The 60,948-nt window shown below is 40.6% G+C and overlaps 3 protein-coding genes across 5 annotated transcripts; all 3 read left to right on the plus strand.

Moving 5' to 3' along the window:
* Positions 1 to 12,210: 12,210 nt before the first annotated feature.
* On the plus strand, positions 12,211 to 23,336 carry tmco1 (transmembrane and coiled-coil domains 1). Its single transcript, XM_034235639.1, has 7 exons — positions 12,211 to 12,445; positions 13,342 to 13,419; positions 13,502 to 13,561; positions 13,693 to 13,739; positions 17,658 to 17,725; positions 17,909 to 18,053; positions 22,893 to 23,336. The coding sequence occupies exons 1-7, from the start codon at positions 12,376 to 12,378 to the stop codon at positions 22,989 to 22,991; spliced, it is 567 nt and encodes a 188-aa protein (XP_034091530.1). The 5' UTR covers positions 12,211 to 12,375; the 3' UTR covers positions 22,992 to 23,336.
* Positions 23,337 to 23,841: 505 nt separating this feature from the next.
* aldh9a1a.1 (aldehyde dehydrogenase 9 family, member A1a, tandem duplicate 1) lies at positions 23,842 to 40,325 on the plus strand. Its single transcript, XM_034235637.1, has 12 exons — positions 23,842 to 23,994; positions 27,912 to 28,068; positions 30,156 to 30,301; positions 32,446 to 32,575; positions 32,659 to 32,793; positions 35,136 to 35,332; positions 37,407 to 37,547; positions 37,634 to 37,822; positions 37,985 to 38,072; positions 38,535 to 38,676; positions 38,919 to 39,031; positions 39,832 to 40,325. Exons 2-12 carry the CDS (start codon positions 27,930 to 27,932, stop codon positions 39,924 to 39,926), a joined length of 1,515 nt encoding a protein of 504 aa, XP_034091528.1. The 5' UTR covers positions 23,842 to 23,994; positions 27,912 to 27,929; the 3' UTR covers positions 39,927 to 40,325.
* A 4,289-nt stretch (positions 40,326 to 44,614) lies between these two features.
* med8 (mediator complex subunit 8) lies at positions 44,615 to 54,104 on the plus strand. Of its 3 annotated transcripts, none has more exons than XM_034235740.1 (7): positions 44,615 to 44,679; positions 45,008 to 45,129; positions 48,045 to 48,189; positions 48,290 to 48,430; positions 51,315 to 51,402; positions 51,488 to 51,748; positions 52,279 to 54,104. In XM_034235740.1, exons 1-7 carry the CDS (start codon positions 44,674 to 44,676, stop codon positions 52,347 to 52,349), a joined length of 834 nt encoding a protein of 277 aa, XP_034091631.1. In that variant the 5' UTR covers positions 44,615 to 44,673; the 3' UTR covers positions 52,350 to 54,104. The 3 variants fall into 3 exon arrangements, with proteins under 3 accessions (XP_034091631.1, XP_034091632.1, XP_034091633.1); XM_034235741.1 differs by having other exon boundaries at positions 51,488 to 51,727; XM_034235742.1 differs by lacking the exon at positions 52,279 to 54,104 and adding an exon at positions 51,832 to 52,059 and having other exon boundaries at positions 51,488 to 51,796.
* The last annotated feature ends 6,844 nt before the right edge of the window (positions 54,105 to 60,948 follow it).

The following is a 60,948-nucleotide window of genomic DNA, read 5'->3' on the forward strand; positions in this document are numbered from 1 at the left end:
GAGAGCAGAGTCCACTAGTGGCACCTCACAGGGATACCTATGGTGCAGAAGCAGCAGTGAAGTCCTTGTAGATCCCTGGCACTTTGAGGGCAGACAGATCCAGCAGCTCTCAGAGACATCAACACATCAACTATTCTGTGTGCATAGCTTACTTTCACATAACTACTAATCTCTCACTTTACTTTCTCTGACATTGTTCTCTGCTTTGGATTGCGGACATCCCAGCCATGTTCTCTACCGGGCCTGGTTTTACACACTGTGGAAGCAAGATATAGAAATGATGAGATGATGTGTGTATGAGACATGATGAGTGTGTAGTTTTAGCATTGGAATTACAATGACATTATTCTCAGACTTGCCATAGTTCTTGGTTTGTACCACTGCTGCTCTGTACAGCTGAGTACTGGGTACCCACTGGGAGTCATGTGACTGGAGCAGGAGAGTAACACACGTCACACCTGCAGCCATGATGCTCCAGCTCAACGGGGGTCGAGTCTGTCAGCCCCACCTGTAAGAAGAGAAACAAAATAAATACGTATTTAGTTTGCTTTGTATTATTTATTTTCGGGTAAGATGTTAGTTTAATAACATTGTGCTATTTTAAGGAGTAAATACAAAGTCATATCTTTGTTCCTAGATGTTTTCTATACTTACAACTTCTTATACAGACTGATATGAATTGATTCACTTTCATACTATGAACGTAGAAAAATATCTCTTTAACAACAGAACAGGAACAAAACACAACTGTGACCTCTGTGCAGCACACCACACAGTACCTTGTTAGTTATATTAAAGTTGATGTTTTACTATTGGCTGTGTCTAACCTGTCTAAAATGAGCCGAATCCCCAGGAACATGTTGAACCAGACGGTAACTAAGACAGTAACAACACTTCATCCTGAACTCACTGTGGGGCCTGTCTTCATCGACCTGTAGCATAACACCCTGACACATACACAATACAAAGTATGTTCACTAAGAATGCACTGTCCCGCCTCTGTCTTTCAATGTAGTCAAACTTGTTGAAGAAAAGCAATAAAGTGGACACTGGATTTACCGACACAGTACAAACCGGAAGTCAGCAAAATAAAGTTATGCACAGTGCTTGCATACTTGTATTGATCTCTATAAACACATATCTGCATTGAATGCAGAGATAAACTTATCCTCGTCAGACTTCTGGGTTCCAGGATTTAACTTTTACAGCATATCCTCGTGTCTTTTATTTTGAAATATGTTCTTTAACTTCCGGTCCACCGGACTGCTTTTCTTCATTCTTCAATACAAAACGGAATATTGAATGAAGTTGTTATCAAAAACCAAAATCAGACCGTGTTTTTTATTAGGTCTTCTTGTTATCCGTTTTTTTATTCAGACAACATAAACAGGTAAACGGCTTTGGTTTCCCGTTTTTTTGTTTTTAATTTAAAACGAAAAAAGGCTGGTATTTTCGTTTTTTTGGTTCAGACCTATCATGCAAAATGCACCTTTGTACGTCTTTTATACATGAATATGTGTCCCCGGTGTTCCAGGGAACTCGTCCAAGTGTCAGAAAACACAACCCTCTCTATTTTCCTCCTTAGCCAAATCTCTAAAAAAGGGGCTGCAACGGATCTGAAAAAAACGGATCCAGATTTCACTTCTTTTCTACGTCACAAAGACGTGCTCCGCTTATTGGTCAACTCTCCACCTATCAGGGGAATGAGCCACGGCCACGTGTATTGCCAAACCTCTCATTCGCATATAGGCTATCGGCAGGCTAAATCAACCCCAGTCACATCTGTGTTTTTGCCTGCTCTTGCCAGGATGTCTAAGCCAGTTAAACGTTGTGCTGTTGTTGGCTGCAAGACTCGAGAAAGGGGACTGCATGCAATGCCATAAGTGGAAAAAGAAAATAATCTGTGGCTAGACTTCATTTTCAAGGGACATGTGCCAGAAGACCACGGCAGATTTCTGTTGGTGTGACTGTGTTCCAAACATTTTACGACGGACATGTTTATGAACTTCTCTCAAGTCCAACACGGATATGCCTCCAAACTAATGCTAAACCCGGGATCAATACCAACCATCCGGGACCAAGCCAGTGAGGACACATCCAATTTTGAAGCTGTAAGTTTTTATTTAGCGGTGTTTTTCCTGATAAAGCTATCTCTAGCTTGTAGCATGTAGCATGTAGCTTCGCCGTATCAATGTCGCCTCAAACCCAAATAGTAATCGGTTAGGTGTTTATATGTTTTTGTAACATTTTATTTTGTACGCTCCGCAGTCTTTGCTTTGTCTTTTATTTTAATTATCAGGCATTTGCTAACATGTTCAGACATACTGCCATAATGGCGATCTGTGTGAAGGCTGTAAAGCCACGCCCTAGCCAATAACACAAGTATTTATTCTCCTATTTATTAGTATTTTGTATCCTCTAAAATCATATTGAGTAAGTTATAATAACAAACGTAATCTTCTGTAGGTAAGTGCCGTTTTTTGCAGCGTTATATGTAAAAGCTTTTGTGATTGTAGTCTGTAAGAACGATCAGATATCATCGATCTGTAAGCTACGCTAATGAGACATGCCGTTTTTTGCAGCGTTATATGTAAAAGCTTTTGTGTGTTTACTTGTTTGCGCACATGAATATAAATGGGGGTGTGTGAGGATACAACACTGTGTGTATGTGAGGGGGGACACACACCACGAGTAAAACGGAGCTAAAGCCCCGTTGGTCTGTTGTTGTTGACGAGGCCTTACCTCTAGCAACAGGCTAATTAGTGGCTAGCACTCATTATAGTCAGTCTACTGAGCTCAGCCCCTCCAACATATCATCTGTATTGAGTCAGAAACACAGCATGCACGTTACGGTTCAAAACTAACTCAGATTGGAAAAGGCTAAGCAAAGAGCTTTGCTAAATAGAGAGTTTTAAGCCCCATCTTTTGGGATTTCAGACTATATTTATCCAAATAGTATTTTCTCATCCTGAATACTAAATTGAGATGATTTTGTTCTAACTATGTTTTCTTCTTTACAGGCCAGCACCTCACATACTTACTAATTAGTGACAATTTGTACATCCTTTGCTATTATTTAAAAAATGTTTTATCATGGCGGAAATGAAAGACTGTACCTGGCAGCCCTGCACTACAATGAAAACGCTGAGCGTGCACAAGCCAACATCCACTGGAAACCCTCTGTATAAACTGCAGTTCCCAAAGGCCAGGAAGGGAGAATGCAGAGCAAAACCAGTAAAGACTGACCCCACATTCCGTAAGTGTTTAAAATATGTATTATACAACTATTTACAAATATAAAATAAAAAAATTAGAAAGAACTTTCAGTTTTTTACATGCATATACTAATCTAAACCACATTTTTTGTTGTGCTTTTTTTTTAACATTGCACAGGCTACGTGGCCAACTTGATGGACCTCATCTTCGACCAAGTCTTTGTGGACCCTGCACCATTATGAGCGACCTGACAGGGAGGAGGTCATCGCCGGGTATGCTACACGGTTCAATTTGGCTGCTGTCTGAACCCAACATCGACATTTCGCGGATCAGGAAACTCCTGCCTCCCTGAGGACAACGCAGGCCGGAATCACCACTCTGATCCTGCGTCCAAGGAAGCCCCAGCACCAGCTCACAAAGCTTCTGTAGGCTAGATACCTGTGACGCCTGAAATCATTAAAAAATATATTTAGTGTCATTTATACAAAATACAAGTACATTTAGTTTTTTTTTATGGGTTCAAAGAACTGTTGATTTTGACAAAGTTCCGAGTTGATATCAAATGTGTCGTGATTATTCATGTTTGGATGGGTAAAGAATATTCTGATTTCAAAAGCATAAGGTTGTGTGTGGACTTTTGTTGTCGTACACATGGGTGTGTTATGCCATTGCTGTGTAGTATATAATAGTACATGTACAATGACAGAATGAAAGATTGCATAAAGCCATATACACCAGTATTTATTTCCATGAACAATATTGGCATTCGTTTTACAATTTCAGTCAAAACAAACAAACCACTCACTGCTCTATTTGCCTCAACTGTAGTCCACCATATTCAGCTCTGTACATATTCAATGCATTCTGCAGGGAGAACACATTCAGGCACACAGGCTCCAATCCAGGATGGTCCACCACAGGTTACAGAGTCCTCAAGTTCCTGCATCCGTCTCGACACCTAGTGTGATAAACATATATTGAATGACATGTGAAAAATGTATTCTCTAAACAGACAACTTAGTGAAGCTATCAAAAATGTTACCTGTGGTATCTCCATGCAGCACATTCTCCGTTCAGAAGGCATCGTGGCGCAATTTGCACATGTACACCTGTAGAAAGAAGTCAATAACTGAGCTTTTAAAAACACATGAAACTACACACATTGCTGACATCTGAGGTGTTGTTGGAGTTATACTTTTTATCACCCTAAGTTATTGAACTTTCCAACAGTTGTTGCACGATGTTGGAAGAAAAGGACTGTAAACTATTAATAAACGCAATGAGGCCATTGTATATATGCTGAAAATATGAATGTCTCCCTTTATAAATATATATATATGTATTGCTGTTTTTGCGTTACAAACTAAGTTATAAACTGTACACATTGCATTCTTGCTAATTATGAACGGAATAAGTAGCACGCATCGTAACAGAGTAAAATAAATAGGGACAACAGCTTGTCAACTAACCATTCAGAAACGTCCTTGCTGCAACCGAGATCTTTGCACCTCCACCAAAACCTCCGCTGCTTCAGGGTCAGTCTCTGGATCAAATTGATAATATGCTTGAACACATGCATTGCTCTGAGATGACATGTTTATTCCACACTCGTAATCACAGCAAGCATGGTAACGTGACTCTCACCGGCTCATGCCCCGCTCTTCTGCAGGGGGGCGTGGTCAGCTGCTGCTCAGAATTTTCAAAGACAGGCTTGGAATAGAGCGAAAATGAGCGAAACGAGGCATGGCTAAAAAATGATCTGTTTGGTATTTTGAAAAATAAAATGTATAAATATACCTTATATAGGTATGGTCATACACTATATCATTTACATATAGCATGATAGGTCTTCTAACAAACTAACAAAACGTACAGACTTTTTTTGGTCAGGTTTTCTCGTTATCCGTCTTTTGATTCAGACAACACAGACGGGAAAACGGCTTTGGTTTTTCGTTTTTCCGTTTTAAATCAAAAACGAAAAAAAAGTGTTTCCGGGCCCGGCAACCAAACGGAAGTGTAGTACCGCCGTTTGGCCAGCACGAATATTTTCATCTGAGTCCGGCGCACTTCCTGGGGGCTTGGTTGCCAGGCCCGGAAACACTTTTTCCCATTGACTTACATGGGGAAAGAATGGTCTGTAGATCGTTGGATAATTTTTTTTTAAACTAAATAAACTATCCAGTATGAACACTTGTATAGCCCTTATTAAAAACATTTGTTCCTCAAGTTGTAAAATGTGCTAATAACGTTATTCTGAGAGTTATTTCCCTCTGCATTATGAACGCGCATCTAACCCACGGGACCGCGCCGCCCGGCACGTTCATGTTACGTGTCCCGACCAATCAGAGCACACTGTGCTCACAGGGAGGGTGGGGGCTGGAGCTATTGGAGCTACAAAGTACGGTGGCCCTGAAGTGCAAGACACCACAGCATTTCACAAAACACCACAGCATTTCACAAAACACAACATCATTTCAGAAAACGCCGAAGCATTTCACAAAACACAACAGCATTTCACAAAACGCCGCAGCATTTCACATTGGACGGAAAGGGTATTCCTTAGGGAGAACACTTCTTGTTTGTGATTGGACAGAGCCAGCCATAGAAGCACTGCTGTGATTGGTTGTTTTTGCTGCCAGTTAAGAAATGACGCTTCGTGATTGGCCCAACACATCAGCCGTTAACTGTTAGCACACACTCAGAGCTCACAGCTCCTCATATCTGTTCAGAAACTGGACAAAAGTTCAACATATACAAAACACAGACTGTCTATGTCATGGTGAATACAGTCGCTGCTTTATTTATGTCTGTATGACGTTGTTGTGAGTGTGAGCAGCTACAGGTTAGTTTAGCCTGATCGATCCGATTCCGATAGGATTTACATGGAGATACGGCCCGCCCCCTCTCCAGCGTCTTGTTTGAATGACAGGAGTAAACACAGAATTAATGCTTTATTAATTCATGGTTTTTAAGGGGCTTATCTCCATGTAAATACTATGGTAGACCACCCAATATTCGCATCGCTCTAATCGCTCGAGTTTCACTGCGGCTGTCAGCTGTGTTTGCTCCTGTCATTCAAACAAGAGGCGCTGAGAGGGGGCGGGGCGTATCTCCAAGTAAATCCTATGGGAGATACCAACTACAACAAAATGAACATATTTGACCGTGATTTAATTGTAATACACGTTTCAAAGTGATGCCGAAGTAACTACATACTGATAATGGTTAGTAAAAACCATGAATTAACGCTTTGACAAGTCTTCAGATAAGACGGCAGGCGAAAAGCTTTTAAAATGCGTGTTTTCTGAATGGAATTCGGATCCAGCAGGCTAAACTAACCTGTAGCTGCTCCGTCCACACTCACAACAACGTCATACAGACATAAATAAAGCAGCGACTGTATTCGCCATGACATAGACAGTCTGTGGTTTGTACATGTTTAACTTTTGTCCAGTTTCTGAACAGATATGAGGAGCTGTGAGCTCTGAGTGTGTGCTAACGGCTGATGTGTTGGGACATATTTCGCTGTCGGGTGTTGACCAATCACGAAGCGTCATTTCTTGACTGGCAGCAAAAACAACCAATCACAGCAGTGCTTCTCTGGCTGGCTCTGTCCAATCACAAACAAGAAGTGTTCTCCCTAAAGGAATACCCTTTACGTCCAATGTGAAATGCTGTGGTGTTTTGTGAAATGCTGTTGTGTTTTGTGAAATGCTGTGGTGTTTTCTGAAATGCTGTTGTGTTTTCTGAAATGCTGTGGCGTTTTGTGAAATGCTGTGGCGTTTTGTGAAATGCTGTGGTGTTTTGTGAAATACTGTAGTGTTTTGTGAAATGCTGTAGTGTTTTGTGAAATGCTGTAGTGTTTTGTTTTGTTTTGTGTCACCAGACCCTCCTTCCACCAACACACTAACCTCCTTTTCCCCTCTCTCTCCAAGTGAGGTTCTTACCCTCATTACTTCTGCCCGCCCTACCACCTGTCCTCTGGACCCTATCCCTTCAAACCTCCTTCAGACTATCACTCCTGATATTCTACCGTTTCTCACCCATTTCATCAACATTTCTCTAACTTCTGGTCACTTTCCAAACAGTCTCAAGGAGGCAAGAGTAAACCCTCTCCTAAAGAAACCCACTCTCAACCCGTCTGATGTTATAAACTACAGGCCTGTCTCTCTCCTCCCGTTCCTGTCTAAATCACTTGAACGCGCTGTCTTTAAACAACTCTCCTGTTATCTCAATCAGAACAAACTTCTGGATCCGCACCAGTCTGGTTTCAAGGCAGGTCACTCCACCGAAACTGCTCTCATTGCTGTCACGGAGGAACTGCACACTGCCAAAACTGCATCCCTCTCCTCTGTCATCATCCTGTTGGACCTGTCTGCTGCATTCGACACGGTGAATCATCAGATCCTCCTTCGCACTCTCCAAAAACATGGAGTTTTAGGCTCTGCTCTTTCCCTCCTCACCTCATACCTGAAAGACCGTACCTACAGGGTGAATTGGAGAGGGTCTGAGTCCGACCCTTGTCAATTAACTACAGGGGTCCCTCAGGGCTCTGTTCTTGGTCCCCTCCTCTTCTCCCTGTACACAAACTCGCTCGGATCAGTCATTAGCCCGCATGGTTTTTCTTACCACTGCTACGCTGATGACACCCAATTAATTCTGTCCTTTCCCCGCTCAGAGACCCAGGTCGTTGCACGCATCTCTGCTTGTCTAGCTGACATCTCTCAGTGGATGTCTGCTCACCACCTCAAGCTCAACCTTGACAAGACTGAGCTGCTCTACCTCCCGGGAAAAGATTGTCCCACTCTTGACCTAACAATCAACATCGGCACCTCAGTTGTTTCCCCGACTCAGACTGCAAGGAATCTGGGTGTGACCCTAGATAACAACCTGTCCTTCACTGCAAACATCGCTGCTACAACCCGTTGCTGCAGATACACGCTTTACAACATCAGGAAGATACGTCCCCAGCTGACACAGAAAGCGACTCAGGTTCTGGTCCAGGCTCTCGTCATCTCACGCCTAGACTACTGCAACTCCCTCCTGGCTGGTCTACTTGCATGTGCCATCCGACCTCTGCAGCTCATCCAGAATGCAGCGGCTCGTCTGGTCTTCAACCTTCCTAAATTTTCCCACACCACTCCGCTCCTCCGCTCCCTTCACTGGCTTCCGGTAACTGCTAGAATCCACTTCAAGACACTGGTACTTGCTTACCATGCTGCGAATGGATCTGGCCCTTCCTACATCCAGGACATGGTTAAACCGTACACCCCAGCGCGTGCACTACGCTCTGCATCAGCCAAACGACTCGCTGCACCCTCGCTGCGAGGGGGACCCAAGTTCCCATCGGCAAAAACACGTGGGTTTGCTGTCCTGGCTCCAAGATGGTGGAATGAGCTCCCCATTGACATCAGGACGGCAGATAGCTTGCACATCTTCCGGCGCAAACTGAAAACTCATCTCTTTCGACTCCACTTCGAGCGTTAGAACTATTAACGAAGCACTTTTATACTAATAAAGGACTGGCTTACCTAAAGCCAGTTGAGTAGCACTTGAAATGTTTGGCTCTATGAAACCTGATGTACTTATATGATTCTGTTTTCTTCAAGGTTGTGTCTTCCTGGTCGAATGTACTTATTGTAAGTCGCTTTGGACAAAAGCGTCAGCTAAATGCAATGTAATGTGAAATGCTGTAGTGTTTTGTGAAATGCTGTAGTGTTTTGTGAAATGCTGTTGTGTTTTGTGAAATGCTGTGGTGTTTTGTGAAATGCTGTGGTGTTTTGTGAAATGCTGTGTTTTGTGAAATGCTGTAGTGTTTTGTGAAATGCTGTAGTGTTTTGTGAAATGCTATAGTGTTTTGTGAAATGCTGTAGTGTTTTGTGAAATGCTGTTGTGTTTTGTGAAATGCTGTGGTGTTTTGTGAAATGCTGTGGTGTTTTGTGAAATGCTGTAGTGTTTTGTGAAATGCTGTAGTGTTTTGTGAAATGCTGTTGTGTTTTGTGAAATGCTGTGGTGTTTTGTGAAATGCTGTTGTGTTTTGTGAAATGCTGTGGTGTTTTCTGAAATGCTGTCGTGTCTTGCACTTCAGGGCCACCGTAACAACGAGCCGTTAAAGGCAGAGAGTGACATTCAGTGAATACAATACACGTAGTTTACAGAGATGCTGTTTAAGAAACCAATCTGAGTTGCGTTTATCTTTACCCATGGATGCACAATAAGAACGGACCCATATCGTCTCACTGCCATCCCACGGAGCTGTAATAATGGATATATTGCACATGTTTGCTGTAATTCATTATCATACTACATGGACTGTATGATTAAATCTTGTACCGTAAATGTTGTATTAAATAAAGTTAATATAACTTATTATTATAAGTATATATATATATATATATATATACAGTGCAATCATTCTTTCATGCTAAATGAAGCTCTGTTGCTTGGATATCACTAGATCCTGTTACAGCGTAATATAAGTACATAACGATTGATGTCACATTAGCATAATTACTAGCTAGCTGCTAACTGCCGCCTCGTTAATATCAAATCCATCATAATAACAAATCATTACCGTGCTGTCATGAACGTGCGGTGCTGTTACGTGTACGCAAATTGACGTGCTTGATGTGAACGAGCATTTTGGTTAAAGTTGCGCATGCGCTATGAGCGCACATACGGGTACTCCTCAGGCATGCCGGGTAATCTGTGACGTTTCGCTCTCTCAAAAGTTGGGCCATTTTATCATCATGCGCTAATGAGCAACTCTCACGGAGCGTCCACACTACAGCTTCAAAAAAAGCTTGGAGCTGGGCGTGTCTGAAGCTTGGGGATTTTATTCGAGCAACGCGACCAACAACCAATCACATGAATCTCCCGCCCCCGACATACAAAGCAAAAAACCCCGGGGATTTTATGCGAGCAATATATATATATATAAACTCCCCAAACAGGCGAAAACCTACCAGTTTCACCCACTGTCTCTGCCACCTCCCTCCATGACTGGTTCTTCCGGTTTGTATCCCGGTAGGTGAAGAGGGTCTGGTCATACAAAACTGGGTGATTTGCTACGGCGATAAATAGTTTCTCCTCCATCTTTTTTTGAAGTATAGAAATCAACGGCGGGATATCTCTCCCAGCTTAGACGCGGTTTGATTGGCTAGCGCTTGAGCTGTCAGATTTTCAGAAACGGGATTTGATTGGCTGGCGCTGGCTACTCCGGCGTCAGAAGTTGAACATTGTTCAACTTCTGACGCCGGAGACGGACCGCTATGCTACCCACTATTCAGTTCGGCGAAAAGCGAGGCAACGTGACATCACCCCATTCAAAGTGAATGGGCAGACGCGTTGGAAACTGTTTTTGAAGCTGTCGACGCTGTAGTGTGGACGCAGCGTCATAGGAATGAATGAGGCCCCGCCTCCCACGCTGTATCCAGTTCTTATTATACATCCATGGCAGTGGAGGATGCATCAGTGTCTCCTCGGTTAGAGCTCCTCCAGAGAGCCTCCTCGATGCTCGGTCCTCGAAGTGCATTTAGAGAAATGAGATGTCCTTCAACATGGCGCGCTGAAATTCATTTCCGGGTCACTACCGGAGGACCGAGGAGTTGAGGACGGGAAATTTGAGTATTGAGAAACCTCTATTGTGCTCTGATTGGTCGGGACACGTAACATGAACGTGCCGGCTGGCGCGGTTCCGTTGGTTAGATGCGAGTTCATAATGCAGAGGGAAATAACTCTCAGAATAACGTTATTAGCACATTATTACAACTTGAGGAACGAATGTTTTTAATAAGGGCTATACAAGTGTTAATACTGGGTAGTTTATTTAGTTTTAAAAAAATTATCCAACGATTTACAGACCACTCTTTCCCCATGTAAGTCAATGGGAAAAAGTATTTCCGGGCCTGGCAACCAAACAGAAGTGTAGTACCGCCGTTTGGCCAGTACGAATATTTTCATCTGAGTCCGGCGCACTTCCTGGGGGCTTGAGCCGTGGAGGACCATGGATGTGGAGGACCCATCAGAAGAGGTTTCTCAATTCTTAAATGTCCCCTCCTCGACTCCTATCCTCGATACTTAGTCCCGCCCACAGGAGATGCCAGCGGAGGACTGAGGAGGGGAACCGAGGAGAAGCAGCAGGCGGTTAGAGAAATGAGAACTCCTCTCCTCTGAGCGGTCATTTTAAAGAGACGTCCATTGATGATGACAGGAGGCACAGCAGCCCTCTGTCTGATGGACAGATGTGTTCATGACGACTTATATATTTACTTTGATTCATTCACAGTGCGGTATAATGAGACAATAACAGGCTACAGATGTGGACATATACACACACACACACACACAGCTGAATATGCTAAATAGTTTATAGTTGTATTATCGTTATATTTTTGACTTCCTCTTACAACTTATTTTCTCAGATTCTTTATGTTTGTACCATCATACACCAAATCAAATTCCTTGTGTAAATGTACCTGCAAACTTTATTCTGATTCTGATATTGAAAGGAAAGGATTTTTTTCTAATACATCTCTATTAAATAAAAAGTACTGCAGCGCAGCCTATTCAAAATGCAAATAGACTAAAAAGAAACCACACACAATTCAAAACTGAAATGAGACACTATTGAAACGTAACATGAACTTGAGAATAGTCATAAAACACAACAAATGTGTAAAATGTCTTAATATGTATTGTTTAATGTCCGTATTTTGTGTTATTGTGCCCTTATGCATATAACATTGTCATTTTCTTTGTTTAATTGTAGCCTACACCTAATTTGAGTTTGACCACATTTCAAATAAAAGCATTTATACTGATTTTTCGGTGCACATTTTCTTGCAATATACGTTAAACCAATCCACTGGCACGAAACCTCACAATAATACTGTGGCTAAATCAACACCTGTATGACAGTGTTTTATTGAGAATAAAATGTATATTGTTTTACCATAGCCTACCATAGATCAGTTGCACTCGGTAATCTGATTATTGTTGAGACCGGTGAACCGGAAGTACATCGTATGACCCCGTCTCTAATGCTGACAAGCCCTAAGAAACAAGTGTAATGTGCTCATGGTGTAGCCTCTAAGAGCATTAAGACTATTCTCTGTGCGGTAGGAAAAACGGAACATTTAACGGAGCGGTTACAGAAACATGAGCACAATGTTCGCCGACACTATCCTCATCGTGTTCATCTCCGTGTGTACGGCGCTGCTCGCCGAGGGTGAGTGAACCTGCTGACAGCCCGACGGGAAGCTTAGGCAGACCGCATGTTACTACCGTCAAGGAAACATATTAATACGTTATTTATATTAACCACTCTGGATTACACATAAAGGAAATATGGTTAACGTCATTACTATTGATGAATTGCTAGGTGTATCGCTTTTGAGATCTAGCAATGGGCTAGCTAGTTAACGAAGCTAATGCTTGACAAATCAGACAGCGTAACGAATACAACTTCCGGTAACATTTCATAATAAGAGTCTTTCGTGAAGCGTGTGAACCGCTTTTAGTAATGTTGGTTTAAAGTAGGCTTTATTTATTCCATATGATCAAGTTAAGTTTTTCTCTGCATTTGAACCATGCTATTTAAGTAAGATATCAATACAAATCTAAAGTATCTGTAGGCCTTTCTTATTTGACGTTCTCTTCAATACAGGAAAATCAAAGAATAACAATATTCCTTTAATTTTCACTTGCTGATTTTCCTGTGCATTTACTTTTTCTAAAGCATAATTTAAAAATGAATTAAGTTTAGCATCGGCATCTTAATTCTACTTTGACAGAAAACTGACAAACAAGAGGCTACAAAATGTGTTTACAGTTTGTATTACTATCCACTGCTTATTATGAATCTTTGTCCAATAAAACTGCTCAATTAAACACAAATAATACCTCCACCTAACTCTAGGGATGTGCAAATATATGCAAATCTTAATAACAGTGTTTTGTAGAATATTATGAACAGAGTTTATATAAATATATATAAATCTGAAATAAATGTGTTGATCATCATACAGCAATGGCTCTTGTTGTTTGATCCATTAAATAAAATGTCAGATACTGGAAATAGTGTTGTTATTATTTAATTCACATGTATTTTGATTTTCTCCTTAGGTATTACTTGGGTTCTAGTATATCGTACCGAAAAGTACAAGAGGTTAAAGGCTGAAGTGGAAAAACAAAGCAAAAAACGTAAGTGACATACTACTGTAATTGCTGCATGTATTGCTCTCCTGTAGATATTTTAATGCATTATCTTTTGCTTGTTTATTAGTTGAGAAGAAAAAGGAAACCATCACAGAATCTGCAGGACGTCAACAGAAGAAAAAAATTGGTAAGTTGCCAGTAAACAATTTGACTGTGTAATAAGTTGCGTTTAACCAATGGTTGATACATTTCAAATAAAAACACACTCTGCTCTTGAACTGGACACTGATGAGTGATCTATGACTCTGTGTATTACAGAAAGACAAGAAGAGAAGCTGAAGAACAACAACAGAGACTTGTCTATGGTGAGAGACAATTCATTTGTTTGACAGGGGGTCCGCGGGGTCTTAAAAAGTATTAAAAGTTGATAAATCAATTTAGCGAAAAATGAAGGCTATTCAAAAGTATTAAACGGCATTTTCCAAGGTATTACATTTTGTAGCTTGTTTTCAATTAGTATATAAAGTGTCCAAAGAGGTTGTGTTCTACAGTCTGCCTGAATGTAATCATTGCGTAGGTGTGTAGTGTGATTCTGTGAAGTTTATTTATGGCATCCCGTTGGGTTTGAAGTCATCTGAACAGGACATCGCACGCTCACTGCTTGATAGCGCGCAAAGGTCTGTTTACGCCGGTTGCTAAGCAACATCGTTATGGGGAAATGCAAGTCTGCGTCCAAATGGTTGGAAAATAAGGAGGAAGGACAATCAATACTGTATATAGTAAATGTGAGGTGAAGTGTGTTGCCAATGTAACCAGTTAAAACTCAAAGTGGCGATGAGGTCTTACAATGTATGGAAAGGGTCTTAAAAAAGGTCTTAAAAGGTTTACAATTTGACTTCAGGATTCCTGCATATGCCCTGGTTAGAGCTAAATCCATTTATTGTCCTATAAAGGAGCCCATATTGGGATTTTGGTTGTTTTGAATGTAGTTTAGATATATATATATATTAGTGCTGTCAAAATTATCGCGTTAACGGCGGTAATTAATTTTTTGAATTAATTGCGTTAAAAATATTTAACGCATTTAACGCATGTGCAGAATGGCCCGCCCCATACCAGTGGCAGCGCCAGAGTATGGCTGGGGTAGGCTACACCCATACCAAGAAATGGCTTAGCCCCACCATGAAAAATGATGTTAAGTAAGCAAAATAAAGTCTGCCAACTCGCGCGGAGTAAATTGCACAGACAGCAGTTAGTAAGATTGATTTCAGTAGCCACGGTTTTGAAAACTTTTGTCACGTAGTGATCGTCTTCTCAATAGAACATCTTTGATAACGGCGTGGTGTTGTTGCAGGAAGTCCCGACGGAGAATACTTTTGCTGTAGTACAGGGGTGCACATAACTGGTACGCAGGTTATGTGTGTAATCTGAAATGCGTACCGTCACTTGTGTCACAAAGCGCATTTGCGTACCGATGTACTTGTGAAGCTTTTCCAGAAGGCGGTTAGATCACCGGACGACAGAGTCGGTCTCCGTGTGCACAGACAGGGCTGCTGTTAACGTCGGTCTGTACAACGGAATTGTGCCAAAACTACGCCAACCGGCTGCGGAGGGAGACTCCCCCCCCTTCACTGGAGAACTGCACTAAAACAGCTGATCACAACGTTCACACTCTGTGGTCACGAAGTACTCCACTAGCCCCCCCCCCCCCCCCCCCTCTGTCGACTTTCCTGAAGTACTCCCCCGTTGATAGAAATCAACACATAATGAATTAAGTCCCCACGGTTTGATGATTGATAGGACTGTGGGTTGTCTTTCATTTTGACACGTAGAAAAACGTTATAATAAACATAGATACTGTATGTTAAATGGATATATCCGCCTTCTTTCATTTATCTTTCCATTCCCACAACAATATACATAAATAAATGGCATATTTTGGACATAGTTCGAATGGTGATTAATCATGATTAATTAATTTTTAAGCTGTGATTAATCTGATTAAAATTTGTAATCGTTTGACAGCCCTAATATATATATATTGATCAGCAGTTTTTTTGACATATTATATAGTATTACAGTTCACAATATTTATTCTACAGTATTTGATTTAGCATTCTGTTTTATCTTATTATATCTTATTTATTGATAGTTCTTTTTCGAGCAACTTACCTTAACCATTATGTCTATCACACTATTGTATTGTACTTTTTTGATGTCTTAAAGGGGACCTATTATGCAAAATGCACTTGTTGATGTCATACATAAATATGTGTCCCCGGTGTGTCGGGGAACTCACGCAGCGTCAGAAAATAAAACCCTCTCTCTTTTCCTCCGTACCCAAATCTCTAAAAACGGGGCTACAACGGAGCTGATCCAGATTTGCTTCCGATATGACGTAATAGCTGAAATGTAGGCTGGCTTTACACCCATGGCCCTATCAGAAACGTTGCTATCAGAAACAATACCCGACTGTTTTGGACGTAATATGGTCGGTGTTTACATTAGCATCACTAACACTCAGAGCTAACCTGTACTGGAGAGCGTGTGTGTGAAGAAGCAGGAAATAAAAAGGAACTCACCTTGTGGTATAACCGGCAAGAGAGAAAGCCTTTGAGCTCCATACTGTTTCAGAAAGAATCCTTGATAATCCATGATATGGCGTTTCATCACCGCAGAATCTGCCAGTAGAATCTCCCGCATGAGCTCAGCCCCCTCCTTTTTTGTAATCAATTTTTTAAAGCTTTATGCCCCAAATCAGCACTTTTGAAACAGGAAGTGAAATAGAGGAATATGAGGCATGGCTAGAATGGGTGATCTGTTTGGTATTTTGAGCAAAACACTTCATAGACATGTTTTTTTATATATTTTCATATATCTGAGAGCTATGCTATTGCCTAAAAATAGCATGATAGGTGACCTTTAAGTTTATTGTATCAGGGTGTCCGCGGGGTCTTAAAAAGTATTAAAAGTTGATAAATCAATTTAGTGAAAATTAAGGCTATTAAAAAGTATTAAACGGCATTTTCCAAGATATTAAGAAGGTCCACAGCAACGACAACATGAAACACCCTTTAATTTACTGAAACAACATATCGGGAAACCCCCTCAAGGTGGCCCCATGCAGAGCGTGCCATAAAATGCTGCTTCTTATTTTAAGTTTCGTTGCCTCGCTCCGCTCTGGGGGGGGGCGGCGATTATCTGCTGGTGGACTACCTGAGAGATATACAGCAGGAGAACACGCCGCGGAGAATAAACAGAGGGGCAACCATAACAACCATGCTCCAGGGTCTTCTTCGCTGCTTTTGGTGTATTTTGTGGTGGCAGCAGCGCCACTTACAGGCCTGGCATATGTACTACAGCGTTTCCAGCATTTCCAGCGGTCTAGTGTGAACGGACACGTTAATTAATCGAATGCGTGTGAACGGAATACTTTTTTGCGTTTGCGTATGCGTTTTACCCCTCGTGGGGCCGGGGTCTAAGCCAAACAATATCCGGTCACAGAGATCTGCTATTTTAAAGTAAGGTATATGGTACAGTAAGTATGGTATAGTAAGGTACATATCGACCCTAAATATAGTCTATATTAAGAATGAGAAAAGTCTTAACATATATATCGTTTTTTGTAAACATATGACAAATGTGTGAGGGTGATGACGTCAGAGCATCGTCCTATGTGCCGGGCTTAGCCCCGGACAGCCCCAGCCCAATTTAACCCCTGGGTATTTGTGAGGGAGCTCCTATATGGCATTACCCCGCTGAAGCTCACCAAAGTTTAATATATTTCATAGTTCAAAGTTTTGTCAATTGTTTTGTTTATTGGTCAAATACTGGTTTCTAATGGTTTCTGAGGAGTTTGACTGGAATGAAAGAGCACAGAGTACAGAAGCTACAAAGCAGCAAACTGCATTAAACCTGACCTTCACAGAGAGGTTGAAGTTCATGTGGAGAGGAGGCTTCAGTAGTCTGTCTGCACTCTGTTTAGTTGTGCTATCTTACAATCATTATAGTAAATGTGAGGTAAAGTGTGTCGCCAATGTAACCGGTTAGAACTCGAAGTTGCGATGAGGTCTTAAAATGTATGGAAAGGGTCTTAAAAAAGGTCTTAAAAGGTATTCAATTTGACTTCAGGATTCCTGCATATACCCTGTGTATGTTTCACTGTTAGAATAGCCTGACATTTCATTTTTAATCTTGATCTAGATTAACTTTTACATGATGAATAAAAAAAAATAGTATTGTAAAGTCAAATGTAATTTGTCAAATGTCCGTTTGTTTTGTAGGTGCGGATGAAGTCCATGTTTGCCATCGGCTTCTGCTTTACCGCTCTGATGGGAATGTTCAACTCCATGTAAGTGTAACATGTCATGATATGGGGTTAATGTAACATTAATGCCTTTTTGATTAAAAAAACGAAATAAAACAGAATTTTATATGGTGATAGCCTACATTTTTTTTATGCCAAAATTGTTCAATTTCTTCAAACATGCTCTTGAGCTCTAATCTTTTTTCTCCTCTTTTTTGTTTTGTTCAGCTTTGATGGGAGAGTAGTGGCCAAGTTGCCGTTCACGCCGCTGTCCTACATCCAGGGACTGTCGCACCGCAACCTGCTGGGCGAGGACTACACCGACTGCTCCTTCATCTTCCTCTACATCCTCTGCACCATGTCCATCAGACAGGTAATTGCTACACCTGGACAACATTTCTTTAGAGTGTAACAACGTCATTCGCATTTTTCAAATAAGTACGTAGCACTTTTAATGAGCAGCAGAAGGAGACTTCCAAACGCAGCCTTATGCTGCGTTCACACCGGACGCGATGCGAATATTTGCTTCGCTCTAATCGCTCGAGTTTCACCGTGGCTGCCAGCTGTGTTTACTCGCATCATTCAAACAAGACGCGCTGGCTCGGGAGCTAACTACAACAAAATGAACATATTTTACTGTGATTTAATTGTAATACACGTTTCTAAATGATGCCGACGTAACAACATACTGATACCGGTTAGTAAAAACCATGAATTAATGCTTGACAAGTCTGCAGACAGACGGCAGGCGAAAAACCTTTTAAAATGCTTGTTTTCTGAATGGAGATTGGGTCGACCAGGCTAAGCTAACGTTGTGCTCACTCCACACTCATAACAACGGCCTACAGACATAACTAAACCAGCGACTGTATTCTCCATGACACAGACAGCCTGTGATTTGTACTTGTTTAACTTTTGTCTAGTTTCTGAACAGATATGAGGAGCTGTGATCTCTGTGTGCTAACAGCTAATGGCTGATGTTTTCTGGTTGAACGTCAGTAACGGCAGGCTGAGATCCTCACCGCTGATTGGCTTCCACGAGAACGCGTCACGTGAATTTGACGCTCGAGTTGAAAAATGTAACTCTCGCGTTAGACGCGGCACAGTTCAATCGCCTGATTCGCGCCGCGTCCACCGCTTCATGCTCGCCGTCGGAGCGAATTCGCGTCTGTCCGCGTCTCTGCATTGACTTTACATGTAATCGCGCCGCCCCCAAACATCGCATTGCGTCCGGTGTGAACGCAGCATTAGGTGTGGGTGTTAATCCCCTTTTTAATAGCAGCTGGTGACACTAACCAGCTGGTACAGATCATCCAAACCTCATGATGATAAACCAGAGAAGAAAAAACAAGACCAATATCATATTCTGTCCTTGCAACAATCCACATAAGTGACCAACAGATTTACACATCAACAATAGTAGAAAATGCATGCGAGTACATTAGGGCTGAGCTCGACTAAAGAGTTCTCTAAATAATCAGCATCACACTACGCCTGGTTAGTGTGTAGGTCTCTTTCTAGTCACTTTGTAATCTAAGCACTACTGCTTTTAACAACTTTATGTTCTACACAGTAGGGCTGTGCGATTATGGCAAAAATCATAATCACGATTACATTGGTCAATAATTGATATCACGATTATTAGAAACGGTTATCCATTTACATTGAAAACATCCATTTATTGAAAAAAAAATGTGAACAATATTTGTAACAGTTGATTTCCCTGAACTTTAAGTATAATTCAACTGAAAAACCAATAAAAAAAAAGAATTAAAAGAATTAAAAATAATAATCGTTTTATTTCGATTACGTTGTTTTCATAATCGTTGCAAGTCAAAATCGATTTAAAATACGATTAATTGCACAGCCCTACTACACCGTACTCGCCATGAACTGCTTATTTCTCTGGCCTCAGCCTCCGATAAACCCTCTGACGTATTCAGTTCTTGGTTTTTGTCATTTTTTTTTTCCAAATGCGAACCAGAGAGAGCCGACCCCGCCAGGCGGAAACACGAGAAACTGGTTTGCAAAAGGGCACTAGCGCCTGGAACCCGTGTGGTGGGAGAGGGGTTTGTGACAGGGCTACCGGCCTGTCTTGAGTACTCCCCTGGCCAGCTGTGATGATCAGGGGTGGGAGGGGGGCAGGTAGTGGTCTGCTTCTACCAGTGGAAATGGAAAGTGTGTGAGTGGGGGGGTGTCCAGGCTGTCCATAAAAATGTTTTGTGTATGCATTCAATTGTATTTCTTAGGGAAGAAGGACATTCAGAAGCGGAAGGTCAGACTTAAATCAGAAATCAGTATCGGCCAACAATATTGCCCTTAGCGTATCAATCAATTAATAAACGTATAAATAAAGCCTGCACATCTTCCGGCGCAGACTGAAAACTCATCTCTTTCGACTCCACCTCGAGCGATAGAATTACTAACAAAGAACTGCTAACAGAGCACTTATATACTAATAAAGGACTGGCTTATCTATAGCCAGTTGAGTAGCACTTGAAATGTTTGGCTCTATGAAACCTGATGTACTTATATGATTCTGTTTTCTTCAAGGTTGTGTCTTCCTGGTCGAATGTACTTATTGTAAGTCGCTTTGGATAAAAGCTTCAGCTAAATGCAATGTAATGTAATGTATAAAACAACCATTATTATTCCTAGTGTAATACATCCAGGGGTAGACATTAAGGGTAAAATGCCACTGGCCCTCCGGGCCGGTGGAATTGTATTATCACTGGCCCCACCATTGTACTAACCACTGGCCCGGAGCATTCGTCCACCAAAAAGAAAATCGACTAATAATGAAGAAAATGAACACATTGTTGCAATAGTAATTTATGCTACATTACTACTTGTACTACAACATTTGAATCATTAGTTCTTCCTCATTTTCCTCAATTGTTCATATTTGGTTTATTAAAATAATGATATTGTGGTCATTGTTAAAACATTTCTGCTATTATTATGAGTATTATTATTTGTATAATGCACTTTCTGCCTTCCTGTCATTAGGAGTTAGACATGTAATGGCTATAGATTAGATTAGAACCTTCATTATCCTAAACTGCTGGGACATTTCGCCAATACCTTTTATATTGTCTACTCTTCACTTACTTGTCAGCATAGGTCGGCATTGATGTACAGAGCCGACAGAAGACCTTGTTTATATTGGCATCATATTGAGAGGTGCAGCCAGTGACGCATCCTAAAACCAGGAAGTAAGCTGCTGGTTCCCTCGACAAAAAGCAATGGGATTTCTCCACAGGGTTTTGGAAAATAGCTGGAAATAAGGTCTGTGGAAAACAAACCTGTTTGATAAATGGGTCATTCTACAGAAAAGGTGGAATCTGGGTGATACAAATCTGCTGAAATATATATTCCTTCTAAAAACATCTAAAACCTGTTAAATAGCAATAACTAACTCTTATCTTGATGAATCCACAACAATTAGAGCTTAAAGTATTTTTATTTTTTTAATAATTGTTATACTTTATACAAAGCTTATTTGTATAGGAATGTCACTGGTGTTACGTGTTACCAGGAAGAAGAGTAACACCAGTGACAATTTGGAGAAAACACTACCATTTTAACAAAATGGCTGCCATGTGTCAGACCAAATATGGCTTCAGTCAATATCAAAATCGTTTAACTCTTCAATACAATACATTTTCCCATTCAAAGGTTCACCCCTAGGGCTATGCAATGAGTAACACTAATGACAGACTTGAAAGACGCAAGTAAAATTTGAAGATAAAATGACACCTTTAACAAACAAAGTAAGAAGTATCTGACTTTCCTTATGTCTTTGTCCACTGCACTGCCTCAAATGATCTCTTGTTACAGGAGGCACTTCAAAGACAGTACATTATTTCAAAAATAAAAGCGTTTTGTGTAGCAGTAACACCAATGACGTAATTTATTTGATATTATTAATAATAATTTGCGGTTTTTTTTTACCATTTCAGTGTTATATGTAATGCTTGTAATGTTATGTAAATATAAATTAGATTTATTTATTGAAAAAAAAATCTTTTAAATTAAAACTATAGGCTCCACTTCCAAGGCAGTTCCTTGAACTTGGCATTTTAAATAAATTGCAATTTACGTATAAAACCATTTTTTATTTAGTACCATTGCAAAGACAATCTCTATTTATTCAACATATATAATGAATGTGAGTATTAGGTCAACGTCATGTATTTTGGTGTCTGCAAAAGTAAGTGACAGCACTTCCACCTTTTCTGTAGAATGACCCAAATGCACGTTTTGTTCAGCCGGATAATCTCCACATGTCTACCCTACTTTTATAATTTTCGAATCTTAAATCTAATCGATAGATTATAAAAGGGTTTTAGGATGCGTCACTGCACCACTAGAAGCCAACTCCATCGATCAAGCTGGCTGAAACGTTCACTCCCTCTTCTTCTCATGCTCCCTGTCACTCTCCTTTAACAACTCCGGTGACTTTCTTTTATTTGAAGATTGTTTTTTGCCCGGCTACCGCTGGTATTAAAAACATTTTGGCGAATGGTGAGGTGGCGTGATAGTCTGTAGTGAAGGAGCGCGGTCCCGCTCACGGGAGCCTGCTCGCGCTGCGCTCCTCAGCAAACAGCTGTTTGCTTTTCCTCCAACAACAACAACCGACTCACGGAACGCTATGTTGTAGCGTTGATAAACGAAACAATTTAACTAAATTGCTAGTCAAAATACCACAGGACATTTTTTTTAAAGCAATATTTTTAGTGGCCCGAGCGGGCAAGTGGAAAGTACGTTATGCTGGCCCGGGGTGTCTAAATAGTGCTTCCGGGCCAGCGGGCCATTTATAATGTCGAGCCCTGTGACATCCATTACATGCTTTGGGAAAGGACGGTCCCCTTTGTCATGCAGTTTGTGTCATTCCATTTTCTTACCAAAACAAGACCATAACCAACACCCCTAACCCATTCATGTGAATAAAACAAAAATAAGATATATATAGTTTCAATGTTTTTTCATATTGAAAACACATTCATGTTTAGTGAGTATCTATGGAAGCAGATTGAGTTGAAAATGTTTATGTTCACCACAATAAAGGAACATATCAGCCTGTGCAACAGAGAAATCCTTGATTTAGGTTTGAGTTTTTTGTGTTTACACACCTAGAAACTTCATCAGTGTCCAGAAAATAAATGTTTTCTCCTTTTTGAGAGTGTTGTGTTCTGTGTCCTCTCTCCAGAACATTCAGAAGATGCTCGGTCTCGCGCCCTCCAGAGCTGCAACCAAACAGGCCGGAGGCTTCCTGGGACCCCCCCCACAAGCAGCCAAGTTCTCCTAACCATCAGACGGGTCTCACGGTGCTGCTCCTGCAGACACGGCTCCCTCCTCAGAGCACAAGACAAACGGATTCTCGGTTGCAGCTACTGTTTCTCTGCCTTCTGTTGGATTCCTCATCCATGTTTTGTTTATTTAACTTTAACATAGTCTTACTTAGAAAATTAGTTCTTAATGATTACCAAAGGATACAAAAGTCTACCTTGTATTCAGCTCATGCCATATATTGTTTGGAGATTTTAATGATGAATTGGCACTGTAACATCTCATCCATTTATCAGTATTATTGTATGTCATTGTTGGTATCCTTATTTCTTACATAATAATAAAGTTTTATGATTACTCTTCAGTAGTGTTTTTCATTTCTTTAACAAATTCATCTATTTATCCCTGCTGACCACCAGTATTTTCTAAAGGAGCATACACCGATAATTGAACATCTACTATGGTGGGATTGGAGATATTAATATGCAGGATAAGCGTATGATAACTGACTGTTTTGTTCTTCCTGCAACATAATTGTGTTTTTCCATCATGGGTGATTTACAGGGGGAAATAAATGTTGTTGTCTATGGGATGGGTTGCACTATTGATCAGCTTCTGATCACTCGAAATCCTGCTATGAACACAGAGAAGTCTTAAAATAAAGACATTGGATTCCTCAGTACAAATCCTTTTTTTGTCTGACAATTGTTTTTTGTTATAGTTTTATGGAAATATAAAATGATTTCATAAAAAAAAGAGGATAGCTGACTCTTGCTGTTATAAATAAGTCAGTAACTTCGCTGTGTTAAGGACACCCTGTTGCTGCTCTCTCGGACGAGGAGACAAACAAATAAATGGGATGCGTCATAGGTCCAAAGGCAGTTCATTCAGTTTGAAGGAGGCGTCTCCTGTCGTCCTGTCTGCGTATTGAAGGGTGGGCGTTATCTCTTCTACCCTTTATATATACAGTCTATGCTTCTACCCTTGTTGTTTCCTCCACTCGGTCTGCTGAAGCACACACGGTAAGGTTACATGTTTCTCCTCGTGTAACAACGTTACTATATTGACCTGCGAATGTATGAAAGCGGCTTTTGTTCCTTATGCTAGTTAAGCTGCATGCCCTCGTGCTAGCTTCACGCGAGCAAATAACTTTAGAGCATGCAGTCAATTCCATCCAATATTCTGCATAGCAAATGTGTTTTTATTTAACCGTCGATGGTATTATATCAATTATAAAATGTGAACCCCCCCTCACCCCTCAACCAGGGGTTGGTTTGTTGCCTCAGGGCAGGGGTGCCCAACCTTTTTTGAACCGAGAGCTACTTTTAAAGTTGCTAGTCTGCCCAGATTTGGCACAAAAAAGGGGGAATACACGTTTCGTAATTATGCCACATCAAGGTGGAACGCTCTTCCCACAACTGTAAAGGAAAGTAAAACTATACTTACCTTCAAAACCTCTCTTAAAGAGCACCTTCGGGGGAGAGCATTGCAAAACTGGCCCCGGTAATGGTACAAATCTCAACCTGTCGTTCAATGGACAGCTTTCTTCCCCCCCCCCCCCCATATCTATGTGTATATACTCGCATTTTAGACTCTGTTACCAACTGTATATCTGTAGACTTGGTATGTCTTAAATGTCCGGTTAGGATGTATTAGAACGAAATCTAAAATGAAAATTGTAAATAAGCAATCTGTATGTAAAAAAACCACCTGTATGTAAATTGTAAATAAGCCATCTGTATGTCAAATATGTCTTATATGTCTTAAATGACATGATGAATTGGAAATGGGGGACCCTGATGTAAACAAGACGAAAGTCTTTCTCTGGTCTGCATCCCCTTAACAATTGTATGTTTTGAGCTGTACTGTACTGTACCCAATATACAAGCTGTTAATAAACTTTTCAATCAATCAATCAATCAGATCTACCAGTCCAAATAGAGAGGCGTAGCCATTACAGACAGCCTACTACCAGGTAAATGCACACTTCTACTTGTATAAAACTGACCTTTGTACGATTAATACTTCATAAAATACTGCAGATCCTTTATCTTACCTCTTTCTAATCTACACACATACAAATATTTAACTGAAGTTACACAACAATATTGTTGATACAGAGTTGGAGTTTATTCACACGTCACATAGTGGGTAATGTTTTCAAGAAACATTGAACAGTGCTGCCACATATGACACAGGAAAAAAAGAAAAGACTCTGAACCCTTTCTTTGCCATTATATAAAAATAGTGTTGCTACAAAAGTATAAATTAGGCTTACTAATAAGAGAACTCAGATCTGAAGCTACACAGGAATCTGCTGCCAAAGTGCAATAAAAGACAAAATTAATAGAATCAAATCCTTTTTTTGTTGCATTTTAGTAGAGTATACAAATAAATGCCTTTTTAAAATAGGATGCAAGCAACACTAGTTTCTTAACCTGAATTGATAATAGACTATAATCAATTTAAACAGAACAGATCTTAATGTTTGCATTCTTATACCATTTTGTACAATAATTATAATGAATACGTTCAGACAAACTAAAACTTACAGCAGATTAATAACGGTATCAAACTTGAGTTTTTATTATATCAAAAACCTGTTGAAATGCTAGTTATTTTTACTGTCCCCCAAAAGCGCGTCGGCAGCCTCCGGGAATGCTTCTTTCACAACTTCGCCGTCTTTGAAAGACTTCATGTGTTTCGCAAGAACGTGACTGACACGATAAGATGCTCTGGTAGCAGCCTTGCTCTTGTTGTTGGGATTGGTGAAAATTGACTGCTGTGTATTTAGCTGTCCTTTCAGGCCCCTCCCCTTTTGGAGCGTAGGGCAGAATTAGGAGGGAATTCCGTATCGTCTCGTTTGTGCACTGTTTTGAAATGCCGCTCCTAAATTACCCTTATTCGATAAAGCCACGCTCGCATTGCAGATGAGACAGATGGACTTTGAATTGGAATAGATACAAAAATAATGATCCTCCCACTCGGAGTGAAAATGATATACCTTGGGCTTTTTTGCTTCAGCCATAATTGCGGTCTTGTGTGTGTGCGGACTGTCACTCCTGTTATTATACATCCATGCTGTTGACACGGACAACGTCAGCGAAATAGTGCCCACTGCCCACCAGCCACGCCCCGACACATGGGGTCACTCCGGCCAATGACAAAGCTTTGATGCGTTCAAGTGTATTATTCTGGCACAGGAAGATTATGTTACAAGACATTAACGATAAAACAGAATATTGTTGTTCTATTTTTAGACACATCTCGCGATCGACTAGGAATCTCCCCGCGATCGACCGGTCGATCGCGATCGACTGGTTAGGCACCCCTGCCTCAGGGCAACAATGTGCTACGAGGGTATTTGCGTAGCCACCATAGGGCCAGGGTGGGCCTAGGCCAGTGATCACCAACTGGCGGCCCGCGGGCCACATCCGGCCCGCCAGACATTCTCATCCGGCCCGCACGACGGGGGTGACTGTGGCGTTGGCGGAGTGGTTACTGCGGCGTTGGCGGGAGTGGTTACTGCGTTCGCCTCCCACTCATTTTTTTTTTTTACAACGTCTCGTGAGTAAGGTGCAGTACCGGAGTCCAACAGAGAGGCAGCAGCTGCGGGTCAGTAGACTGCGTACTGCGAAACCTTCCCTGCCTTGAACAAGAATTAATCCTTCGTTGTGAAGAGTCTGGTTAATGCGGTCCGCACCACAGCAGTAGCCCCGCTGCGACAGAGTCCAACAGAGAGGCTGGAGCTGCGGGACAGTAGCCTAGAAGCAAGGTTGGGTTGTAACGGAATACATGTAACGGCGTACGTAATCAGAATACAAAAATCAAGTAGGCTAACTGTATTCAGCTGGCGTTACATTTGAAAAACGAGTAATCTGATTACAGTTACTTTCGTAAACCTGAAGTGAATACATTTTGGAATACTTATTGGAATTATTGGTGGAAAAGTTTCCTCACAAAGTGTGTGTGTGTGTGTGTGTGTGTGTGTGTGTGTGTGTGTGTGTGTGTGTGTGTGTGTGTGTGTGTGTGTGTGTGTGTGTGTGTGTGTGTGTGTGTGTGTGTGTGTGTGTGTGTGTGTGTGTGTGTGTGTGTGTGTGTGTGTGTGTGTGTGTGGTGTGTGTGTGTGTGTGTGTGTGTGTGTGTGTGTGTGTGTGGTGTGTGTGTGTGTGTGTGTGTGTGTGTGTGTGTGTGTGTGTGGTGTTGTGTGTGTGTGTGTGTGGTGTGTGTGTGTGTGTGTGTGTGTGTGTGTGTGTGTGTGTGTGTGTGTGTGTGTGTGTGTGTGTGTGTGGTGTGTGGTGTGTGTGTGTGTGTGTGTGTGTGTGTGTGTGTGTGTGTGTGTGTGTGTGTGTGTGTGTGTGTGTGTGTGTGTGTGTGTGTGTGTGTGTGTGTGTGTGTGTGTGGCCCATAACCTGTTTTGGGGTCCATTTCCTGTAAATATCAGTAGATGTAAAAACATTGATTAGGTTTATCATTTGACAGCTGAGCACACTTGTATGATATTGCCTGGAAAAAAGTGGTCAAGTGGCACAGTGTTGCCCTGAGGCAACGAACAAAAAAACATAGTTTTAGCTCTTTAATAAATACATAATAAGTCTTTAAACGATCAAATATACTTCTTTACGTATTCATGCACATGCATGTATTTTTAATTTTAAGTTGTGTACATTTCTAAAAAGTGAAATGTATCTTATCAAGTGGTGGCCCTGAGTCCCCTGCAGCTTTGCTTGCAGAAAGGACTGTTCCACCCCCAGACAAAATGTCACACCCATATAATGCCCTCATTTTATTGGACACCAGCATGTCAGGTGACATTGTGTATATTTAAAAATATTTAGAGGGCCAGTGTGAGGGCGAAAAAAGTGGTTTGTTGCCTGAGGGCAACAGTATGCCATAGAGGGTTAATGTAGGCCTAATGTATTTCCCCGTGTCCATGCAGATCTTCTCCTTCTAAAAAATGGAGCCGTTAACCCTCGACTTGCCCGGAACAGTGACGGGGACCATGGTGGTCACGGAGCCGCTGAACTTCTGGGGGGGACAGAGGGTGAAGCCCCGGCAGCAGGCTAACGCAGAGCCGGTGTTCGAACCAGCAACTGGTAAATACAGCAGGCTGGCTGGCCTGCATAGATACATATTTGCTTCATGCTACACGACTACACTATAAAGGTCTGTAGCCTGTGTAGCGGGTCACTGTGAGGACAGAAACAGAAACACTCCCTAGTGATTTTCTTCGGTGGTACAGAGTCAATTTGTTTAGGTTGCATGATTGTATTGTAATGATTCAATACTTTATTGCCATTTAAACATGATTACTTGCAGTGGTGGTCAGTAAGAGTGGTTTTAAGTAACTAAGTACATTTACTGTACTTTACTTAAGTATTTCCATGTTATGCTACTTTGTACTTCTACTCCACTACAATACAGAGGTAAATATTGTACTTTAACTACACTTAATTAATGTAGTACCTATAGGTAGTGATGGCAAAATGAAGCTTTTATTGAAGTATCGTGTCGGAAATAGGTTCATTTCTCGAAGCTTCAGTTACAGCGACCTCTCCTGGCGAAGTGCAAGGCTGCAGTGGGTTTAACGTATCTTTGCCTTGAAAAAGATTCGATGCACAGACACTAAGACTGAATATCATGTTCTATTTGCAATTAAAGATTGATAATTGTGTGTATTGGGTTATTGAGAAGAGACTAGAGAGTGCGGGACATGTTTTTGGGCGGAGAGGGCCTTTTATCAGTTATTAAAGTTGAAAAGCAACTATTCCGGGCTTTGAACCAGCTGCGCGGAGGACATCTCCGCATCCTGGCCGCCGGCTCTACCCACTGGGCTATCGATTCCGGAAACTATTGAAGTGTTTTTATATTACTCATTGTCTTTTTGTTCACAACTTCTCCACATTTCGAAGTGTTTCCCGAGCCAGAACGACCTATCTTTCTTCCTGGCCTGCTCTATAATGATCCAATTCAAATGCAATACCAACAACAGCAACAACGCAAACTACGACAACAACCCACACATTGTGCATTGTTTAGAGCGGTCATAAAGTGTTGAAGCGCTCAAATTCAAACAGTTTCAACCTGTCACCTGTCAGAATCGAGACGAGGCAGTGCATTGAATCACCTGATTGGACGGCGAACCAGTGAGTTGATTCATTCAGGAAATGAAGCAGTTGCTAGTTCGGAGGTCACATGTCACGTGATTTGAAGCAAGCTTCGAAGCACTGCTTCTATGGAATAGGAAGTCCAGGGTTGAAGCTCCGTTCGAAGCTTCAGTGTCAAACTGCCATCACTACCTATAGTTACTTTGCAGATATAGGATTTAGGATACCTTTACCAGCTTGATCAATACATCAATGATTATATAACCAAAACATTTCATATTTATTATTCAAGTATATTTAGATGCCAATATTTTTGTACTTTTTGTAACATTTTGAATACAGGACTTTTACTTGTAACATAGTATTCCTACACGTTGGTATTTCTTCTATTACTTAAGTACAATATTTGAGTACTCCTTCCACCTCTGGTAAGCACATTTACCCAAGTACTTTACGTAAATACACTTTTGAGTTACTTCTTTCCACTTTCTGCTACTTTATACTCTATATAAATCAGATGCATATGTTCTGTCTTCTTTTTTACTTCCCTTATTTAGGAATGTAAAAATTACTACAATATTTCCTATGATAACTTCAGTCACTTTAAAGAATGAGATCATTATTACAAAACATGATGAACCAAATATATCATGTATGATAAGAGGTTAAGATAAACTTGATTGATCACTGGGTGTAAATCACAAGCTAACATCAGCCCATGTGTGGTGTTGCTACCTTTACTGAGGTAAAATATCAGATGGATTTGTCCAAACTGCTAATAATGAACATCCATAACCATAATATAATGCTAAAAACTAATGAATAAAATAATAAGAACACCAGAGATGAAACCTTAGCACATGTAGCGTAGATAAAGTGATTAAAAAAAGTAGCCATATGCAGTTCTGGTCCTACTTCTTGGTCTAAAATAATGAAAAAAGGATTTTAGCCGAGTGAGAATTTGTTTTCAAACTTAAAGCCCCTGCTTTAGTTGTCTAGCCTTATAGATCCAAAGTTTAGTTACAGAAATAACTGACATTTTCCCACAATTCTTGCATTGATCCTTTCTTGCGCAGGCCGTGTCCTGTGCCAGATGTTCCCCTGTGGATCAGAGGAGGTGGACGAGGCCATTAAGAGCGCCCACTCTGCCTACCTGAAGTGGAGCAAGATGTCTGGCATGGAGAGGGCTCGGATCATGTTGGAGGCCGCCCGCATCATCAGAGTGAGTCTGGGAACTAGCCAGTGTTGTTTCAGTGTTGTGCAACTTAAATTGGAGCAGACTAGCATGCAGTAAGACACTAGTTACTCATTAAAGCACAAACATGCCCCCCTCCCTCTACTGTTGGCCTATTTTTGCACATAATGAGCCTTTTGAGTGTCGGTGCGACCTCTTTGATGTCATGCGGGTTAGGATTTCAACCTCAATTTCTCAGAGTTATTACATAATCTTAAATGGATCGTTTGGCTTGTGTGAAGTGAGGCTGTATGAGTTACTTATTTATAGTTGGTGTAGTACCTAAGCTAAGCAATGTACCACTGTGGTCCAGAATTAACAAAACATTTGCTGGCTTTTGAACTTTGTGCTGATTTGTTGACGTGTGGAGTCATCAGACCACAGCACACTTTTCTACTTTGCATCAGTCTATCTCATATGAGCTCGGGCCCAGAGAAGCGGGCAGCATTTCTGGGTGTTGTCAATATATATGATTAATATATTTTTGCTCACGCAGTTGTTCACAAAGTGGTGAACCTCTCCCCATCCTTGCCTGTGAACGAATGTTGGAACGTGTTGCCGGCACCAAAGTAAAAATGAGTGAATATTTGCAAAAAAACATAAAGTGTATCAGTTTAAACATTACATATCTTGTCTTTATAGTGTATTAAATTGAATATAGGTCGGAAATTATTTGCAAATCATTGTACACTGTTTTTATTTACCCAACTTCATTGGAATTGGGGTTTGTACAAAAATGTTGCTATTATCGCTATTTTTAGTTTTGTGTAAAAGGTCAAAATAATATTTACCACCTAATTGCGTCCTCTGTAGTGAAGTCCGCCTTCAGCTTGGCGGTGGTGATGCGCAGCCATGCGTCCGTGATGTAGTTAGTTTAAAGCCTAACGTTAGTTTTTTACTTAAAGGTCCCCTATTATACTGTTTTTCATCAATATATTATAGTTCTCAGATATATATATATATAAAACATGTCTCTGAAGTGTTTGGCTCGAAACACCAAACAGATCATTGCAGCATTACCCATAATCCCCTCTGTTTCAGCCCTGTTTCCAAAGTGCTGATTCTCTGTCTGTTACTTTAGATGAAAATAAGGAGCCCCTCCCCACGCCCCTCTGAGAGAGATTTGGTTACAAAGAACACAATGGTGCTCTAGGAGGAGATTCAGGTGTTAAGGTGGGGGGGGGGGGTTACCTTGGTTGCTGATTGGCTAATGGTTACACAAGACAAAACATCGTTATGACATCATAAAGAGAGAGAATCTTTTTTCCTGAAACTTTCAGAATCTCTTTCCACAGAGGGGACACATGTTTAGAAAAGACATGACAAGTGGATTTTGCATAATAGGTGATCTTTAAGGCGATTGCATTTACGCTTTAAAAATCACAAAGTGGTGTTAATATGTGGAGATTATCCTGTTGAACAAAACGTGTTGGTATCATAAATCTGTGTTGGCCACAAAGCTTATTTGCTGCCATATATGGAAATCCCATGACGAAATCCCATTGCTCTATTGGCATGCTGGGTGGAAGATGCCACCAATACATTAAACAATACAATGGGGCTTTATCAATTTTCAATCCTTTAACATTTGCCTTCTAAGAAAGAAAGACAGTCTAAGTAAAAGTTTAATATTTTTTGCCATTGTTTGCCTCTTTTGTTTTAATCTTTTTTTTAAACTTTTGTAAAAGCATATTTTCTTTGTTAAATGTGTGTGAAACTAATATATTTAATTTGGTTACCCGCACGTGAACACCATACCACATAACATCAATCCAGCCTCACAAGTCATCACGACTGTTTATTTGAAAGTTAACGCTTTGGAATTCTAATTTTTTTTTTACAGAGTCAAAAGCGGGTTATAGAAATCGAGTGAAGGAAGCTTTGACCAAAACAAACAAACTAACCCGTTAGCCTCTATGATGTTATCCCTGTCTGTGTTCTCTGAAATACTGCCCTCAGGCTGGGTGTGTGCCAACCGTCATATAGTGCAGGTTTCATACTGATCCTCATACAACCCATCTTCAAACAACCTGAACTCCCCCTTTTAAACCTATATACATTTATTAACACTAAACTGATCAAATGGTTTAGTTTTGTTAACAATTTGTTTTCTATCCTTCCAATCACAATAGGAAAAAAGGGATAAGATTGCAAAACTGGAAGTGATCAACAATGGGAAGTCCATCACTGAGGCTGTGGTGGATATTGACATTGCCTGGCAGTGCATCGAGTACTACGCTGGCATGGCTGCTACTCTTGCAGGTGGGTGCACTAACACAAGTTTGATTTTCTAAAAGTTCCAAAGGGGTAGTGTTGTGTTTAATGTGTTGTTTGACTCATTGAAGGCCAACACGTCCAGCTTCCTGGTGGAGCGTTCGCCTACACCAGGAGGGAGGCCCTCGGTGTGTGTGTGGGAATCGGAGCCTTTAATTACCCCTTCCAGATCGCAGCATGGAAGTCCGCTCCTGCTCTGGCATGTGGTGAGTGTGTGACCGTGTGTGTGACCACTGTTGGAGCAAGGAGTGGTCTAAAACCCACCTTGGCTCCGCGTGTCGTTTGGTGAGCTGGGGAAAATCATAAAAGGAAGGGATTCAAAAACACCAGGATACAAGTTAAACAATAATCTGTTTTAATGATAAAAGAACAACAATACAAATACAGAGCACTCTGCAATAGTACAATACAGAGCGCTCCGGGCTCAATTCCTACCACCGTGTGATATACGTACCACGACAGCCAGTCAGGAAGAGAGCGCCGAGCATGAAAATATCATAATATTTATACACACAAGTGGGGAGGAGTTGTGTCGGTTACTCCTCCTTAGCTATTTGTTATTGGCGATTTCCCTTCTGAGCGAGCTAGCCAGTGAGTTGGCAGTTTTCCATTGGCCAGTTTCACTTCTGGGCGAGACCCTAGGCAATGAGTCAGCAGTTGTTGATTCCATCTGTTTCGCCCCCTCTCCTTACAGTGTGTATGTGTGTGTCTCTCTGCCCTCAGGTAGTCCCCCAACAATGATTTGGAGTCATGACAGAACGCACACTCATTCCATAGACTTCCTTCTCTGCTCCCCCTCCCCCATCACTTTAACCCACACACAGTCTCACATACTCTTGGCCTCTTTTAAGATATGTCTAAAATATAGTTGTTTATAGTTGGCCAATACAAGCAATACATGTAAATTACCCTAATATCAATAATAATGAGGAAAACATTACCTCTGCTCTCAAGCAGTCCTCTAGAAATGCTTCTGAAATAGTAACGCACACTCATTTTTACCATGCAGCATTCCAGAGATCAGAGCTGTCTAAATAAAGATATCCCCTGCTCACATCTTACTTCCAAATACAAAGGTTTCACTTCTCATATTTCCAGCTTCTTGTTCCACAGACTGCCATTATTGATACAAAGTAATTAAACACACACATATATTTAAGACATGTAGACTTCCCTGATACTTTACATGCTGTGTGTAATGAAGAATGTCTCCTCCCCTCCCTCTCTAGTCTTCTGTCATGAAAAGCTGCTTCTACTTCATACAGAGTAATTAAGCATGTTTAAGCCAACCACTCCACAATGTTGTAGCAACGTAGTACCCACACATGAAAGAATAAAACAGAGAGAAATCAATAAAACACAAACATAGTTCAACAATGAATACACATATCTTATCCTGCAGCCCCTCATGAATGTCAGATGTCTTTCTTTATGAAAGCCATATTTGTAAATGTTTAAACGTCATTGTCCCATGACGGCCATAAGCTTAGTTAACTAACCAAAGTTAACTGTTCTTGTAGACTAAGGCCATCTCTGAACTTCCTCTCACCTCAAAGTCAACTTACTTGGAATGAATACATTTATTGATAATTCAGGCCGACTATTGTCTCCAGGCCTCTTTATGAGCCTTGCAGGAAATTAATCATTAACTAACAAGACTTTAACTGCATTATATCTGAGGAAGATCTCTCTTGGAGTTCCCCTGTTAATTTAAAAAACCATTGATGATTAACAAAGAGACTCATGGGCCTCTCTTGATATCTGGAAACTGCAACAAGACTTTCTGAAAAATACTTAACGAGTAATCTTTTCACTCAAGGCAGAAATCACAGGCTATACTGTACCTTACCTACTCACAAATAGCCAAATAACCACCCTTTTGATTATACATAAAAGTGGAAGAAAAGACTATTGCGCTAATCTACTTTTACTAAAAAGGGGACATTGTTTCAGGAATATATAAAAAACCTCTCTATAAGTAAGAGGAAAAAATGTACTTTGTCCATTCAAATTGAACACACATCGTATACATCAGGTGACATATTAAAATGAATATACCAGAAATACGCTGTATTAAACTTTCTGCTATAACACTGCTTCACCACGATGTTATAAGACTTATATATGTAGACTTATAATCATCACAGCCTGAAGGTCCAGCAATATGTTTCTCTCTTATTCTATTTACATGTATAAAGACTCCTGCATTTATTTGGTTACTAACAACATTCTCTGCAACCCTATTGACCTATTATATTATATTTATATAGTTTACTTCAGCTCCATTACTTGCACATTGTTCTTGCTACCTCAATGTGCACTATTGTATTTTATCCTGTTTTATTTATTGCTTTATGTTCTATATATATTATGTTGCATTGTTGGAGGAGCCTGGGACTTCAGATTTATCATTATCATAACCACACTGTAGCTACTGCATATGGCAATGGATTCAAAGGCCTTACTTTGAATCTTGAATCTTATTTCCGTTGAACAGAAACAGCTATGTTAACCATATCTTACAGTGTTAAAATGCTCTTGTGTTCAGGTAATGCCATGGTGTTTAAGCCCTCTCCAATGACTCCTGTGACTGCGGTCCTTCTGGCTGAGATTTACAAAGAGGCGGGCGTTCCTGAAGGGCTCTTCTGTGTGGTACAGGGCGGAGCAGACACTGGCTCCTTGCTCTGCCATCACCCCGGCGTCGCCAAGGTGTCGTTCACTGGCAGTGTGCCAACAGGCAAGAAGGTACAGAGAACAATACAGTGCTGTGATTATTAAGATGATGTCCTTTTAATTTGACTGAAGAGTAAGAGTGTCATACAAGCCAGGAGGATCACACCTGAAATAAACTATCCTATTTAAAGAGGCACTATTATCAGGGCTGCACATAACTGGTGCCAAAAAAAGAGCACCGGGTCATTTGAAGCGATGGGCGCTGTAAGTGATGAAAATGGGGGATGTTGGCTTATCTGGCGCCCGCAGCTCACAGCCAAAGTGCGAGGGAGAGAGGGAAGGGTGCACCGGTACCAGCGCTGTTGTTATTAGAATCTGGTGCTAGCTGCTCTAACGGATATAAGAAGAAGATGTTTCTACAATAATGTGGAGGGAGAGTCCTCTCCAGTCAGACTGAGAGGCTGATAACTACAGCTCAGTGAGGTAAGGACTCTGAGTGTTTAGATAGTTCACTTTAGTCTAAGTTCAAACGGTTTGGTCACAATTGATGTAAACACATATTTCCAAGGCACTCCTTTATAATTATTGGGATAAACAGGTTTGAAATCATTCCAATGTATACTATAGGACAGTAACCAAAAATATCCTTTTAAAACGAGAGATAAAAAAAAAATGCATAAATAAATAAATGTTAAGGTAAAATAAGATATGAATGAACAACACAAATAAAATAAGTTACATTAATTTGTTATTGGCTATGGTAGGCTATTGGTTATGTTCACATACTTATTTGATTACATTGGATGCAAGCAGCTAATCGCAGACTCAACCAGAGAGAAATAAGTAGGCCTACATCATCAGCTACCATGTCTGACAGAGAGGAGAACAGTAAGGAGAATAGTCAGGAGGGTAGTGATGACAGCTTGTAGGATTACTGGTCGTGCTAATGTTGTCTTGTGTTCACCTCTGCATGTGTGTTCAGTGTTCACCTCTGCATGTGTGTTCAGTGCCGTGTGTCTGGCAAATAAAGTCAAGACCCCCTCAAAAGTTACGGTTTATTTCATTTTAAGGATGAGCACCAAGCAACATCTCCAGGTGCTCCTTTGAGAACCAGGGCAAAAAAGTTATGTGCACCCCTGACTATTATGCTGTCTTCCCTCTCCTGTAGTGTGTTATTTAGATTTTTGTACATGTAAATGGTCTGTTCCCTCCGGAGGGAGTTTCTCTCCTACACACTCCCACACGCCTGAAATGCCTCCATTGGACTCCTTTGTTTACTTCTGTAACATAGTGACATCACTATGTAACACTCGTATTTCTATTGGCTAGCGCTCCAACATATTGTACATGATAGGCTGGGATTGTACGTAATGGGGGTGCGACATCTCTAACCGGCTGACCAATCACAACAGAGCTGGCCAGCTAACCAATCAGAGCAGACTGGGCTCTGGTTTCAGACAGAGGGTGAAAAGAGGTGCTGCGGCAGTATGAGAAAGATAAAGAGCTTTTTGAACATTAAAGCATGGAGACATGTCCCAGTGGAGACACTACATACTGATATGAAAACAGGGAATGAGCATATGATGTTCTCTTTAAGTTTGTGACTTTAATCGCTGAGACTTTTCTTTCAAATTCATGACTTTTAATAGACTTCAAATAAATAAAATATTTTTTTTCTTTAATCCCAGAAGAGTTTTTTCTCTGTATTTTACACTATCCACCTCAGAAACAGAAACGGGTTTATTGCCAGGTAGGTTCACACGTACGAGGAATTTGACTTGATGTCATGGTGCATACATAAAATATAAAACAAAAAATCCAAAAAAAGTACACAGATAGCGAACTATGTTAAGAACACTGTAACAAAAATATAGATAGATAGCAATAAAATAAAGCAAAATAGAATGCAGTGAATATGAAATATGTGCAGTAAGCAATATTTGAACAATGTGTGCATTAATGTAATGCGTATAGACTCTGCGTTGTGGCTGAGGTAAAGTGTCAGTGAGGGGGCCGGGCCTTGTTTTTACCTCCCATTCTAATCATAAAATATATTGGAGTAACGTTTCTGTCGTAAATCTTTCAGAACATGCTCAACTTCTCCAAGGCTTCTGTTGTTAATGCCCGTGTGTTTCCTGTCCCTCAGGTCATGGAGATGTCTGCAAAGAGTGTGAAGCATGTGACTCTGGAGCTCGGGGGAAAATCTCCCCTCCTCATCTTCAAAGACTGTGAGCTGGAGAACGCAGTGAAGGGAGCACTCATGGCAAACTTCCTGACACAGGGACAGGTCAGCTTTCTTCCTCTGTTGCATCCAGCTCAATCTGATTGAGTGCATTCTTTGACCGCTTTAAAAGCTCTCTTTCCATTGTATAGGTGTGCTGCAATGGGACCAGAGTGTATGTGCAGAGGGAGATCATGCCGCAGTTCCTGGAAGAAGTGGTGAAGAGGACCAAGGTCATCCCTGTGGGTGACCCCCTGCTGGATGACACCCGCATGGGAGCGCTGATCAGCAAGCCCCAACTGGACAAAGTGCTGGCATATGTCAACCAGGCCAAGAAAGAGGTGTGTTTATAACTTTAATGATCCCTGAGGAAGAGTTGAGCAACTGTGGAGGAGTGTTTATCTGAGATAAAGCAGCTGTGATAGCAACTGACCTCGAAGCAGATATATGAGGTTTTAATATGCTTATCTTAGTTCCATAGTTAATATTTCACTTTTTTTCAGGGAGCCAGAGTGCTCTGTGGAGGAGACCCTTTTGTCCCCAGTGACCCTAAATTGAAAGGGGGTTACTTCATGTCACCCTGCGTTCTTGGTAAGTCTCCTGGAATATTCTCCAGGTTGCCGGGATATTTTGTAACCCTCTTTAGAGTGGTGCAGGAATGGGTTCTTAACCTGGAAATGGGTTAGCATTTTAGCAGCTCCCTCGCCTTGAAGTCAATGGTTTTTGGTTAGATTCCCGAAATAAAGTCTGTGGTGAAGACCAGTTTACGAGTCACATGTTGTTCCTCAACAAAAGATATGTCAGTAAATACTCCACTGGTGAATATATTACCATTTCTTTAAAAACAGCAGTTGCTAACAAGCGACTAAAAGAGATTCCTGAACTTCATTAGCCGCCTTTAGCTTAGCGGTGGTGGCCTGCAGCCAATTAACTGTGTTTTAGTTATTTTATAGCCTAACATTAGCTTTTTCACTGCACCACTCTTCCTTTACACAACATGCATGTCCCAGAATGCAACATATTTCACATCTGGTACTTTCCAACCCTGCACAGATAACTGCAGAGACGACATGACCTGTGTGAAGGAGGAGATCTTTGGTCCAGTCATGTCTGTGCTGCCTTTCGACACAGAGGAGGAAGTGATCAAGAGGGCCAACAACAGCCCCTTTGGATTGGCCTCTGGAGTCTTCACCAGGTCAGCAGAGTTTACACACAACACACTTGAGTTGCACATTTCTCTGCAGTCTGTTGCAACTGCTTATCGCTGACACTCTGCTCCTGAAAATGGTTAGTTCTATGCATTCCTTTATTGTTTTTGGAATTCATTTTGCAACAGAGGCTTCTCTGTGGTTGGAGCTGTGTGATCACATTGCATACAGAAGTGTAACTCCCTTTTGTGCTCAAAGTCAGAAACATGTTCTCTTGTTCTGCATGCAGGGACATCTCTCGAGCCCATCGTGTGGCTGAGAACCTGCAGGCAGGGACCTGCTTCATCAACAACTACAACATCAGCCCTGTGGAGGTGCCTTTCGGAGGGTACAAGATGTCAGGTAGGGTGTTTAGGTGGTCAGTCACCACTTTTGTCATTGTTAGACATACAGCTCATCAATAGCAGTGGTAGTTCATATTGATATAAAATAGCTGACAGGAAATTAGCATTGCAATGTGAGCGAGAGAGGAGAAATTAAAAATACAAAGAAAAGCAGAGAAAATATATGAATAAGCTCATCGGAGCAGACTACAGTTGTCGCCCCCTAGTGGTGTTTTACATTTAAAGCCCAGTGAGAGAACGCTTGTAGCTGTCTATAGGACATTTTGATATAACATACTGTTAACATACATGGATATAATTATTTGTGTGAAACAACTTGACTTTAATTATATTTTGTAAAAATGTATTGATTGTAACTTTATTGACATTTTATTTGGAGAGCAAATGAAAAAAATGTTTAGGTCAGGTTTTATAGCAATCTACATTTGCATTGTTATGCTGTGTAAATTCTAAATCAGTAAACAAATGCTGCTTTGGCATATATATATATATTACCGTTAATAATGAATGAAAATTACAAAGTCTTTAATTTAGTTGAAAAATGAATGAATGGTTTCTTTCTGCTTCTGCTTTAAATGATTTCATTTTGCATTTCCAGTAATCTTGAAAGATATGCTATTTCCACCTCCTTCTCAAAACTGTTTTGTGGATTTATAAACAATTCAGCGGTTTAATGTTTTACAAAAAGTAAAGAGGCCCCCAAACAAATAATGCTTTGGGAACCCTGTTGTTTAGAGAGATTAAATATTCTTACTGAATAGCTGTGGGCGTGGTAACACCTCTGCTGATATTCCCCAGGCTTCGGCAGAGAGAACGGCCAGGTGACCATCGAGTACTACTCCCAGCTGAAGACTGTGGTTGTGGAAATGGGCGACGTGGACAGTCTCTTCTAGAACTGCTCACCGCTGCTGATGCAGAACTGTCATCAAGTAATTCTGGCTTCAGTCATGTGTTAGGCAACACACATGAGAGCACTTTATTTGCACTATGTATGCTTTGTACTTTTGGAGGGGCAGATTTGTTTCAAATGCCCATGTAAGAAGTGAATACTTTACTATCTCTAGGCAATCAGTGGACCTACTTTTCTATAAACCAAGTAAATAAACACAAGCCTATATGTCAAACTAACTGCTTCATAAAAAACACTTGCAGCTGATATGTACACTCAATGATAAATGATACTATAGTGAAAGGAACTGTGTGAACAGGTTTTTTTTTACTGTATGCTTAACTAAAACACTAAATAAGAAAACAAATGCCTTTTTTCAAAAATAAAATGTTTTAGATACTAATGCTCGGTTCCTGTTGGCTTTTTTACTTTTCATAAAAGATGAATTAAGAACAATGGATGACACAATTATTAGAAATCACCATGAAGCTCTTCCTGTTATTTAAAATAAGACAGTTATTCTTTGTATGCAGTGCAGTGGCAGTTCTACAGGGTGGCACGGGGTGGCAGCTGCCACTTCAGAAAAATGCCTTGCCACCCCAGCTGCCACCCCAGTTGGCAGCTTTGTTGTGAAAAAAAGTTGTGGCTCATCGGACATTTATGAGAGAAAATCTCTAATGTCCGAGTGCAAGTGAATGCAGCACAAGACGCGAGCCTTGTAACCTCTCCCCCGGCCCTGGAACGATCGTGGAAATAGGATTGGCGGCGATTTCATTTTAATGGGGGACAGCGCAAAACGAAAAGCATTTCGGATCCAAGCAGTGGCGTTTTCTCCTGGAGGCCAAGGGAAGCCAGGCTTCACCTGTTTTTTCGGATTGTAGTTTTAATTTTAATAAATAAATAAATAAAAATGCTTAGTTTAGTTTCGGAAATTCTTTGTTGTGTGTTGCTGCCGGTATTTTACAAAGAGTGAAACCGCTCCCCTCTAGATGTTATGGTGAAACAGTAGATTGCACTCACTGTTGCTGAAATTGGCTTCCCTTGGTGAACAAAAATGGAGGGATTGACCAATCAGACAAGGCTCACGTCATGCCCCTGCCAACCTGTGATTAGTCAGGGCCGCTGGTCAGGGCCATGCCAAGGGAAGCCAGAGAGGCGGCTGGCTTCCCTTGCCTCACAATCCAATCAAATCGCATCAATTTAGTGTTGCAGTGACGCATCCTAAAACCCGGAAGTAAGCTGCGCTCGGTTTCCCTCGACAAAAAAACAATGGGATTTCTCCATAGGATTTTGGAAAATACCTCGAAATAAGGTCAGTGGAAAACGAACCTGTTTGATAAATGCACGTTTTGTTCAGTCGGATAATATCCACATGTCTACCCTACTTTTATAATTTTCGAATCATAAATCTAATCGATAGAAGATAGATAGCGTCCACTCTCACCGCCGTTATAGAAAGTAGCAAGCAACTGAAGCAAGTGCAATTATGGAGGGTGGAGATTTGGAGTATTTAATCAAAAAATAATTGTACTAAACTTCCGCTACAGCAGCAACAACAAATACAATCTGATGACAGGCCAATGCCCAAAGACGTTAAAGGTCTCCTGATTTAGTTTGTGAATGAATGCTTATTAGAGTTTTGTCTGGAGAGTGCGTGCGGACCTGTCGGTTAGATCAGGGCCCCGGAGGTGTTACTGCCGGGCCGCAAAATAGCTGTGAGTTTATCGTAATATTTGCAGAATTATAAATATATAAAAATATTTTATCATAATATTTTTTTTTAAAAAGTGTTTAATGTTCGCACCTATACCAGTCATATTATTTCCTCCAGTAGCCTAGTTAATCTTTCACCAGATAACCATTGACTTTTTGAATGGCTTTTATGATGTCCCGAGGGATTCGGCGGCTCAGCTGGTCTCTCTTGTGTGCACGAGAAAGTTACCGGTGCGCCAAGTAGGAAGAGGAGCGCACAGGAGACAACCGTTTAATTGCAGACTGTTATGTTTATGTGGGGAAATGGCAGTGCATACATTATTTGAGATATATTTCAAACTCGGACTTCATTTTAAGGACCTGTCGGCCAGGGGTGTAGAGCTATATGTTTATTTTATTAGCTTTTCTTTTTAATGACTGATTTTAAATGCCATTTTCTTAATGTCTTTCATTTTTTTGTAAAGCACTTTGAATTGCCTTGTGTTGAAAAGTGTTATATAAATAAACTTGCCTTGCCTTTGTTTAAGCACCGGATTGGCAAAACAGGAGAGTAAACCAGTCTGCCTTGATCTATGAATTCATGTCCGGGACTCACAGTAGGCCTATCTGCTGCCTGCAGCTGTTTTATAGAAGGAAAAACCCCTTCACTTCATGAAATGGCTGCAGCATCAGGAGGCAGCGGGACGTGTAACTCCGCTTCTGAGAAGTGCAGCACCAGCGCGCCGAGAGCTGTGCCTTTTTACGCACCGCCTTCGCTGTGTTTACCTTCATCAGAACAGCGAGTGACTGCATGCTGCTACGTGTTAACCACACACACCTCTACACACATCAAACTGCCCGATTACTCCCCCTTTTATTAGTTTTATGAAGTAGATGTCCAGTCACCAAGGCGCATGATGTGTGTGTGTGTGCTCTGCTCAGCTCTGTGTTTGTGTCTGTCCGACACCGGCATTTGTTTTCAAATGACCATGAACAGTAATTTACACACATCTGCTAACTTCATAGGTAGCCTATATGCGTGTGTTCTCAAAATAAATGAGTTTAATCTTAATCTCGATGTAGTGCTAACTGCTGTCGGACGTGCACCGGAAAGAACGTCACTATCATAATATCTTCTGAAAACAAATGCCAGTGTCACACACACACACACACACACACACACACACACACACACACAATTTCAGTGGCAGGTCATTAGGGGCAGGTGGGGTACAGATCCACCTAGTGTCAGCAGAAAGTTAAAAATTAAAATAATACAAAAAAATACATCTTAAAATATATTTTACGATCATGTTTAATCATCTGATTCGTCTGTACATTGCTGTTTTAGTCTGTTCTTCTAATTAGTGTCTACAGTGTGCCTATTGAGCCGTTTTGAGCGACGTGGGTCAAGCCCATAGACTGGTCAAGCCCTGATCAAGCCCCTAGGTTAATCTCAATTGAGTATTTCACCTCCTCCTTTCCCTCACTCGCGTCCCTTCCTTGCGTCTTAGCTCTATCTATGGGAGCTGTTCCAACATATTTAAAGTTGGAACAAAGTATAAACTACACAACACAAGTCTAATGCACAGCAATCCATAAGATAAGTCCGATATTTTCAAGAAAACTCCCCAGGACTCCGGAGTTTGCTGCATGAGTTGCACTGTATGATCGCTGGAGGACTGGGCTGTCACTCAAAGACTGAGTAGCCAATGGGGACGCACCCCTGAAAGTCCCACCCACCTGGGACGTTTGTATCAGAATCGAAAACAAAAAATTAGGGAGCGTAAACGAGAGAGCTGCAGCGAGAGCAAAAGTCTCATCATTGAGATCTGCAAACAAAAATAAATGTTAAAGCAAAGAAAAAAGACTTATAGTTTACATGATTACACAAATGATTTGTTTGCAACTTAGTTTTATTTTTGAAATTACATTTATTTTACTTGACTCAGTTTTGTTTCTCTTAAACTCTTAGTTTTGCTTGATTCTGAGAAAGTGTTGCTTTATGAAACAAAACTAATCCCATACATGCCTACCCTCATACCCTACTTTTATAATTTTCTAATAAAAAATCTATCGATCCTAAATCTATCGATTCGATTTATGGTTCGACTTTTGAAACTACAAGAAGATAAGGAGGACTTTTACAAAAAAGTAATAGAGATTTTTGTCCAGAAGGATAGGCAAATGGACTTCATCTTCAAGTCAAGGTAAAACCACCATTTTATTGAAAATGGGATCTTACTAAGAGAGAACAATTCAATATTTAAATGATAAAATTACTTTTTTTGGGTATCCTTTTGTTGAACTGTCCGTTTAAAATTAATCGAAGCATCAGACTAAAAAAGCTTTTGAAAATAATATTATATTTTGATTTAGGTCAAAATATAATCTTTGGAAACCTGAAGAGTCAGTGCCAGTGCCTCACCAGCCATGAACCTCGCTGCACGTCACTGTAGAAGCTTATAATAAAAATCTACGTTTTTTGTGCCTCACCACTTTTGTACATAGACAACGCCACTGTTTGTATTACACATTTTCTGAAGTGTTATTAAAAAAAAAAAGCAACTGAGGCATTACATTTTTAAATATGCAGTAATTTGCACATACATTTATGATATCATTTTGAACATTGGATAGAGCAAGGTTACCATTTTAATTTCATGTTGGTGACATATTAGTCACGTTTTTACTGGGGGAATTGTATCTCTGTATTGTTCTATAAATCCCCCCCAAAAATGTCAACAGCCATAAAATGTAATGTAATAAAACATTATTAGAATATTTCCCTCTAAATATGGACTACAAGTAGGCCTATACGTTTGCATGCCATTACATTAATCAAGGAAGTACAAGTACCTCTAATATGTATGTAATAACAGTAGGCCTACTAAGTTATTCCACCCTGCATGTTTAGTATGCTATTCGAACATTTCTGTGAAGTAAAAAAAGTGTATCAACAAATTCCATGCTTTTATTTTGACTTCTTGAACCGGAAGTGTTTCTGTTTCTACTTGGACGGTACACTAACATTTTGGCGTTTAGCTTGGAGTTCAACAATGCAGGTAATATTATTGAAATGCCTTTATATCCATTTACAGTATGCGACTTTTTTATATTTTCACATGCGTTCTAATTGAAGTTGTACTCGCATACTTGTAAACTTTGCTCCTGATTTACGTATGTGTAGACTACAGCTAGCAGTACTAGCTTGCTAAATGAGACAAAAACTAGTTTGCTTTTAAACCAGCTTTTGTTAGTTAAACATTACAATGAATTCCTACTTATTATAGAGTTAAACGGACATTTATTTGGTGAACAAAGCCTGTCCTTATTATTTTGTGTGTTAAGTGTGAGTATTTATCAGGCAGCTTTGCTCCTTTCTCCTCTCAGCAGCGGGAGGAGAAGCAGCTGGAGGCGGCGGTGGAGTCTCTCATCTCTCGGGTTGCTCACGTGAAAAACGCTCTCCATAGTTTCATTTATAAACTGGAAAATGAGTACGAGCGATTAACATGGTAAGGACATTTTTTAATGAACAAAATATATTAGTTTGTGCCGTTTAACTTGTCAATACAACATAATTTATATTATCATAACCGATCCCTTGCAGATTGTGTAAGTTTGCCCACTCACAAAGAAATGAACAGTCTATATTTTTAATGGTAGGTTTGTTTTAACATTGAGAGTAAGAATATCAAAAAGAAAATCCAGAAATTGACATTATATAAAAGATAACAATTGATTTGCATTTAACTGGGGGAAATAAGTATTTGATCCCCTTGCAAAACATCGCTTCAGACGTCAGACTCTTCTTGTAGCTGGTCTCCAGGTCTGTGCACATCTCAGGAAGGATGTTGGTCCACTCCTCTTTGAAGATCCTCTCCAAACCATTCAGGTTTTGAGGCTGATGCTTGGCATCTGGAAGCTTCAAGCTTCAGCTTCCTCCACAGATGTTCTATGGGATTAAGGTCCGGAGACTGGCTCGGCCCCTCCATCACCTCAATGTGCTTCTTCTTTAGCCACTCCTGTGTTGCCTTGGCCGTATGTTCAGGGTCATTGTCCTGCTGGAAGACCCTTCCATGACCCATGTTCAGAGTCCTGGCTGAGGGAAGGAGGCTATTGGCCAAGATCTTGCGGTACATGGCCCCGTCCACCCTCTCCTCGATGCAGGAAGTGGTCCTGTCCCCTTAGCGGAGAAACACCCCAAAGCAGAATGTTTCCACCTCCATGCCTGACGGTGGGGATGGTGTTCTGGGGTTATAGTCAGCATGTCTCTTCCTCCAAACATGGCATCTGGCCAAATCCTCTTCTCCCAAGCCTTCTCTGAATCCTTCAGAGGTTCGTTGTCAAACTTCAGACGGGCCTCTCATGTTCTTCTTGAGCAGAGGACCTTGCAGAGCTGCAGGATTTGATCCATTATGATGTATTGTGTTACCAACACTTTTCTTGGTGCCTGTGCTCCCAGCTGCCTTGAGATCATTCACAAGTTCCTCCGTGTAGTTCTGGCTGATCCCTCACCTTTCTCCTGATCATCAAAACCCCACGGGGCCAGATCTTGTGTGGAGCCCCAGACCGAGGGCGACTGATGCTTATTTTGTGTTTCTTCCATTTCTGAATAATCACACCAACTCCTTCTCACCAAGCTGCTTTCTGGTGGTCTTGGAGCCAGTCCCAGCCGTGTGCAGGTCTACAGTCTGGTCCCTGAGGTCCTTAGACAGCTCTTTAGTCTTGCCCATGGTGGAGAGGATACTTTTTTAAAGGCAGAGGACTTATGTAACCGGTCTCAGGGAGCCAGAGTTCTTGTTTGTTGCAAGGGGATCAAATACTTATTTCCCACATTTAAATGCAAATTAATTTCTTTGTAAATGGGTAGACTTACAAAATCGGCAAGGGATCAAATACTTATTTCCTCCACTGTATGTAACTACACAAAGACTTATATATAATATGCACTATAATGGAATGTTTGACATTTGAGCATTTTGATTTGACTCACACTGAGTTTAATATGAATGTTTGTCTTTCAGACACCTGCAACAAGATACCTTATTACCATTCCAGCTTCAACATCCATCTCAGAGGTGGTGGATATATACTGTACTTAAGTACAATTTAGAGTTACTTATACCTAACCTGAGTTTTTTTCAGTTTATGCTACTTTATACAAAGTTATTCAAACTAGCTCTGGATTGACCAGTTGTGATTAAAATACATGAATAATAATAAAAGTAACTCAATATATATATTATTTAGAAATGGGCCATAAAGCACAAGGAGTACTTTTGGTACTTTAAGTAGATTTTGATGCTAATACTTTTGTACTTTTACTTAAAGGGGACCTGTCATGCAAAATGCACTTTGTGATGTCTTTTATACATAAACATGTGTCCCCGGTGCGTCGGGGAACTCACGCAGCTTCAGAAAATAAAACCCTCTCTCTTTTCCTCCGTACCCAAATCTTTAAAAAACGGGGTTACAACGAGCAGATACAGATTTGCTGCTGATATGACGTCAAATCGGCGGCGGACCCACAGAAAATTGCTATCAGAAACAATGCCTGACGTGTTTTGGACGTAATCTTGTCTTTGTTTACGTTAACAAGCCTCGCTAACACTCAGAGCTAACCTGTACTGCAGAGCACATGTGTTTAAAAAGCAGGAAATCAAAAAAGGAACTCACCTTGTGATAAACCCACAAGAGAAAAAGCATTTGAGCTCCATACTGTTTCAGAAATAATCCTTGATGTGGTTTAGAACAGGATGGCGTTTTATCACAGCAGAATTTAACTTTATCTCCGGTAGAATTCTGATCAGGCATTAGCTCCGCCTCCTCTTTTTCTTTTTTTTTCAAGCTAAGGACCCAAGATCCGTGTTTCTCTAACAGGGCTGCACAAGAGGGGTATGAGCAGTATGAGGCATGGCTACAATGGGTGAACTGTTTGGTATTTTAAGCAAAGAACTTCACAGACATGTTTTATATAGGTATGGCCCTACAATATATGTTTCCAATATAGCATGATAGGTCCACTTTAAATAAGATTTTGAATGCAGGACTTTTACTTGTAACAAAGTACTTTTTAAAATGTAGTATTTCTACTTTTACTTAAGTAACAAATCTAGTACTTCTTCCACCTCGGCATTTCTGAGTGACCAATCTCTCTCTATGGTCGAATTCTCTAGTAAAGATTGAATTAAGTTATCTCAAAAGAAACAACATCTAATTATATTTTTTTGTAGATTGTCCTAACTAATTAAACCTTGTCAAATAAATATGTAAGCACTGCCTGGTGAGTGGATGGACATGTTCTACTGCGTAAAAGCAATGCAATGAAACATCTCCTAATTTCTTATGTGATTTTTTTTGTCATCAAATTGTTTGGAAATCCGTTTCCCTCTGACATGAGGTGATAATGTGTGTTTGTGTCATTCAGGCCGTCGGTTCTGGACAACTTCGCTCTGCTCTCTGGTCAGCTGAACACCATCAACAAACTGCTCAAGAACGAGAAGACGCCGTCCTTTCGCAACCAAGTCATAATCCCTCTGCTCCTGTCTCCAGACCGGGATGAGGATTTAGCGGTGAGTTTCAAAGCCGCTGTCTGCATTCTGCTCCTCTGATGTGATTTTGAAGACATCTCTCTGACCTGTCTGTTTCTGGCTCTGCTTGTTCTCCCCACAGAAACTCACTGAGCTGCGTGTCCCAGTGTTCAGCCATGAGATTGTTCCAGACTACCTGCGGACTAAGCCTGATCCAGAGGTGGAGGAGCAGGAGAAACAGCTGAGTGTGGAGGCAGCACGGATTGGCCCGGAGGTGGCACAGGTCAGATGGTGCTCACATGGAGGCTGCCCTACTCATATTCAGAAATACCAAGCAGTTTACTGGACTTAAATATAAGAAAACACCAATTGACTGGTTGAAACTGGCTGCTTTCAGCTGATTGGCTGATGAGTGTGCCTGAAGTCAACTGCATTTACAACTGCTGCAAGTCCAAAATAGGTTTTGGAGAAAGAACCTCAATAACAACAAGATGGTTCAGTAACATGGTGACTCTTTGGGGACAATGTAGTTATGGAATAGTCAATGTTTCATTATGAACATTATTTATTTGAAATGTTCCATGAAAGGAAGTTTCAAATATGTTAATGTATGTTGTATAACTTTTAAAAGTTAGAATCTAGAATGGTGAAACTCAACTAACATGTTGAACTTTTAAATCATTTCAAACTTTATTTAAATAGCACTTTTCATACACAAAGGTAACACAAAGTGCTTCACAAACCTAAGACATAAACAAAAATGATAACAATACCAACCCGCCTTTCCCAGGTAACAAACTATTTAACATATATTTTCCTATTAGAAACAGAGGAATGAAAACTTTTGTATTTTTCACATACATGTAGATGTACACCGCACACACACATTTGACCTCTCCATTGAATCTGTACTAGGAGCAGTGGGCGGCAATTTTACAGCGCCCAGGGAGCAATGCGGGGGGGTGCGGTGCCTTGCTCAATGGCACTGCGTCAGCGCCCAGGATGTGAACTGGGACCTTTCCAAGTACCAGTCCACACTCCCTTATTTGGTCTGTTAGGTTAGGGGACTTGAAACGGCCAGCCTCCAGTTCCAAAGCCAAGTCCCATAAATAATATGTAATACCAACACAGGACAGTATAACATAAGAATCAGGGTTCGTACGGGTGCTGGAAATCCTTGAAAATGCTTGAAATTGTACGAGGTGTTTTCAAGGTTTGAAAAGTGCTTGAATTTTGGGAATGGTGCTTGAATTTGGGATAAAGTGCTTGAAATTGTAAATGCTTTACTTCACTTTTTAGATTAAAAGAAAAATAAAGAAGTCGGAGTGCGCTTAATTGCTTCGCTTCTACATAAAACAGCTCTGCTGCGGCCTTCCCGCGCTATGCGCGCGAGCTGCAAGTGTTTGTGTTACGTGTGACCTGGGCATTCTGATGAGAGTGATAGATGACTGTGTGCCAGGAGGTTGCAGTTTCAACGAGCGTTGGCTAGCAGAAGACAAATACAAGCCATGGCTAAGACGAGGGTCAAGCCCACGAGTAGCCTCCTGCAAAGTTTGCAACAAATAATGATGCGAGAGTCTGCGCTGACGAGCCACATGAAAGGTACGCCGTAGAAGAGCATTTTAGATTAGGCTAACGTTGCATGTTACGTTTGTTTAAGCTAACGTTAGCTAGCTGAATAGCGAACTCGATTGAGGGATAATAATAATTGCAGGGGACAATCATTTCAGAGGAGCGTTACAGTCGCCATCGTGCGTGCGTGCATGTGTGCGTGCGTGTGTGCGTGCGTGCGTGCGTGCATGCGTGGAAACACTCACAAGAAACACCGGCGGCTGTTATGCTTGCTGTGACGTTACATTAGTCCGTTCTCTGCTTGTAATTATGCCGAAGCTTCAAAGTTGTATTTATCATCTGAATTTGCCGAAACAAGTTTAATATTCTGAAAGCCAAGACTTTGTTTATTTGAAAACAGATGAAAACAAACTGTCTTTTATATCAGATTGAAGTATTATACAAGTAAAACTACATTTTGCTTTAATCCCATGTAATTGTAGAATGAACACAGTCTTCCTTTGAAGATGTATAAGTCAGGTGTCTTGTGTAGTCAGCATTACCTACAAATCATTGTACACATTTGTAAATATTATTTTCCACTTGTTACCTTTGTGAGGCTATTTTTATGCAGCTCTGCTTGATTTTGTGGCTACAATTCAGACTAATACGCTACCAGAGGTGGAATAAGTACTCAGATCTTGTAGTGAAATGATAAGTACTCAGATGTTGTACATGAGTAAAAGTAGAAGTACAGAGTGTAGGAATACTCTGTTACAGTAAAAGTCCTGCATTCAAAATGTTACTCAATTAAAAGTAGAAAAGTATTATCATCAAAATATAGTGAAAGTATCGACAGTAAAAGTATTCGTTGTGCAGATTGGTCCATTTCAGAATAATATATATGATATGTTTTATAATGATTGATTGACTTTGAATGACTCTGTATACTGCAGGGGAGCTGGTGGATTTACTCCAGGTGGAAATAAAGTCTGATTCAACACTTGATTATATTTCACATCATTCATCCACATCTGTGAAGTAACTAAAGGTATTAATACATGTAGTGGAGTTAAAGTACACCATTTACCTCTGACTTATGTTCACTGCCAACCTAAAAGTACCTAAAAGAATAGTAATCAATAATGTATTGAAAAGTTATTTGGCTGATTGTTTTATATGGGAGGCCCAGTCTACGTACAGGTCACTCATTTTGAAATATTAAACTTAGTTTTCTTTTCTTTAATTTGTCATCCTCGTGTAGAATGCTATCACGAAACACACATTTGGTTGTTTATAGCATAAAGAACATCTGATTTAATGTGAGGTAGGGAAATAATCATTTGAGTATAAGTATGTGTATATAAATATGTAATTTACAACAGCTGTAAAAGGCTTGAAAAGCTTGAAAATGCTTGAAAAGTGCTTGAATTTGACTTTGGAAAATGTGTAAGAACCCTGAAGAATAAAATAAGAATGAATACAATGAAATGAAAAGACAAAAAAGTGGGTCTTGAGTTGGCTCTTACAAGTATGAATTCATTTGCCAAAACACTGCTTACTGCCGAGAGTTTTTTCCATTTGTAAACCCCCCCCGATGATATTCTTCTCAACAGAAACAGATCCAGACGTTGAACAAACTGTGTTCCAATCTCCTAGAGAAGCTCAACAATCCCCGTGACGACAGAGATTCAGAGACTGCCGGTGTGTTTCACTCTGTGTCCGGCTCATCATCTCAAATGTATTTATACACTTAAACGTATTGACACTCAATATGTTCTTTTCCCAGCAATCCGTCAGAGCAAGCCGTCCTTTAACCCCGCGGACACCAACGCACTGGTTGGAGCGGTGGCGTTTGGGAAGGGGCTCTCTAAATGTAGGCCCCCAGGCCCAGTGGCCCCTGGACACCCAGGACAAGGGCCCATGATGAGTGGAGGTCCCACCTTACAGCAGGTCACCATCGGGGGCGGTTCTGTCCAGCAGGCAGGTATGGGAGGCCCTGTGGCCCCTCAGCAGCAGGGGCAGCCAGGTAGGAGGCCTGGAGAGCTGGGTTAGTATTCTCCTGTCTCACTGTTCAGCACACTCATAATGATGTTAGGCCCCCAAATATTTGATTTAGTCAGGGTTAATGTTTATGTAACGGTCTGTATAAAGTGGTGATGCTGTACACATTTATCTCAAAATAACCGAATATTTCAAGGGTACTCTTTACTTAACTGCAAAAAAAGTGGATATGTTCCAAATGGTAAATGGACTGTACTTATATAGCGCTTTATCCAGTCTTTACGACCCCTCAAAGCGCTTTACATACTACATGTCATTCATCCATTCACACCCATTCATACAGAGCACCTTACTCTAGGACCTAACATTCACACACCGTTGGCCATCGGGATCAACTCAGGGTTAAGTATCTCGCCCAAGGATACTTCCATATGTTGACTGCATGGGCTGGGATCGAACCCACAACCTTCTGGTTGAAAGACGACCGCACTCCCTCGCAGCCACAGTCGCCCCCAAATGAGTCTAATTAGAAGTTGTTGCATAATATTTATTTTCTCCCTTTCTTTTCTTTCTCAGGAAAAATACCAAGCAGCATCAAAACAAACATCAAATCTGCATCCGGGTCGATGCATCCCTACAACCGATGATCTCCTCATAAATGACATGTTCACCAGACGTGTTACATTTCAGAAACACACCTACAGCAATGACATTTGTAAAACTAAACCTGTATCCTTGTATATTTTCCTGCAAAAGTAGTTTTTTGTTCTCACTAAAGCTGTTTCTTTAAACGTTTTCCAAAAATAAAATGATAATATTAGTGACCTTTTATGGTGCATTGTTGATACATTATCTGAGCCACAGCGTTTGGGCCACTAGAGGGCAGTGTGTCATCATGTATGGACTATACTAGCTTGTGTTGGAAATGTTCTCTTTTCAATCAAATATGTTATAAGAACTAATTGGCTGTGTGATGAATACACATAGATACTTCATTATTTATTCTGTTTGTATGTGCACTTCAGGAGAGTAATATTTCTGCTCATTTTTCAATTAATTCTTGCCATTTTAAAATCTAAACAAGTTAATTGCGTTGCCTGTTTCTTATTATTACAATCAGGCAGTGTTGACACAGCTCTGTATGATCAGACCTGTACCATTGTGGTAATTGAACATCACCAGTGTTATGTGTTGACATGGACAGGACTCCCACCCATCAAATGACCATCCCAACCTTTCAGACACTCACCATGATCTGATGTCTGCTCGGTATTTCTTCTTCTCTAGCTGCTCTTTGCCCATTTTGCAGTAGTACCAAAAGTGAGAGTAATGAGGGTGGACGTAGCTCTGTGTGGCCTGATAATGTCAAAGTGTTTAAGGGGCCAAATGAGGAAGTATCGGTGCTGACGTGTGAGGGCCCCTCTCTTCACGCCGGCTCTCTCTGTCCACTCCGATCCCTGTCCTGCTGCCCAGCACAGTGACCGCGCTGCTGTCACAGCGTGCGGCCCATGGCTGACCTACATACACCCTCTGTCCCCAAACAGGCAGCCGTCTCGCTGCGTCAGCCGCCCGGTCAGACGCTCTGCTGAGACAGCTCAAAGCTGCACAAGGTCACACTTACTGTGTCCTAGCTCACAAACAAAGACCCAACAGGCAGCATGCTGCAAAGCTCATCAACACAAAGGTTGAACTGAGTTTACTGCCAAACTATCACCCACAAATGTAAATGTCCAGCAGTTTTTGCATTTCTTTTTAACTATTTTCTAAAACAAGTGGTGGAAGATGTACACATTTCTTCATACTTAAGTCAAAGTAGCGATACTAAATTGTAAAAATACTCAGTTACAAGTAAAAGTCCTCCATTTAATATCCTACATTGGCATAACAATATAGGTACCAAAAGTGAAAGTACTCATTTATTGGCTAATTCCAGAATCATATATTCAATTACTGGATTATGATTATTGATGTGTTCATCACAGCTGTTAAAGATGGAGTTATTTTTAATTACTTAAACAATTGCTGCTGGATTTGTTAACTTTTGATAATATGCAAATGTTTATTCATTGTTCGATTTATTGTGTTAGCTAAAAATCGGAATTTGTAAAGTAACTAAAGTTCTCAGATAAATGTATTTGAGTAAAAAGTCATTGATTATGAAGTATAAAGTATAGCATTAAGTGAGAATCCTCATAAAGCGCAAGTATCGCAAAATTGTAGTTAAGTACAGTACTTAAATAAATACACTTTACCACATTCCACCACTGCACACGACACAGTTCAAATTAAAGCTTTTCACAAGTTCCTACTTCACTGTCAATGTATGATTGTGGTACTTCACATGTTCTTGTCAGGTTCTGTTGAGTTGACTTGGTCCTTTAATAATAAAAAAATGAATGATGCTTGATAATGAAAACATTGATCTGATCATATTTTAAGAGCTGTACAGGACGGATGCTGTCAGTGATTTAAATTGCTCTCTTTGGAGAGACTCATGAAGAAGTGTTACACCATCACTGCCCTGACACTGCTGCCATGTCTGAGCCTCGTGACACATTTCAATTCCGCTATAAATGTTCTTCTTGTCATAAAACTAGCATGTTGCATCTGGATCTAAATGCCATCCATTTGTGCTGCTGTACAAAACCTAAACACAGTTCATATTTGGTCTTTTTGACATCTTATCCTATACAAATGTATTTTATAAAATAATGTGTTATTTGGGATTTAGGAACAGCATGAAACATTTACATAAACAGAACTGGGAAACAGGTTTCAACCAAACCAAAATGGCTGAACTCCTGCCACCAAGGCTAGCTGCTGAGATAGCATTAGCTTAAGCTAATTTACTAATTGTTTCTATTTTCTGATAATAAAACAATTGTATGAGTTTAAACAACGAGTGAAATCTATCATACCAAATAAAAAAGACTGGCTAAATCTTAAATAATGATGGAGTAACACCACATAAGCTAGGCCTGCTAAAGCTAGTGGAATCCTCATTTCACAAATATAAAATAGTAGCCGACAACTCCTCCTCATTGCTGGCATCAACACAGAATACACTGCACTTTATTTTCCAAAGATACTTCTGTGGTTCCACTATCCGCCATTTTGCTAAAGGGGATGAGAGTACCTTACATTAACACTCTTCGGTAACTGATGGCTACCGGTAACTACCAAAGCCCCTTGGAGCGCCGAAGACAATTTTTTTATAGTGGCATGTCATGTGATGCCATTTGGCCCAACAAAACTGCTTTCCATACACATGTGAAAGAGACCTCTGTAAATAAGCATATATTTTAGGGATTAATCCAATTCCCAGGACGACCCCTTGCTAGAACTTTTATCAGCAGGGCTAAAAGTTGCGGAATCTAGAGTTAGTTTGGATGTGGAAGACCCTGGTCATTTTACAACTGACAGTCAAACTTTTTGGGCTTCATGCGCCACTGATCAACTTTCATAGGAGTTTTCTTTATACATCCATGGAGCTACACTATGTTGTGGCAAAACAAAAGTGCTAGTCTTTTTCTGTTTTGTTGGCTCAATGGTTGCCAAAAGTCAAGCCTTTATTCATCAGGGAAATGGCAGAAGACAGAATTGCATAGTCAGTATAAGGAGGCATCGGGAACCAATCTAAAAGCTGATAGTGTCATTATATGTATACCCACAAGTTAAGTAAAAAAGATGTCTATTGCAACTTTAAATTACACGTGCTTGTTTAAATAATTATGAATACATTTTAATAAAAAATGTAAGTAGTTTTCTGCATATTTAAATGTTCATTGGTATGTTTGTTTTGGTTTTATTGAAGGTCTTTGAAAAACATTAATAATACATTTAAAAATACCTAAAAACAAGATTTCACAACTTATATATGACACAGTTAGACAGACACTTTAATTCTGTCTTTGCTTCTGTTTTTAGGGCTTTCTGCTCTTGTTAGTACCATGAGGGGTCAGCAGTGTGTTACTATTGGAACGCACCCCCCTGCCACAAGCTCATTCCTGCAGGTCTCCCTTGAAAAAGAGATCTATGATCTCAATGGGACCAATCTGGTTAAATAAAGGTTTGAAATGAAATGAAATGAATTCTGTATAAACACGTTTCTTAAACCGCCTTCAGTTTTGACTATTAATTTAAATATTAATTTGAATCCATTAATCAAGATAGTGTGTGTAAGATGGGAGATAGTCACACCCTGCATTCAGTCTGACTGAGCCACGCGGTGCATACTGCATGATGGGAAAACTCAATATGACAGCTGCCTTCTAAATTACAATAAACAGTATAGAGGGTACAGAGAGCAGGGCGGACCGGGCAGTTTTTTTACAAGACATAAATCCATGTTGACAACATAATCAGCATTGCTATCTTATGAAAAGACAGGATTCCCTCTGAAGCAACACACGGCGGTGACCAAATGTGTCAAATGACTTCATGTCCAGAAAAGCAGGGGGAACATTTAACACGGACACAAACTCAAAACAAATTAGCAGCACGAGAATCGACATCTTGCTTTTGTTGTTGGATGAACGTGTGATAATTATTGCAACAGCAGTGTATCTGAACATCCTTGATCATCAGGGGAAAATATTGTTTTGTTTCATTTCTGATTCCTGTTTTGGAGAGATAACTTTAATTTCTTTAGTTAGAGCCTCTCCTGGCACAGTTTTAAAGGGTTTCCCCCCCGTTGTAATCGAAGAACAGGATAAGGTCCACGTCCTGCTCATGATGGAAGCTTTAGGCAAATATAAAGAAGCAGTTTAAACTCCCACACCCTAAATGTTCAAATTTACCGCAGATCCTAATTCAAATGTTCCACGGTTGAAATAACTTGAAAGGCTGCGATGACGCACGCTGATCTGTGAAATCTCCTCCGAATGTCTTCTTTATGGAAGTTGGGATCAGAGGAATTCATTAAAGATCTGTGGGTGGCATCGGCAATACGAGAGTGAGGCTTTCCAGTTGGCAAGCCCAACTGAACACTGTCCAAATGTGAAATGTGCAACACACCCACAGGCACTAATAACTCCTGCATATTCCTGCACAACCTTACTGTGGACTTTGTGATTCATATGATCAGAAGAATGTTAATAATGCTGAGGCTCACCTTAAGACTCTGTTATGTGGTGCCCTCAGACCTCGGACCCCACATCGTCTGTTCAGTAGCCCTTCCCTCAGGCATGTGTGTGTGTGTGTGTGTATATATCATGCTGGCAGGCGTTGACATAACTAATGCGCATTATGGGTTGTGTATGAGGCCAGCCTTTATGTGAGCCTTGTTATTGTCATTGATATAATGTGAGTGTGTGCCACACGCATTGTGTTCTGGTTGAGGGTGATTGATATGAAGCTCAGACACAGCAAAGCAACCAAAGACAACGCTGACAGGGTGACTGTCCTCCGGAGTGAGAGCTCTGTTTGATTCTGCCAAAACTGAATTTATTTTTCTTTGCAAATTAGCAATTAAACTTTATGCAAATCTTGCAAAAGCCTATTTGAAGTGTGCTTTGTTAAAGTAATGATGATGATGCTCCCTCTTGATTTCAGTCAGAAAGAGTTATTTCCCTTTATTTTTATATAAAAAGTATGAACAGTACTGTTTACAGTCCCCCCCCCCCACCCCCACCGTCAGTGGCTTGGGACAACATTTTCAACTAAATGTAATGTCACTAATGAATTTAAATCCGATAACTCTCAGTTTAGCTCAGGTTTGGCCTCCACCAATTACTAATAAAACCATCTGGTTAAAGTTCTTAAACCACAAGAAAGAAACCTTCAAGATTCCTAAATCAGAATCAGAATTCCTTTATTAGTCCCACAGAGGGGAAATGTACGTAGCAGAAAAAGAGCCACAGACATGTTACTTATGTTACACATGTTACATGCATTAAAAAGTATGATATAATAAATTAATATATTTAGGGAGGCGTGTGGTGCAGTGGGTAGTGCGTTGGTGTTGGGATCAGGGAGCACAGGTTCAAACCCCACTGCAGTCAGCATGTCGTTGTGTCCCTGAGACACTTCACCCCAAAGTGCTCCTGTGGGGATTGCCCACAGTATTGAGTATGTAAGTCGCTTTGGATAAAAGCGTCTAACAAGTGACATGTCATGTCATGTTTAATTTACAAAATACACATCCTGTAACAGTTCTTAGGATTTAGCAGCCGTAAATGCTCCGTAGGGAAGTGGGAAACCTTAGAGTCGGAGTAGAGGCAGAAAAGCACCAAAAAAAACTTGAAATCTTGAAATGTATTATTATTCAAATGTTTCAAACTATCATTTGTATCTAGACATAAACAATCAACTTGCCATACTGTAGACTGTAGAGAATAGTTATTTTCTAAGGCTGGACCTTTCGTTATAACTGCAGTCAGATCGTGGAAGTAAGCACTCTCTATTCAAACTAGATCTCTTTTTTAAGGAACAACCTCAGCATTTGTAAAAAAAAATGCAGAACCAACCAAAAGACATTTTTCAATTAATATTCTGCCAAAAACAATGGCAGCTAATCACATTAGTGAACCTCTGGCTTTCAGTCCCCTGAGGGTCTGGGGCCCAAAGGTGTAATGTCGGGACCCCCAGCATCAGTCACAGACATTTCTACTACTTCTTCTATTAGGAATATAAGGCAGTGAATAATAAATCAAATGTAATAATATAGTAATATAAAAAGACTACATACCTCAGCCATAAAACATATCCAAATACAAATATATTTAGTCTTTATAATATTATATATAACAAGTAGTGTCCTCAATAAGTGGACCAGCGTAATGTAAATCAGCCATCTCTCATTTCACACCTTTTAGAGCAAAAAGACAACTTTGGGAACAATATTTTGTCGAATCACTAAAATGAACAAAAGAACACTTAGCTTCAGAGATCAGGGAAAGCACAGATATTTCAGATTTGTAGTTTTTACATGGAAACTGTTGACCGTTATTTAACCGTTATCTTAGTTCACATATAGTTTTTTAGACTAGGTTAGCATTGTCAACTATATTACATTTTAAATATTTAGTGTGAACCCCTTTCTTACTACATATTGAAACAGTCACACAATGCTGTAACAGTTATGACTACCAGACAACTAAAACCCTTCACCTTTCAGCCAAATATACCAGTTTAAACCAAGACACATCAAGGCTTGTTTGATTGCAAATCATCAGAGCAGTGAATTCTGGGAATGTCTTGTAGAATAACAAACATAATAACACTTGCCATCTAAATCTAAATCCTTTTAAAATCGATATTAGCCACTGACATTTTAGAGTTTTTAACAAAATGTCTGGAAGAGAACACATTAAAGGTGGGGTAGGTAAGTTTGAGAAACCGGCTCGAGATACACTTGTTGTTATATTCCATGGAATGCTCTTAACATCCCGATAGCAATGAATATCTGAAGTGCTTTGACAACAAATGCATACAAATATTTCATCTGTGGAAGCCGTGGCGCTGTAAAAAGCACGACCAATCATCTGATGCCCCGGCCACACGAGGACGAAAACGGCTAAACGCATAGGATTAACACAAACGCAATCGCAAAAAAGCTTCCGTCCACACGCAATAGTCATCCGGATAGTAGGCTTGTTTGAGACAAGCGAGACCTGCGCAGACCTGCGCAATTTCGATCAACGTCTTGCTCGTGCGTTGCATGATGGTTAGTCATTTTGTCCGACTTGCTCTGGAGGCTGGCCTACATGAGACGTTGAAATCTCGCGGGACAAAGACGCCCGCAGCCTTGAGAGCGAGGCGCGGCGAGGCGGCGCAGTTCCTCTCCACGGGCTGCGGAAGCGAAATGCTTGATGGGAAACGACTCGCTGGTATCTCGAGCTGAGAGCTCATTGGTGGTTTTTACCACGTGCTGGTGATGAAACGCTCCAATTGGCTCTGCAAAAGTTTGTTGTTGTTTTGTGTCAGTTTTACGTCGCCACTTCCGTTCACATTTTTCATCATTGTTCCACAATGTTTATCATAATGAAATTAATATCCATATATGTTATACTATACTTGCACTGCTTACCGTTTTCATACTTTATATATCTTAGCATATTTATACACACTGTTCATACTGCTCACAGGCTGCTGTGTATATCTAGTGTATTCATACCCCTCACTGTTTATTCATCATTCAATTCATTCTATATTTTATTCTGTAGATTGTGTACATTACTTTTCACTTCACTGCTTGTTGCACCTGGTTAGAAGCTAAACTGCATTTCGTTGTCTCAGTACCTGTAATATGTGCAATAACAATAAAGTTGAATCTAATCTTGAGCAGGAACAAATGTATTTACTTAGTACATATCTGACATTAACGAATAAACACATGTGTGCATTCTTTATAAATGCAAACCGAGTCAAGCCGACTCCGGAGGTGGCGGTATGCACCTTAAAGTTGTTTGCAATCCGCCAAAAAACCAAGAGAAGAAGAAAAAGAAGACGAAGCCGACTCCGAGCTGTCCGACTTCAGGCGAGCTTTTTGAGACCTCCCCCGGCTGCGATCGGCTACTCTCGTCTACTTTCGAGGCGAGCCGCAACGCGTCTCAAACAAGCCTAAGAGGCTTCTCAATACTCAAATTTCCCCTCCCCTCCTCGGCTCTCCTCCTCGGTTCCCCTCCTCGAGACTTAGACCCGCCCACAGGAGATGCGAGCGGAGGACCGAGGAGGGGAAGCAGCAGACGTTTAAAGAAATTAGAACTCCTATCCTCTGAGCGGTCATATTAAAGCGACGTCCGTTCATTATTACGTGGCAACAGCTGCATCAGCTGTCGAGTGTTTTGTCATAGCGCTGTATTTTATAATCTCTGTTAGATCAGCTGAACATTGTTCCCCCACATATTTACTTTGAATTCATTGAGAGTGCGGTATAATGAGACAATAACAGGTTACAGATGCGGACACACACACACAAATATATTTATATAAATATATACAATTTAAAGTATGAGAGCTCAGCACTCTCATAATAACGTAACACAATCAGAGACTGGATATATCCCCCCTCTCTCTGGTCGCTGAAATGGGGAATTGAAATTACGGGCCAAAAGTTGTATTTACAAGTATTAACTTGTAATAATAATAAGCCACTTACAATTCTCCGTGAGATCAGGGAGCAGATATAAGATGGAAGTTTCCCTAACATACAAAGCCATGTTAGGGAAACTTCCATCTTATATCTGCTCCCTGATCTCACGGAGAATTGTAAGTGGCTACTGCCTGAGATCGAATGCATTTTAT

The sequence above is a fragment of the Gymnodraco acuticeps genome, unplaced genomic scaffold (assembly GCF_902827175.1).
Source record: "Gymnodraco acuticeps unplaced genomic scaffold, fGymAcu1.1, whole genome shotgun sequence".
In the NCBI taxonomy this organism is placed as follows: Eukaryota; Metazoa; Chordata; class Actinopteri; order Perciformes; family Bathydraconidae; genus Gymnodraco; species Gymnodraco acuticeps.

Bases quoted from the DNA above. Each gene is read 5' to 3' on its own strand.
- med8 (XM_034235740.1), top strand. The intron at 45,130-48,044 runs GTAAGGACATTT...TGTGTCATTCAG, and splicing joins GAGTACGAGCGATTAACATG to GCCGTCGGTTCTGGACAACT. The intron at 48,431-51,314 runs GTCAGATGGTGC...TCTTCTCAACAG, and splicing joins TTGGCCCGGAGGTGGCACAG to AAACAGATCCAGACGTTGAA.
- aldh9a1a.1 (XM_034235637.1), top strand. From the start codon at position 27,930: ATGGAGCCGTTAACCCTCGACTTGCCCGGAACAGTGACGGGGACCATG. The intron at 38,073-38,534 runs GTAAGTCTCCTG...AACCCTGCACAG, and splicing joins CATGTCACCCTGCGTTCTTG to ATAACTGCAGAGACGACATG. The intron at 38,677-38,918 runs GTCAGCAGAGTT...TTCTGCATGCAG, and splicing joins GCCTCTGGAGTCTTCACCAG to GGACATCTCTCGAGCCCATC.
- tmco1 (XM_034235639.1), top strand. From the start codon at position 12,376: ATGAGCACAATGTTCGCCGACACTATCCTCATCGTGTTCATCTCCGTG. The intron at 12,446-13,341 runs GTGAGTGAACCT...TTTTCTCCTTAG, and splicing joins TACGGCGCTGCTCGCCGAGG to GTATTACTTGGGTTCTAGTA. The intron at 17,726-17,908 runs GTAAGTGTAACA...TGTTTTGTTCAG, and splicing joins ATGGGAATGTTCAACTCCAT to CTTTGATGGGAGAGTAGTGG.